The 72,089-nt window shown below is 33.1% G+C and overlaps 5 protein-coding genes and 1 long non-coding RNA gene across 6 annotated transcripts in view; 5 read left to right on the top strand and 1 right to left on the bottom strand.

The window, feature by feature from the left end:
• The first annotated feature begins 4,740 nt into the window (after positions 1-4,740).
• On the top strand, positions 4,741-10,031 carry LOC143062935 (mitochondrial intermembrane space import and assembly protein 40-B-like). Its single transcript, XM_076234783.1, has 3 exons — positions 4,741-4,806; positions 6,204-6,293; positions 9,700-10,031. Exons 1-3 carry the CDS (start codon positions 4,785-4,787, stop codon positions 9,972-9,974), a joined length of 387 nt encoding a protein of 128 aa, XP_076090898.1. The 5' UTR covers positions 4,741-4,784; the 3' UTR covers positions 9,975-10,031.
• A 10,157-nt stretch (positions 10,032-20,188) lies between these two features.
• LOC143062928 (growth hormone secretagogue receptor type 1-like) lies at positions 20,189-24,720 on the top strand. Its single transcript, XM_076234769.1, has 2 exons — positions 20,189-20,328; positions 23,301-24,720. Exons 1-2 carry the CDS (start codon positions 20,323-20,325, stop codon positions 24,645-24,647), a joined length of 1,353 nt encoding a protein of 450 aa, XP_076090884.1. The 5' UTR covers positions 20,189-20,322; the 3' UTR covers positions 24,648-24,720.
• Positions 24,721-33,450: 8,730 nt separating this feature from the next.
• LOC143062924 (growth hormone secretagogue receptor type 1-like) lies at positions 33,451-35,301 on the top strand. The gene is made up of 2 exons (XM_076234755.1): positions 33,451-33,601; positions 33,951-35,301. Exons 1-2 carry the CDS (start codon positions 33,590-33,592, stop codon positions 35,223-35,225), a joined length of 1,287 nt encoding a protein of 428 aa, XP_076090870.1. The 5' UTR covers positions 33,451-33,589; the 3' UTR covers positions 35,226-35,301.
• A 4,261-nt stretch (positions 35,302-39,562) lies between these two features.
• On the bottom strand, positions 39,563-40,307 carry LOC143062919 (uncharacterized). Its single transcript, XR_012974888.1, has 2 exons — positions 40,057-40,307; positions 39,563-39,670 (listed from the first exon to the last, which is right to left on the bottom strand). It is a non-coding gene; the product is annotated as an uncharacterized LOC143062919 (long non-coding RNA).
• Positions 40,308-49,641: 9,334 nt separating this feature from the next.
• LOC143062911 (orexin receptor type 2-like) lies at positions 49,642-52,128 on the top strand. Its single transcript, XM_076234736.1, has 2 exons — positions 49,642-49,789; positions 50,583-52,128. The coding sequence occupies exon 2, from the start codon at positions 50,591-50,593 to the stop codon at positions 51,851-51,853; it is 1,263 nt and encodes a 420-aa protein (XP_076090851.1). The 5' UTR covers positions 49,642-49,789; positions 50,583-50,590; the 3' UTR covers positions 51,854-52,128.
• A 17,109-nt stretch (positions 52,129-69,237) lies between these two features.
• Positions 69,238-72,089, top strand: part of LOC143068238 (uncharacterized) — a 6,092-nt gene continuing 3,240 nt past the window's right edge. The window contains exon 1 of the mRNA XM_076242180.1: positions 69,238-70,403. Within this exon, the coding sequence (XP_076098295.1) occupies positions 69,248-70,403 (1,156 nt within the window). The 5' untranslated portion in view covers positions 69,238-69,247. The remainder of the gene's footprint in view (positions 70,404-72,089) is intronic.

Below are 72,089 nucleotides of genomic sequence, written 5' to 3'. Positions count from 1 at the left end.
GTTATCTGTAAATTGAGATACACACTTGCCATAGAAAATTACGTTGCATTTGTTAATGTGCTCATTTTGTCATTAAACGAGCTTTAAAGTGAGACCAACAGTGTGCAATAAAAAAATACAAAATTAATTTCTGTTGCAATTAATATGAGGTTATCCGCTGTATTGACTGGACTAATATGTTATACAAATGCTACGAAAAGACGAAACGTCTTCATTCTTACCTCAAGTAAAGGTCAACAACCTTGGGTATTTGAACTATTACAATTGGTCAGAATATCTATAAATAACAGTAAAGAAACACTAAAAGCAAATTTGATGGACATAAAGGATCGTACTCTTTATAATCTGCAACATATATATCCATCAAAATTTGCATTATATATGATAACGTATAACAAATCTAATATAGTTTCTGATAAAGATATCAGTGAGAACCCTCTCCCTAACTTATAACAAATCTATTATAGTTTCTGTTATAGATATCAGTGAGAACTCTCTCCCTAACTTATAACAAATCTAATATAGTTTCTGACATACCTTTGAATAGACTTATTAAGAAGGGATATAGTTACGATACTGTTGTCAGGTCATTAAAGATTGCATATTTTGGCGTTAATATTGATTCACTTATAGGGTCTTTGCATCGGAACTAAACACATTTATTCAAAAACCAGTTGTTGGCATGACACGGGTTATGTTCTTCTCATATATGTTATGATGGTATGATACTAAACCCCTAACGGGAAGGATTGTGCCTGATGTTCATATGATGAAATCATAATCTTTCAGTCAGTTTAATTGAAGTCTGGAGCTGGCATGTCAGTTAACTGCTAGTAGTCTGTTGTTATTTATTTATTATTGTCATTTTGTTTATTTTCTTTGGTTACACCTTCTGACATCAGACTCGGACTTCTCTTGAACTGAATTTTAATGTGCGTATTGTTATGCGTTTACTTTTCTACATTGGCTAGAGGTATAGGGGGAGGGTTGAGATCTCACAAACATGTTTAACCCCGCCGCATTTTTGCGCCTGTCCCAAGTCAGGAGCCTCTGGCCTTTGTTAGTCTTGTATTATTTTAATTTTAGTTTCTTGTGTACAATTTGGAAATTAGTATGGCGTTCATTATCACTGAACTAGTATATATTTGTTTAGGGGCCAGTTGAAGGACGCCTCCGGGTGCGGGAATTTCTCGCTACATTGAAGACCTGTTGGTGACCTTCTGCTGTTGTTTTTTTCTATGGTCGGGTTGTTGTCTCTTTGGCACATTCCCCATTTCCATTCTCAATTTTATGTAGATATCAGTGAGAACTCTCTCCCGAAACCTCTCGACAGTGGTTGTTGTTTGTTGCTGTTTTTGTTTTTCGTTCATCTTTTTGTACATTAACTATAGGCCGTTAGTTTTCTCGTTTGAAACGTTTTACATTTGTGATTTCGGGGCCTTTTATAGTTGACTATGCGGTATGGGCTTTGCTCATTGGTGAAGGCCGTACGGTGACCCATAGTTGTTAAAAAAAGAGGGACGAAAGATACCAAAGGGACAGTCAAACTCATAAATCTAAAACAAACTGACAACGCCATGGCTAAAAATGAAAAAGACAAACAGAAAAACAATAGTACACATGACACAACATAGAAAACTAAAGAATAAACAACACGAACGTCTACATATTCTTTTTTATATTGGACCTATCATATTTATGAGCAACAATTGGGAATATTAATCTAATGTAGTTGCAACACAATGTCCAGATTACATAGTTTTTTTCCCCGTCATAAACACAAAGCACATTGCAAGATACATGTATAGTATATGCCACTACAAGGGAAGACAATGAAAATCCAAACTAAATGGAATATATAAATGTATATGTTTTGCATTTAACAGGGAAAATATTAGAAATGCTCAGTTAAACTAGGAATGTTTTCGAATATATATTCACATATTCTTATTTTATGATAAAAGACAACATGACGGGTTTAGCGGAAAAGAGGACTAACTTTGTGAATAAAGAGAGACAAATCTAGGTATAATTGACAGCAGATATTTACCCAGCAGAGGGTATTCATTACTGAACATTAATTTCAAGAACCAAGAATATCATTTCTTAAATTCACTTTGAAAAAGCCACTTCGAAAGCGTTCAAGTATAAATCAGTACATGAACATAAAGTAAGTTTTACCGGTATGTCAATTATAAAGGGAATCTACCAAGTGCGGAGATGACTGCCATATTAGTCTAGAGCTTTATTTTGATAGATCATAATCTTTATTACCAAAGTCTACAAAACTATAGGTACAAATTTGAATAACATCAGCATCAATAGATACATTTAACACATACATAAACACAAACTATGCGACAGAATAGCAGAAGGTGTTGTAGTAATACTAAACATTAGTTTGACATTTAGGTTCTTAGCTAAAAAGAAACACCTTTTCTAAATACTGCAAATTTAATTTTAATTCAATAAATATTAACACTCAATGACCATTTTGATATATATTCATATGTATAATGTCTGCTTTACAATTCAAATACAAATACAAATATTTTATTGGCACAAACTCAATTACAATAATTGGCAACGGCTCATACAACTAGTATACAAATATCTTGAGTAAATTAAACTGTAATGATGCAGCAATACTACATAGAATATTTTACATATTAAAAAAATTGTGAAATTACATAAAATCTGCGTGGTCAATCAGATCATATTAATTGTTACTTAATGTTATTTGTTTTCTTTAATGATTTATGTGTACTTATCTCTGCTGTTTCGTTGCTATAGCATATATATATTATGCTTTTTGCAATAAAGTATTCATTCAAGTATGTATCAAGCATATTTTTATACACCTAATAAGTATTATAAACAAAAGTAAACATTACCTACCTGTTTTTATGTTCTAATTAAGTGCTATAAGCGTCTTATGACCAGATACATATTACACATATGTGTATATATGTTACAGTGAATTTGTATAATCAGTGATTATGTAGAATCCCTGAAATTTTCAGGGACTATGTAGAATCACTGGCTAGTTTAGGGATTATATATAATCACTAAAATTTTCAGGGATTATGTATAATCACAAGAAAAAAAGAGGGGTTCTACATAATAACTGAAATGAAAAAATAGTTTTATTTATAAATAAAGAAAATGAATAAAATTGAAATTATTTATTCTATAAAATCACATAAAAACATCATTATAAAGTAACATAAATTGTAAAATGTTAAGCACAATATATCAAAATGATAACCCAATTTTTTAAAAATGTTAGGCCCACTACATGAAAATGTGCAACACAATATATCAAAATAATATGCTTCACATCTGTTATTACGACAATATCCACATTTTAGAAAACCTTTTCCTGCACATATCGAATCAGATTTTAACGACACGCCTAAGTGAAATAAAGTGTTCAGTAAAACATCTGAAGGTACCCCCCAACAAAAGATGGGAATTTGCATCCTTGAACCGGTTCGAGCAAGAAAGATACCATGTTTTGTAGTCAGGCGATATCCTTTTTCAAACTTTTTTAAAACAATTGTCATTATGTTTTTCGGGTTTCCCTTTCCTTTTTTACCATGTGGAATTGCTATGAGAATATTACACCAAATGCAAGCTTCCTCTAAAATTTGTTTCTATGTGTCAATCCTAAGTTCTGCCTGTTTTTCCTACATTTAGATGTCTAAGTTCTCACAGTTTGAATGTCTTGTTCATTTAAACAAAACAAAAAAACACAAAACAGATGTTCCATAATCTTCTTCACCATTTGCCCTACATGTATCACAAATAACATGCTTTGTGGATTTAAAAATAGAGCCATACATAAGGCCGTTAGTTTTCTCGTTTGAATTGTTTTACATTGTCATTTCGGGGCCTTTTATAGCTGACTATAAGGTATGGGCTTTGCTCATTGTTGAAGGCCGTACGGTGACCTATAGATGTTAATTTCTGTGTCATTTTGGTCTCTTGTTGACAGTTGTCTCATTGGCAATAACACCACATCTTCTTTTTTACCTGAATATTCATTTGACGCTGGCTTTTAATAAACAAACAATACATGTAAAGCTATTGCTATAAAGGGAATGTTGATATTATTAATTTTGAAGTCTTCAACTTTATCTCGAAACCCTGTGTTGGTTATATCTTTTAAATCATCCTCTGTGTTAAAAAGCAAAATTATTTCATCTGGCAAGGAATTAATGAAAGAAAAAAATGTAATTTGTCTATATCATTTATTTTATCAAACAAAGGATCATTAAATTATTCATAATCCCTGAAATCATATTAGGGAATTTGTAGAATAATTATTAAAATGTTCAGTGATTATGTAAAATCACTGGTCATTTTCAGGGATTATTTATAATTACTAATGATTTTAGTGATTCTACATATTCCCTGAAAAATCAGGGATTCTTCATAATCCCTGATTATACAAATTCACTGTAACATATATATCATGTCTCTGTTATGAATCTCAGTTATGAATAAGGAGACTCTTAATATTTCAGTATTTTTCAAGACATTTTGGGAAAGTTTAAACCAGTCATTAGTGTTTGACATAAAAGAGAAAATAGCTGATGTCCTACAGACATCTTCAATATCGCAAATATCACTTTATATTTTCTCTTTTCTGTCAAACACTAATTTTAAAAATATTAAAAAGAAAATCATTTTAAGAAGTGCTCCTCAGATAGGAGGAAGGTAACAGCGTACAGAAACATTGACTGTAAGTTTCTCTCCCCATTCTTATATTTCCCTGCAACATGTCTTACTGTGTTGAAGAAGGTAAGGTTATTCACAAGTGTAAATCGTTCAAACAGTTAACGCTAGTTACTTTAAGCAATTCAAAACCTGTGCACAAAGTAAAAAATCGGACGAACATTCTCCATTCCGGTCTGTTTCCTTCCAAATTCAACTGGGTATATACATTAGGATTTCTTATGCAATCGATCTTTTTACTATACAAAGACAGGTAATGATACTAATCATGATAAACGAAGGTGATTTAATAATAGTACAAGTATATTGTATCCTGCACAGCCACGCTTCTCTTTCAAATGGGTCTCATTGGGGTCTAAGCGTGACGCGTGATTGTCAAATTATTGTGCTGTGAAAACGGGAAATGAAGTCTAGCGGGACATGGGAAATTACAAAAAAATGAGAATTTCTTACGTACATAGTGTAAGCAGGATACAGGAATCTGACAAAATATTAAGCGGGATCCAGGATCAGAACCCCCAATGAGACCCCCTTTCAAGCCAAGGGTTACATTCTGATTCTAATGACTGTTTACGTCAAAGTTCAATTAGGGGTCGTCTAGATTTGTTTGTAGCATGTCTAGTCCAAGTAATTAATGATATCCTGTAAGGATATTTTAATTTTATGTTGTTACGCCTTCTTTTAATGTCATTTTATTATTTGAAAAAGACTGATAAATGTTAATCTGACCTATTTTGCTTATTAAAAGCGTAATTGAAATACAGTCAAACTTGCAATTAGCAGTCACTCATGGTAAGTATGCAAAGTGACTGCTTATGAGAAAGGTGACCTTTCAAACGATGTTCAGAAATAGTCTTATTCTGATATGACCTGCGGCTGGGATAGAGGAAAATTGTTTTAGTGTTTATTTACATGTAGGTACATTTTTTGTACATGTAGAGTTTCCTTTCTTGTGAGCAATAAAATAAGCAATGGCAGGTTCCTACATTGCAATTTGAAGAAAACATTTGAAATACATGTACATGTATGTTATTCTTCAAGGGGGAATAATATACTGATATAGTGATACGGTTTTCAATTCAAAACTTAATTTCAACATTTTGTTATGACCTTATATTTTCAGTCATGCTTATATTGGTACACTGTACATGTAGCTCAACAATTAGAATGGCTTTTGTTAAAAGTTAAAATGTTTTTGTGCAAAACTTAGATGACCATTGAAAAGAGTTCATTTATATAGAGTAAACTTCCTTTGGGGAGGGGGAGTGATTGAAAATTACAGACAGGTGATCACTGAAACAAGATTCTGGTATTTGTTGTCAGGTTTCACTGTACAACTTTTGATTAAATATAATTGATAATGCAAATTTAAAATTATTACATGTAGGACTGTCCCTGATGTGGTGTAATTATACTAGTCATAATGTGTAATGAATAATTTTGTATGCAAATTTTAATTTCAGGGAAAGACAAAGTTGTAATAGCAACTGTAGAGGACTTGAACCAGCCTTGCAAAGCCAATATTGTTATAGAAAAACCCAAAGAAGAACCAGGTAAGATTACAACACTGGCACATCCCTTGGGATAAACTTGATACATGTTCTAGAAGTAGAACTTATATTTTGTAGCAATGCCTTCAAATTGAACTAAGTCTTTTGTTATAAATAGTTAAAAATGTAACTGTGAACAACCTTCCAACCATTGATAGCATATCAATGAATTCAGGATTTATATACATTTGTAAGGGCACTGTTTTTATGCTTTATTTATGGGCATTATGTTTTTTGGTCTGTGCGTCCGTTCGTTCGTTTGTCCATTTGTCTGTCCCGCTTCAGGTTTAAGTTTTTGGTCGAGATAGTTTTTGATGAAGTTGAAGTCCAATGAACTTGAAACTTAGTACACATGTTCCCTATGATATGATCTTTCTAATTGTAATGCCAAATTAGAGATTTTTCCCCAATTTCAAGGTCTACTGAACATAGAAAAAATGATAATGTTGATGGGGCACATTCTTGTTTAATTATAAGTTCTCTTCTAATTTTGATACTTATTTAATACATGTTGATATACTTTATCTTTGCTTGTACTACACAGCTACTTTTGCATAGATGCTATTTATGTACTAAAAATATGTAGTACTGGAAATTTACTTTTAATATTTAGTACTATTTCTTTACTTTAAAATTATTGTAATATTTAGGTACTTGTATTTTACAGTACTTGAATTGTACTAAATATTTTGGTACAGAAATAATACAATATTCCATGTTTGAAAATCATAGTTTTAAGAGATTTGAAATAGAAAAACTTTCAAAATGCTGAAAATGTAACAGTAGTAATCAAAAATCTGTAGTACATAAATTTCAAGTACAAATTAATTACTGTAAAATACAGGTACATGTACCTAAATATTACAATAATTTTAAAGTAACAAAATAGTACTGAATCTTAAAAGTAAATTTCCAGTACTACAGATTTTTAGTACAGTGTGTAGTACAGAAATAGTACCTATGCAAAAGTAGCTGTGTAAAATTACAGAGTTAATGAATTTATAAGTGTAAATATGCCTATAAACATGATAAACAAAGTCCAAAGAATGAACAAATATATCTGTCACTTTTGAAGAGTTAAATTCATGAATTATATTTTGTGTTATCTCCCTTTGTACAGAGATATATTTAAGAGATAACTGTATTGTATTTGAAGCTTTAAGGACGTCCATCGGTAGTTTTACTGTCGCAAATTTAGTTTACCTGGCGACGCGTAGGGGAGACAGGTAAATGGGTATTTGCGACAGTAAAACTACCAATAGACGTCCGAAAAGCTTCAAATACAATACAGTTATCTCTATTCTAATGCAAAACAAATTCATAATTAAATTTCAATCATTATTTTAGTGTAAATTCTTCAATAAAGAAAATTCCGCGAAAAGATGTTATCTTCTTTGGTCCCAACACTAGATGATGTCATAGCCTCATAGGTATGCTTCCTGCGTCAAACATAAACACCGGGCGTTTTCTGGCTTCTGTGCCGCTTCAGAATGTAATAAAATTTGATAAAAAGAGGATTTTTAGGTGCAACATGTCAGTTTTATGGCTTATTATTGTAGAAATTACATGTCAATACATTCAGCAATTCAAAATGTCGGCTACCTTAGTTACAGACAAGGAGATAGAGAATTTTACGATAACTGTCATCCAATCAGAACCATTGATACAAACTAATTGCATTAGAATACTTTATTTAACATCAATTCTTTTCTGAAAATGTATTTCTTTGCTAGATTACATTACTTCATGTCCATAACGATAACATCATGTAAATAAGATCCATAAAGGCACTTCATAATTTCAAATAAATTTCAAATATTGGTGGGTTTCAAATATATCTTCAAAATTCTGTGCTTGGAAATTTGTACGCAAAATTCTAAAATTGCATTCATCATATCTATAGATGGTTACCCCAATTTCAATTTAAATATGCCTTCACTAGAAAACAAATTTAAAAAGGTAAATAGCAAGTGTAGGAATACTACAGTGTTCTACCCAGAATTTTTTTTCTATAATGATGTGGTTAGCACACAATATTAAATTGATTCACCTTTTTGGGTTTGCGTTGTAATGTTACATTTACTTAAAAGTGCCATGTTGGTTATATTATATTAATTAGAAAAATACCTGCATTTTTATATATGTATATATACTAGTATGCATTATTACAAATTACAAATGAAAACAAAAGTTACATTTCTATTATTCAGCTTTTAATTAAAATAGATGATTTTAATAATTTTGATTTCCTTACCACTACTTTTACTTGTTTAACTTAAACTAATTATGTATTTCATTTACAGTTTCATAATTAACTGACACTTGTTTCAAGAGTTTCCAATGGCCAAATTGGACTGTTTTCATTAACTTCTATCAAGACACGTACATCATTCAAATTAAAAATTCATAACCGTTGAGGGATTCAGAGCTGCCCTGAAGGCATGCTCTGAAAGGAAGTAGGAAAACCAAGTTGTAAATAATTTTAATTGTATATTTTTGCAAACGTTTTAAATGTATTTGTAAATAGCCAAGAGAAAGCTTTCTGTGTTGCCCGACACTGTGTAAAGTTTTCGCGCGGAACCATTAACATTCAGCATTGAATCCGGTTCCTTACCTGGAAGAAGAAGAAGAAGAATTAAAATCTGTAATTTATTTCATATCAGAGATCTAGAAGTTTAAATATAATGTTAATAAGTATCTCTAGGAAAATTTCAATATTTATATATTTGTAGCTCTTTTGTGGTAACATTCATTCAAATGAAGTCTTCACAAATTAGAATATTTCTGTATTGTATTTTAATGTATTTTGACCATAGCCTATGTAAAATGTAGGTTTTACTCTTTGCAAATGGAATTTACATATTGATGACTAACTTAATAGATATAGGAAGATGTGGTATGAGTGCCAATGAGACAACTCTCCATCCAAGTAACAATTTTTAAAAGTAAACCATTATTATATTAATAGGTCAAAATGTAGCCTTCAACACTGAGCCTTGGCTCACACTGAACAGCAAGCTATAAAGAGCCCCAAAAATTGCTGGTGTAAAACCATTCAAACGGGAAAACCAACGGTCTAATCTATATAAAAATGAGAAACAAGAAACACATATGAACTACATAGACAGACGACAACTACTGTACATCACATTCCTGACTTGGAACAGGTGCAAACATTTGCAGCAAGATTAAACGTTTTAATGGTACCAAACCTTCTCCCATTTCTGAAACAATAGTATAACATCACAACATAGAAAGACACACTATAAAATATCAATTGGAAGGCGTAACTCAATCAAAAACATGTTGAATAACAATACAGTTATCTTCATTCTTATATTACTTTCAATATGTTCCAATTTAATTATTATTTTGACTTTTAAATTCTAACAAACCTATGTTATTTTAGGAGCTATATTACCAGATGGTTCTATAAACTGGGATTGTCCATGTATTGCACGAGATTTAACTGGACCTTGTGGTTACCAGATGAGACAGGCATTAGCATGTTACACTGAAGGGGCGGCATCTCCAGAGTGTCGGGAGAAACATTTAGAATTACAAGACTGTTTACAAAGTCATGCAGGGTTATACCCATGGGTGAATGATGAAGACGGAAGTGTAGAAAAGGAGGCAGTCAGAAGGGCAGAGGATATGATAAGTGAGGGGGAAAAGAAATCCTGACGAAAAAACTGTATTATTTTTTTTTTTATTCTTGTATTATAAAAGTCAATTGCCATATCTTATGTTTTATTTGTGTGATACATTAAAATACAAAGAAAGGCAATCAAGTTAAAAAGTTCAAAGAAAAACACCATGGGAAAAAATAAACAGGCAACCAACATTCCATAAAACACTACAGGTTCACAGACAGTAAAGATTGAAAAACATCACCTGTTCAAACATTCAGTATTGGTGCAGCCCTGACAAATCATTTTATATTTATGTCAGACAATATAAACATAAAAGAATGTGGTACTATATGATTGACATTGAGACGACTCTCCCCTAATGATCAAATGATTTAGAAGATAGCAACTATAGGTCAGCTTCAACAATGAGAAAACCCATACCGATGATACCACATATCAAACTAAAAAAAGCCTTGAAATGAAAAATGTGAAACAATTCAAACAAGAAAACCAACAATCTAAATCATGTATATGTAAACATCTTTGTGTCAACATTGTAGGAATGTTGTGTGAATTTGAAATCAATTTTCATGATTCATCAATAAAGTAGTTTTAATGTGGTCTGGAAATGTCCGTTTCTCAGTTACTCTTTTAATAATGTAAAGTTTTACTGTCTTTTGTTGATGAACTGATTTTAAGATGTTTCTGTCTGTCTTATAGTTATCAAATTTACCAGGCTTATAATTTTAAAATATGCCAGAAGTGAGTGCGTTTCGTCTACACAAGACTCATCAGTGACGCCAAGATCAAAATAGTTAGAAATTCAAACTAGTACAAAGTTGAGGACCATTGATGACCCAAAATTCTAAAAAGTTTTGCCAAATACGGTTTAGGTTATCTATGCCTGGGATAAGAAAATCCTTAGTATGATTCATTTGTCCTTGACCTTATTTCATGGTGCATTGATTAACAAAGTTTTCGTGATCAGGACCGTTTGACAGTTCCTCTTGAGTAAATTTATTTCTGTTTTTGATATACAATGATTGTAATATTTTCCTGTCTGTCTTACAGGATTAATTGACCTTGACCTATTTCATGGATCTTTGATTAACAAAGTTTTGTGACCATGTCCGTCTCTCCATTACTCATGAGTAAATGATTGAATGTCCTTAGTCCATAGAAGGATTATGAAGTGTAGCAACTGACCTTTACTTCAATTTAAAGGTTAATTGGTCATTGTTTTCAGGTCAAGTTTCTAGGTCACTATTATAGATATGTAAATAATGCTTGATTTATAGCATAATTGTATGTTGTCATCTGGTGAAAGGTATTTTGACTTTAACCTTAGCTTTTTGTGCTTATATAACTTATTTTTTAAGTTTTCACCAGTGTATGTAATTGGTCAACTGCATATATATGGTTAAAGATAATTGTAAGGAGTTAATTTCTGTTCGATAAGCGTCACTTGACCTCATTCAATGATTCACATATATATTATAATAGTTAATATTTTCGTGATTGCATCAGTTTCCATAAACTATTGGCTATCAATGTTTGCTGTATAGAATCATTTTATGTCGTATATTATCATCCGGTTATCTTACTCTGACCTCATTTCTATGGAACATAACTGATCATAATAAGTGTTGGTGAAACCTCAGTAAAAACACGCGGCAAAGTTTCCTACAAAGATTTCAGGTAGAACCAGTAAAGCGGGTGAGACCCTAACATGTGTCACTTTTGTCTGTTTCCACTTTTTTGTCAATTTGATTTTCTGTTGCCTCCTTTCTACTAGTATGATCCACTTTTTATAACTACAATTATGGAACGCCATGACTGCCTTATGTTAATGATCAGCATTATATGCAGTGCTCACAACATTATATGCAGTGCTCACACCATTATATGCAGTGCTCACACCATTATATGCAGTGCTCACAACATTATATTAAGTGCTCACAACATTATATTAAGTGCTCACAACATTATACGCAGTGGTCCAAACATTATATGCAGTGGTCACAACATTATATGAAGTGGTCAAAACAATTTATATGAAGTGCTCACAACATTATATGAAGTGATCAAGTTTGAATTTTGGTGGCGTCATATTCTCCATTCTAGCGTTATGCACCTGTGCAAATAGAAAAATTGCTATTTTTTTTATTCCATTCTCTTATTTTAATTTGCCTCAACCAAAAGTTATGAAACTTATACACAATGGTCATTACCACAAAAAAAACAATTTATGTTTGAATTTGGGTAGCATCACTTTTACAGTTCTTGAGTTATGTCTCTTTCAGTCTTGTGTAGACGAAACGCGCGCCTGACGTCTTTTAAAATTATAATCCTCACTGGCGGATCTAGAAATTATCATAAGTGGGGGCCCACTGACTGCCTTAAGAGGGGGCCCGCTCCAGTCACGCTTCAGTGATTCCCTATATAAGCAACCAAATGTTTTCCCAACCCCCCCCCCCTAAATCCTCCTCTGATCCTTGTACCTTTGATAACTATTTATAACGTTATATGCAAGCGGATGCATCATCTGTGTCCCATGGACACATTCCCCATTTGTTTTTTAAGAAATTCTGATTTGAAAAAATATGACGAAAATTTTAGACGGCTGTTATATGTTAGTAAACTATTCGGTAAACAGGAATTTGACTAGCAGTGAATGTGAAAATACAAATTAACAGAGTACACAGCAACACGATCACTTACAGCCTGAAACAGAAGTGTGTCTGATCTGTAGTATCTGAGAAAAAATGTAAGTGATATGTTAAAATAAACTATACTTATTGCTGCGCGTAGTTTAATTTAATTTATCGTCGGGAGTGAATATGTTTGCTGGGATTATATTCCTATTTACAACCGGACCATTCTTGCTTTATAACGAATAAAACATGATACCCCTACTTGGGAGCGGAGGAATAATTAGAAACAACCATTTGGCGTGAATGGTGTAAATTAAATCTGATGTAGTTCGATAAATTGTAAAGTATCACCTCATAAACAGATCTAGTACTGAAAATAATATATTATTAAAGCTGACACAAATCTCAACTTGACCAACACACGAACTCTCATAATTATAGTAGTGTAGTATCTTATTAGTTTTATTTAAAAAAAACCAACAACATTCAAAACTTTGCAAGCTTGAACTACTAGTAGTTTTGACAGCTTGTGGTTGCTGTTCCACTAAACGGTATAAATCTGTTAAACTTTTGTTGGTAGATCGATCGTTACAGACAAACTGATTAATAACCGTTACATAATGAATTCTCGTTCGACAGAAGTAAATAATTGGAGTACAAATACAGTATGTGTGTTAGGGGGGTTGTATGATACCAGAATTATGTGAATCACAAGTCTGAATCGTAAAGGCAACTATTTAGTTATTCCATAAAATGCCTTAAACGATGTTTTTTTTCTCTTTCTTTTAATGAGTTTTCTCTGCCTGTTTCCCTATAATAGGATCAGAGACATATAATACATTAGTATGGCATATATATTATAATTTTGTCTCTGATAGAGCTTATTATTCGTTTTGTTTATCTTTATTTTGTGAACCGCGACTTCAACTCTAATGATTGGCAGTTTTTAAATGGATCTATTACCGAATACCATACCGAATCCTTGTTATTGTTTTGAATTTTGTGTACGTGTCCCATAAAAATATACCCCATAGACCTTATACGCATATTATTTGATAACCTTCAACATAATAGTAGAAATAGGATACTGTTAGACGGAAGTATTGTATCCAATCATAATAATACTTGATATAATTGAAGAAATATTAATACATTTTTTTGACGGAAGTACTAGATCCAATCAACCTGCAAGTCACTTAAGATAAAATCTGTAGATCATTTAAATTGATAAACATGCACCAAACTGCAATAAAAGGACAAACTGCACCAACTGATGGATCGTTTAATTATTTAGGTTGCATCTGTGATAGATCACACAAAAAAGTAGTCATGGAAGATACATAGTCAGGGATGTTTTTACGGGGAGGGTGAGGGGGGGGGGGGGTGGGAGACAGGATGTAATTTGAAAAATAGGGAAAGGACGTTTTGAGTAAAAAAAAGTCAGAAGTAGACACTTTGCCAAAAAAAAAAAAAAAAACCCCAAAAAACAGTACAATGAATATTGCAATCGTGTAGACGTCAGATTCTTGTCTTCAGTTTCAATTGCCATTGCAGTTCAATGGATTTTGCAATTGTTTAGAGCAGATTTTCATTTGAGTTGCAGTACCGATGACCGGTTATAGGGTGTTTAAAGGTGAGTCATATTGTTCTTAATACCTTTAAGCAGCAGCTGGCACCGACAATGTACAACCTCTTAAAGTGATGCACGCACACTGGATGCACTTAGGGAACTTAAATATGTACAAACACTAAAACAGAGGGTGGTTCTATAATTTTTAAAACCACTTATAAAATACATTATTTTAACTATAATCTAGGCGTTTAAAATATTGATATAAAATTATTAAACAGAGATGTTTTTAGCAGTATAGATATATACCTGTCGACACTTTGAAAAACAGCTGCTTTTTAAGACGACAATATTGAACAAATGTTTATACTTTATGGCATAAATTGTAAATGAACCAATTTGACACATTGACCACAAAACATGTGATGCAGTTAAGAAATAACGTGTAGTTCAGTGATTATCGTTTGTCGCTGTATAGCATATTTATCATTTTCAATTATTATTTGGTTCACAAATCAGGCCGTTGGTTTTGTCGATAGAATTGATTCACGTTATCTTCACTGGGCCTCTCTATACTGACTGTATATGCGGTATGGGTTTTTCTCATTGTTGTAGGCTGTCCGGTGAATTATTGTTTTTAACTTCTATGTCATTTTGTCTCTGGTGGAGTGTCGTCTCATTGTCAATTATAACACATCTTCTTATTCTTACATTAGTAAATGAGTCACAAACTTGTGCTTATAGATTTCTTGGCGAAATATAAACTTACGATATCGCCTTCTTTTATTTCATAGAAATATGAAAAATTTGAATAATTTAGTATTACTTAAGTATTCAGTTATTAATTATTTGATACATGTAAATGATTGCCTTAAATTTCTCACCCTAAATCCGATTTTACGAGTCCGTTTTTCATCTTTGTCAAAGTTTTATTTCCAGATGACACTATTAAAACCGTTAATTTTGTTGTATTCCAATCGTAATAGAATTCCTTTCACTCTTGATTTGTTAAAGAAATTGTAGCTCTTCTTATTGACAGCATTATCGAAATTTGAAAGTGAAATTAATACATCAAAAATGAGGTGCGTCCAAAGCGCTTTTTCAGTGTTTACCTTCACCAAGAAAGCATTTATTCGTCGAAAGTTTAGACCGACGCAAGTAGTTTCCTATAGCAGATAGACTCTCACTGATACTGCAGACATAGTACTTACAATAAAATTGTAGGTAAACAAGGTAAGATTTTGTGAAGTTCCCAATAGACATTGTAAGACAACGTGTACTGTCTAATAAATCAATGTTTTATATGCATATTTGTTTAGGGGCCAGCTGAAGGACGATTCCGGGTGCGGGAGTTTCTCGCTACATTGAAGGCCCATTTGTGGCCTTCGGCTATTGTCTGCTCTATGGTCGGGTTTTTGTCGCTTTAACACATTCCCCATGTCCATTCTCAATTTTATTTAATAACCTTATTTAACAGGAAAGTATTTTTAGGAAGAGAGGAGGAAAGGAAATAGCTAGAGGGAAGCGTTACATGTACATGTATATGTAGCTGCATGTGAAACACCAGGCCAACAACATGCAATGTGCATCAAGAAAGGCGGAAGATACCAGAGCGACATTCAAACTCAAAAGTCGAAAATTGACAACGCCATGCCTATAAAAGAAAAAGACTAACAGACAAACAATAGTACACAAACACTAGACAGAAAACTAAAGACTGATAAAAACCCAATAAAATCTGGGAGTGATCTCAGGTGCTCCGGAATGGTGAGCAAATACTGCTCCACGTCTGGCACCAGTCCAGTTGCTAATGATGGTACAAAGATTGTTCCTCCATGCTTTAAGCGATGAGCTGACAGGGTCTATATTTTACTGATTAGATTGTACCTCCATGCTTTAAGCGATGAGCTGACAGGGTCTATATTTTACTAATTAGATTGTACCTCCATGCTTTAAGCGATGAGCTGACAGGGTCTATATTTTACTGATAAGATTGTTCCTCCATGCTTTAAGCGATGAGCTGACAGGGTCTATATTTTACTGATTAGATTGTACCTCCATGCTTTAAGCGATGAGCTGACAGGGTCCATATTTTACTGATTAGATTGTACCTCCATACTTTAAGCGATGAGCTGACATGGTCTATATTTTACTGATAAGATTGTACCTCCATGCTTTAAACGGTGAGCTGACATGGTCTATATTTTACTAATTAGATTGTTCCTCCATGCTTTAAGCGATGAGCTGACAGGGTCTATATATTTTACTGATAAGATTGTACTTCCATGCTTTAAGCGATGAGCTGACAGGGTCTATATTTTACTGATTAGATTGTACCTCCATGCTTAAAGCGATGAGCTGACAGGGTCTATATTTTACTGATAAGATTGTTCCTCCATGCTTTAAGCGGTGAGCTGACAGGGTCTATATTTTACTGATTAGATTGTCCCTCCATGCTTTAAGCGATGAGCTGACAGGGTCCATATTTTACTGATTAGATTGTACCTCCATACTTTAAGCGATGAGCTGACATGGTCTATATTTTACTGATAAGATTGTACCTCCATGCTTTAAACGGTGAGCTGACAGGGTCCATATTTTACTGATTAGATTGTACCAGATGCAAAGCATTTTCATAATTTCATTTGTAAATCATAGAACGGCCATATGCAAACATGATGCGCATTTATAAACAAAGTACCGGTTTTAGTGCCCTATGATATACTATTTAAAAGATAGGTTACAAAGGTACATATACAGCCCACAACAAAAAAAACTATGCCAATGGTAAAAGATTTAAAGTGATTTTTACCTGTTATCTCAGACAATAACTTTCTTTTGATTTGGAGAAAACGAGAGATGATGCTTGCACAGAAGTCTAATATCTTTTAGAGCTATGTGCGGTTCAAATGTTGTCTAACTAAAGTTTTGATTATACAACCGTCGTTGTGTTTTGTTAACACGCCAAAATGCTGTTGTTCTTGTTTTTGCTTTTTGGAAAGTCTTAGAATACTTACTGTTAGTCAACAGATTTTTGTTCATTTTTTTTGTAGTATAAACAACGTTTGTTTTGCATAGCAAGATCTTTCATTTGTTTGTGTTCATTGAGAAAAAAGATAAGCGTGATTGAATCTCATGTACTTAGGACATGAACCGCGTGTTTTGTAAACACCACTTGGTGCAATTAGAATGTACCATATATGTTCGTGAGAGCGATTCTGAAAACATTTATTAGTTCATTATTTTTAATACCTTATCAATGAGTGCGATTAAGTGCAATTCATGATGATGTTTGGAATAAAGCTGCATTCATTGATTGTTTAAAAAAAAGAATGCAAACAACACTTTATAAATATAAGCGTTCTCCCGCTTTTATTGATTTACCTCCACCAGCAAAACTCAAAGCCAAAAGTTTGGAAGCCAATCGAAACACACGAGGACCTATGTATATTTAACCAACAGGGACCAACACAGTCTAATCCATCTTACATGTAGGTCATATTTGAGACATAGGTTCATTATCTTTTGATGCTAGAAAAATCAACTACTAGTAAATGGTTATATATATTTTTTAAAAGAACAAGTCCCTCTTCTTTCCTAAAAAATAATATCTACAGAGAAAATTATTTCCGAAATATATATAGAAATTTATACATAATATATTATATTTAATTCTTTTCAGCCGTTTAGTTTGTTTAATTAAAATTTAAAAACCTACTGACATTTCTATTTTCTATTATTCTTTAAATTATATCAAACAAATAATCAGGCAATATTTTTCATTCATAAACACATTCATTAAAACATGAATCATATATCGTGGTTATTGAACTTTGTCCTGTATTGTTCAGATCAAGAGATACGCCACCAGGACATGCATCATGTATTGAAGTGTTCCGATGCATCTTTTAAACTTGTATAAGTTACACACACCACAACCTCAGCGTCATTGCTGTAGGTGACTCAAATTTACTGATGAATCAAATTTGTAAATAGAAATAGATGCAAGGTCTGTACTCGTTGTCGTAATTTTATCTTTGATGAAGCTGATATAGTAATTTGTTTCCGATATAATGAATAAGCCTAAACCACATCACTTCATTCGGCGAAATCGAAAAATCTGATGCACCAAAGTCAAGATAGTTAATCGAATGATTTTTTTATGTATAAAAAAGAACGATCAAACCATTATCTCTTGTGGCACCGTTAAAGTCCACATTTCCTCTAAAGTCCACAACACCGCTCAAGTCCACAACAAATTATTGAAGTTTATTTCTAATAACAGATAGAAAAAAATAGAAAGCATAAAAAAGGGCCTATCATATCCATAATCATATCCATAATGTATTTGGAAATAAGAATGTGTCCCTAGTACACGAATGCCATATCCACACTATCATTTTCTATGTTCAGTGGACCTTTAAAATGGCGTAAAAACTCTAATTTGGCATTAAAATTAGAAAGGTCATATCATAGGGAACATGTGTACTAACTTTCAAGTTGATTGGACTTCAACTTCATCGATCAAAAACTACTTCAAACCAAAAACTTTAACCGGAAGCGGGACAGACGAACGAACAGACGAACGAACGAACGGACAGAAGAACAGACACACAGACCAGAAAACATAATGCCCATAAATGGGGAATAAAAACAAGGTACAATAACTACAAAGAAAAAGATAGGACGACAAACCACAGCCCACAAGACAAGAAACTTAAGATTCAGCAACACTCATTCCACTAAATAAACCACAGCCCACAAGACAAGAAACTTAAGATTCAGCAACACTCATTCCACTAAATAAACCACAGCCCACAAGACAAGAAACTTAAAATTCAGCCACACTCATTCCACTAAATAAACCACAAGACAAGAAACTTAAGATTCAGCAACACTCATTCCACTAAATAAACCATTTTGAATTCAAACCATTGCGTCATAAGTGCATGCTGAGTGACCGGGGATACTTATGTAAAAGACTGAATGCTATATTTTCCATTAAATCTGAATTACCATTACTCGTAACCTTAACAGGAAGAAACTGCATCTAAGTCGAGGAAGCCGTACTGATCATGTGTTCGATATAGCAAGAAATATACTAGCTGTTAAAATAAGGTCACAACCGTCCAAGAAAATTGATATCATTTATATTTCCTACATTACATACAAGAATATTATTTAAAACTTTTCCTCATATTTGTGGTATCCATTTTAATGAACAGGACACCACACATATGACTAACCAAAAAATGAAAGTTTTATAGACCTTGACTGGCTATACAGTCATTGCACAGTCGGCCCCACATATGAGGAATTGTTCGGGCCCTTTTGTAACTTTTTATGCGGATGTGCGTTCAGCTCATTGTCGAACGCCGTACGGTAACCTTTAGTTGGTAGCTTCTATGTCATTTGGTCTTTTTGTGAGTCTTTTCTCCTTGCAGTCATACTACTTATCCGTTTAAAAAAAAGTTTAACCACACATTTTATGTGCCTTAGGTTGGTCTCTCGTCAATAGTTGTTTAATGTCATCTTTATGGTTTTTGTCGTTTTTCAAAACACTTTCTGACTGTGAAATGGATGATCTGTTGAATTTATTCTCAAGTTTTTTAACTTGAGACTCTGGACGATCTAGAACCTAACATTTTGGATATATAAACTGTATATTGCCCTCTCTATGTCGTTTGGTAATTTGTGTCGTTTGGTTGTTGTCTTATAATGTTTACCCTCACGTTTTATTTTATTCACAATCAAATGATTGATGTGTAAAAGGCGATAGACGAAACAAGCATTAAAATATAACAATTTAAACTTGAAAATTCATTTTTCAACAAGAATGGAACATTTTGTTTTCAAACAATTAAAAGCATCAAATTACTATGTTTGTATTACTGGAAAATAGTTTGTTGTTCAACAGAAAATATTAATTCTTAACTATATTATAGGTATTTAGATGTTTTAAGTATTAAATCCTATTTGCTCATTGAACCATTTCCGTATAACGCGACTAAGATAATGTTTTAATAAAAACCGGAAGTGTATGAAAATGTGGGAGAAAGCAAACATTTCCACTAGAAAAATATAGGTTTTACGTAACCATGCTTAATAGACGATTAGACAGAAGAGTGTGCGTTATTAAATTTTAAGTGAATTGTGAATTTTAAATTAATTTTAAAATGAAGGTAAGAAAATTATTCATATATTATTCGATATTTATATATAGAACATACAAAAATATAAAAAAAAAAAAAACAACCGAAAAAAAACCCATAAAGATTTCGCTATTTTTTTTCCATTTCACACATGACATGTAATGTTGAATACAATATTGTATTATTTTTTTTTGAACGCAACAGAAAGTTAATTAAAGATATATTTTTAAACATTAGTTTGTGTAATTATAATTATAATGGTATAATTAAACATGAAAAATAATAAAAAGTAATGATAACTGTTTTAGGTTGAATGTTATTACGTTTTGTTATGATACCTTAGATTAATGTTAGTGTTTAATAATGCATTCCGGAAAGCCTTCCTGAAATTCGCAAAATTTATTTCTTATATTCGAATCTTAGTTAAGGAAAACCCCAAACAACAATAACAGTCGGAAGATTCAGTTTTCAACACAACTTAAAAATACCTTGTGGAAAATTGTTCAATTTAATATAGAATTAAAGTGAAACATAGTTTACTTATATGGAGGTATAAACCTATTTCAGAACCGCTTCGGTGTTGAGATGACATAATTATCATTGATACCTGTTATATTGATTTATTATCTGATTAGAAAACATTGAATTGTTCGAAAAACTTATAGATTTTCTATCGTAGGAGTATATTATGTCGGATGGATTTTTGCAACCCCTGTTGGAATTTTTTGTTTTGGTCTTCAACGCACTCTTCAACTCTTTTTTTTTATTTGGTCTTCAACGCGCTCTTCAACTGTTTTTTGTTTGATTTGGTCTTCAACGCGCTCTTCAACTCTTTTTTTTGTTTTAGTCTTCAACGCGCTCTTCAATTCTTTTTTGTTTGTTTTGGTCTTCAACGCGCTCTTCAACTCTTTTTTGTTTGTTTTGGTCTTCAACGCGCTCTTCAACTCTTTTTGTTTGTTTTGGTCTTCAAGGCGCTCTTCAACTCTTTTTTTGTTTTGGTCTTCAATGCGCTCTTTAACTCTTTTTTTGTTTTGGTCTTCAAGGCGTTCTTCAACTCTTTTTTGTTTGTTTTGGTCTTCAACGCACTCTTCAACTCTTTTTTTTTATTTGGTCTTCAACGCGCTCTTCAACTGTTTTTTGTTTGATTTGGTCTTCAACGCGCTCTTCAACTCTTTTTTTTGTTGTTTTAGTCTTCAACGCGCTCTTCAATTCTTTTTTGTTTGTTTTGGTCTTCAACGCGCTCTTCAACTCTTTTTTGTTTGTTTTGGTCTTCAACGCGCTCTTCAACTCTTTTTGTTTGTTTTGGTCTTCAAGGCGCTCTTCAACTCTTTTTGTTTGTTTCGGTCTTCAACGCGCTCTTCAACTCTTTTTTGTTTGTTTTGGTCTTCAACGCGCTCTTCGACTCTTTTTTTGTTTTGGTCTTCAATGCGCTCTTTAACTCTTTTTTTGTTTTGGTCTTCAAGGCGTTCTTCAACTCTTTTTTGTTTGTTTTGGTCTTCAACGCGCTCTTCAACCCTTTTTTTTGTTTTGGTCTTCAAGGCGCTCTTCAACTCTTTTTGTTTGTTTTGGTCTTCAACGCGCTCTTCAACCCTTTTTTTTGTTTTGGTCTTCAAGGCGCTCTTCAACTCTTTTTGTGTGTTTTGGTCTTCAACGCGCTCTTCAACTCTTTCTTGGTTTTGGTTATAACCTTTTGGTCCGAGTTTCACTGATGAGCCTTTTGTTGACGAAACTCACTATTATGTATCTTGTATTGTTGATGAGGTTTTTGTAACTGACGAAGAACACGTTCTAAATGTTAAATCTAATGCGATAGACATTTTAAAAAATATCAATATAGATGTAGAGTAAGATGAAGTTTTCCTTTATAACCACGAAGTCAATGAAAGAGAATTAAGTCATTGAAGTGCGTGTGAATATTTTTTTTATCATATTTTAAATACTTCAACAAATTCTTAAAGAATGTTTATCATTTTGACCGCTTCTGAAAAAAGAGTTCAAAATATTTCAATGCAATATTGTTTACAATTAATGTTTGTTATTTACACAAAGGATATTGTCAGATTACTACGAACACTAGGGACAATAACATTTCACGGAAGCAAACTTTACTATTTAAATAATCAATCAAATAATTAAGTCTTTATCGTGTATATACTAAAATCCTTTTGAATTATTACATAAAAAAACTAGCTTCAGGATACAGTCATTTAAGTCGGTTATTTTTTTTTTTTAATCTTTAATCTAAATTAAATGTTTTGACAAAATAATGGACACCCACACTAATATACTAAATGGAAAGCGATACAAGGCGACAATAATTTGAAAACCAAAAATTCCTTCTTTAAATTTCAAGGCCTTTATTTATATTGAGCAAAATAATAAAACCTATAGCTCATGCTTGTATACAAATAAGAACATGATACAACTTTGCACCAGAGACCAAAATGACTTAAAAGTTTTTTTTGTCACCGTACGACCTTTAACAAAGAGCAAAACCCAAACAGAATAGCAAAAAGTAAAATAACAAAAATACAGAACGTCAAGGAAAATTCAAATAGGAAAATCTCAAACACGTCAGACACATCAAACAAACGGAAAACAACTGTCATATTCCTGACTTGATACAGGCATGACCTTATGTAGAAACTGCTGGAGTAATCAAGTAATAAAAATCATCGATTATCAATTCAATGGATTTGATATTAAGGACACATGGATACAAGAACAACACTACTTTGTAGATAAATGTATATTGTGTAATGCTATGTAAAAACCCATTTTGTCTTTTGAGTATGAGATGGAAGCTGCGTATGATATCGCTTAATGAGATGACACATTAATTATCATCTGAATCTCCTTGCTCGCTCATGTAGAAAAAAATCACTAAAACACACAAAGACACGAGCATCAAGACCAGTACAACAAATGAACTATTTAAAAGATGTTGATAATTAGCAAATGATGTTTTTTTGGTTAAAACAAAATAATCTTGTTATTTCCAGATGTCAACTGTCACCTCTGTCATGTTTAAAGACAGCGAGTATACCATATATAATTCATTTAACAATTACTCGTACTTGGAGAATACGACTGTTCCGTTTACCAACATAACTAACTGTTCTACCGAGGACTGGATATACCCACAGTTATCACTACTGAGTCAAAGAAAGGCTGTTCTGTATCTTCCAGTTATCATATTCTTGTTTTTATTGATGCTCTTCGGATGTTTTGGAAACTCATTGGTTCTCTATATTTACTGTTTTCGGTCGAAAAAGAGGTCAGCGAACAATTTTATCATTGCCATGGCATTGTTTGATTTTATAACCAGTGTCGTAGTGATGCCAATTGACATATATGATTTACTCTATCATTACTCATTTTATTCAAACATTGCGTGTAAAATATTCCGAGCTGTTGAAAGCGCTACTACATATGCATCTGCTGTGATTTTAATACAGATTGCTTTTGATCGTTACTTTAAAATATGCAAGCCTTTACATTTTGGTAATCGTACAAGAACAAAGTGTATGTCTATATCAGCTGGCATGTTAGCTTTAATTTTGTGTAGTCCAGCTGTTGTTCTATTTGGAACAAGAAGAGAACAAATATCCGGAAATCTATGTGGATTCGATTGTTCCGTTGATCAAAAATACAAAGGTTCGACCTTCCAAACTATGTATTATCTTATATTAGGGTTAGTGTTTATAATCACATTCGTTATATTGTCAACTTTATACTTTTTAATCTGGTTAGCAATCAAAAGAAGGAAAGGTGTAACTATCGGTGAAAACCCCAGACAAAGTGTTATACAAAATGGCCGCAAAAGAATGTTATCAAGTGTGAGTGATGACGATTCGTCGTCAGTGGTACAAAATCATAAACTATTCCGCAGGACAATGTCCAACTTATCAACTAAATCTAAACTCTCCAACTTATCTGAAAGGTTGTCCAATATAAAAGCTTCTCGGACGACAAAGATTTTCATCGCCGTCACTATTGCGTTTGTTTTGAGTTATTTACCCTCCGTTGGTGTAATGATTTGCAGATCTGTAAATAAAAAGATAGAAAAAGACTCTTCGGAATTTGTTCAAGTGCTCCTAAAGTTGTTTTCAAGATGCCACTACTTAAACAACGCCGCAAATCCAATTATTTATAGTTTCCTTAACAAACACTTCCGTGACGAGATTACAAAATTAACCAAGAGCATTGGTTTCTGTTGTAAGCATCGTTTTCGAGCCCGCTCATTATCAACTTCTTCCGGATCATCGCGAAAAGGACGGTCATCAAGATCAAATTCATACAAAAGTGAACGTACTCATGAATATGAATTGGAACATTTAAAGCATTGACGTTTATATTATAAAACATTGCATATCAAACATTTTGCTCTTTACTATTAGCATTAAAACACATTTTAGATAGTGTTCATCTTTTTTTTTTTTTTTTACCTTTTATGTGAATAGTTTTAAAATATATTCGAGACTTGATCTAGTCGGGTCCCGGTTTTTCACAATAATGCTATTATACTATAGTGTAAATTTCGCCATTAATAATTTAAGACTTCTAACCGTTAATAGTTACAAAATCTATTTACTGAGCATTAACTTTTTACTACAACCAATCAGTTCCCCGTAAAAAAGGCTATTGTGATTTTGGGACCTTTTATAGCTGACTATGAGGTAAATTGCTCATTGTTAAAGGCCGTACGATGACCTATATCTGTCAATTTCTGTGTTATTTGGTCACTTGTGGAGACTTGTCTCTTTGGCAATCATACCACATCTTCCTTTTTTGCTTCTTCATATTAACCAACCATTTCCCTCCATGGCGGGATGAAACATTTTCGTAAACGGTTAACATTCCCCCTAACATGGACTGAGGTATGAAAGCACAACATTACCCTTTACACGGGACAATAATATGAGAGCACAACATTACCCCCTTACACGGGACAATAATATGAGAGCACAACATTACCCCCTTACACGGGACAATAATATGAGAGCACAACAGTTGAAAAAAGTGAGATCGATTATTCCCTAAACAAATATACAAGTCAATAGACCCAAAAGTACCAAACTATGGATACTCACAGCTACTGAATTGAAGTTGAACTTCATAGTTTGTTTTGGAACTTTTTATAGTTTACAGTGCTCTTTAATTTGTATTTGATTTGCTCAGATAACTATTTTGAGTTGTAGACTTCTGGTACACCTAATTATAATCCTGATATCTATGATAATATTCTTTTCAAGCATAGTTTTTATTTATGAATATAAAATGTGATTCAGGTTACAAATCTTATGGATTAGGTATAAAGACCTGATACACATTCAAAGAGAAGCATGTGGTCAGCAAATTATTAAATTGGTAGACATCATGTACGAGAAAAGAAAAAGAGGGACGAAAGATACCAAAGGGACAGTCAAACTCATAAATCTAAAACAAACTGACAACGCCATGGCTAAAAATGAAAAAGACAAACAAACAACAGCACACACGACACAACATAGAAAACTAAAGAATAAACAACACGAACCCCACCAAAAAAACTAGTTATATAAATGACTGAATAGTTGGTTCATAAGAATAAATGCAGAATAAATGAATCAAACACCTGTACTAAACGTGTATCACTTGTTGCCAATATTTATAGTGCTAGTTTTACATATTTTGTTAGTTTAATGAGTCGATATTTAAGCGAACATTCGGTTTTCGCATTGGGAACCACCACTACTGGTTGACTTGTTTTGCACTCGTTTGAAGCAGACTCACACAGATTTTTCTTTAAAAAAAGAAAAAAAAAGTTCTTTGATTTTCACTTTCAGATATATTGGTGATGTTTCGTCGCACAAACTCTAATTTCAATGAGTTTTTACATCCCATAGACCCAACTCATCTTAAGGTAAATGGAACTACTAAAAGTAGGAAGGTCTGATCAAGTGTCTTTTTTTTTTTCGAAATTGATAAAGATGGACAAATTCAAAATTCAAAATAGAATCTATCGCATAATAACATACTCTCTACTCTATTGTATGGAGTTAACATACCGGTATCTCAGTGAATAAGTTACGCTCTTGTATGTTCAAACTAAACATAGTTCATTAAGAGGGACGTGGTCCTTTAACAATAACAACTGCTCAAACAGATCATGAATTATTAGGAAGAAATACTGAATTTGACACGACTAAAGTTTACTGTTTTATGCTGATGTTTTGATTAGTTTTAAAAGGAAATCACATTGTTCTATATTTTGGACATGAATCATTTTAGGAATTGCATGAATTCATAGAACATAATATATTTCCTGTTAAAATACTCCATTGTGATTATTTTTTCTTGGAAATGCAATAACAATTATAAATCCAAAACTGTATTTCCTGTTGATGTCGACTATAAAATTGAAGGTGTAGCATGTTTACAAACGAGAGACCAAATGACACAGAAATTAACAACTTGATGTCACCGTACGGCCTTCTGAATTTTTGTACTAAATAATGAACGAAAATATGTATGCAGCAACAAATGACAACAACTGAATAACAAGCTCCTGATTTAGGACAGGCACATCCATAATATGGCGGGATTAATGACAACAACTGAATAACAAGCTCCTGATTTAGGACAGGCACATCCATAATATGGCGGGATTAATGACAACAACTGAATAACAAGCCCCTGACTTAGGACAGGCACATCCATAATATGGCGGGATTAAAAAAGTTTGAAGGCGCTAACCCTCTCATAATATGTGACAGTGGGGTAACAGTACATCATAAGAACAAACTACATGTATATAAATCAGTTGAAAATGGCTTTACTCAGCAGATAGATACAAATAGAAATACATCTAACAAAACACAGAGTAGATATGACAGGAAACTTATACATACCCTACTTTAAAAGAGGCCCAGTACATATATACATCTAAAATCGAAAAAGGTACTTTGAACCATCACTCAAGTATAAATTTTAGTTTGACGTCCAACATAACATTTACTAAACATTAGTTCAAAATTGTGCTCAAAATATATGTACAGTTGCTGGTGAAAAAAATCATCCTTCTTTTGTTTGTGTTGGTAACTACATAAAAGCTTGGTGAGTTTGATCTTGAATTCCTCTCTGCTCTTAATCTGTAGTTGTTCGTCTGGTCCGAGGAAAGAAGCTGTACTTGTAAATACCTTTGTTTGGCCTAATTTGTACGTATCTTTTAGTATTCGGTTGATGGAGTCTCGAAGTTCTTCTTGGTTTTAAAATGTGTGATGGAATTGGTATAGCAACCTTTTCATTGATGGATTTATAAAAAAAAAGTAAAATCACAAAAATACTGAACTCCGAGGAGTTTCAAAACTGAAAGTCCCTAATCAAATAGCAAAATCAAATGATAAAACACATCAAACGAATAAAAAAGCGTTATACGTGCTATTTTGGTTTCTAGTGGTGTCAGGTTCACTATTGTAACTGTTACAGGCCCTCTTGGGTATTTTTTTTTTTGATAAAGCGTCCTGCACGGCGTTGGACCATCTCAATCTGATAAATATGTTTTTATAGCTGCAAGCGTATTCACGGTGAGGTCGGACAAGAGCAAGATAGGCTTGTTTCTTGACTTCCTCTGGACAGGATCCAACATTTCTTCGTATGAAGCCGAGTGATCTGTTTCCTTTAGTGACAACTTTCTTAACTTGTTTGTCTCATGACATTGTGTTGGTAAGTTCAGCGCCTAGGTATGGATTTGATGCAACTGATTCCAGGATAAATCCATTGGTGTTGCAGTTGAAGTTGATGGTATGACTCTGTTTTTTTTTATTGTAAGGACAAACCATTTTGCCAAATTTGTGCCCACTTTACCATTTTGTCAAGATCTTCTGGTAGATATTTGCAGTAGTCCTTAGTTGATATCGCTAGATAAAGTAAGCTATCATCTGCGAATTGGTTTATCTTTAATGTTATGTCATTCCCTATGTCGTTGTATGTATAGGAAAAACAGCAATGTTCATTAAACTGTTCCCTGTGGTACGCCGGATGTTACCTTAGCAGTACTTGAACTTTTCCCGTCCAGTGTGACTTGTTGTTCTCTTTGTGTCAATCATGCTTATAACCAGAAAAGTATGTTTCCATTGATACCATATGAGGCAAGTTTTTTTCAACAAACGCTGGTGTGGTACTGTGTCAAATGCTTTACTAAAGTCTAATATAAGCATATCTACATGTTGGTTGTTGTCCAGATTTTTTGTTATGTCCTCTGCTGTTATAACTAGTTGCAATATATATTTTGCTTCTGAAGCCATGTAGAAAGTCCACAAGTATATTCATATGTTTGTCAAGATGGTTCATGATGTGCTTGAATATGATTTGTTCTAGTTTTTTGTTTTGAATTTCCCTCGGAGTTCAGTATTTTTGTGATTTTTCTATTTACATGGAACTGACGTCAAGGATACTGGGCGATAGTTGACTGGTTGACTCGTTTTCCCTTTCTTGAAAAGTGCGGTGACATTTGCAACTAGTCAGTCCTGTAATACACTATGATATTATATTTTTTTGGTAAATAACAGCTGCAAATATGGTGATATTGACTCTGCACACTCTTTCAATATTCTACATGATATGCTGTCTGGACCATTTGCTTTGTTTGGGTTTACTCCTTCAAGTAGTTTGATTTAGCCCTCTGTACTGATTTGTTGATTCGGTATTTCTGATGTTTCATTTTCAGTTATATTGGGGAAACTATCAAGCTATCAGATATCAGCGTTACTGACATCTGTTCAATGCCAATAACAACTGATGAAAAAAAAATCATACATCTAAAACTAAATGCATATACCTGATAAAAAGAGAAAAACGCGAAATCAGATGCTTTTATTCAGTGGAAGTTCTATTTTTCTTTTAAAGATATCAAAATTTAAATGAAGTGTTCGCATGTATATGCATGCCCGTACATTGACCTATAATGGTTTACTTTTTTTTAAATTGTTATTTGGATGGAGAATTGTCTCATTGGGACTCACACCACATCTTCCTATATCTATACCTGCTTCTGATAACTAGGGAATAAAAGCTGGCTGCAGTGATCTCATTCTTCTATATAGGTTTGTACTTTGAAAAAGATTTTAGGATTTAAGATGTCAATGTGTATTTTATAACTTTTACTTCAATCATTTGTTATCCTAATTAATTTTTAATATAACATTGTTATTTCACAGTTTTAAGTGTGCGATGGGGTTGACTGATTGGCTGTTTTTTTTATGTAAATTTTGTATTCTTATTTATGAACATAGTTATTACAGCATACGGAAACATACCCCTTTTGATGCATCATAAGTATTCCAATTGTCATCATCATAGGTTGCAAACACGAGGAAAACCAACCAAGGAAACGTCATTTCAGTTGGTTTTTTTATGTAGGAAACATGTCCAAACACAGGATACGCAATACTGGTTGTTTTTAGGAAACCCGTTTGTTTTTATATCCTGTTCAAACAATATTAAATTCAATCTAAAAGATAAATCGTGGTGGCTATTTACTTTTGATAGACAAAAGGTACAAAACTATCTGTGCTAGAAAGGTAAAATTTATATATAAAAAAACAAGGTTCAAACGGAGCAAAACATCGGCAACTCGACAGGTGTTGTGTTAAACATTAACAATAGGAAGACGGCGAACAAAGCACAAACAAGGCACAAACAAGGCAAAACTTAGACAACTATACAAGACTAAGGGCAAACATAAAAATCTAAATTTAGAAACATCGCCAAAAAGGCAACGAAACAGGTGTCAGGGCAAAAAAACAAAACAACACCAAAAAGGCATCGAAACAGGTGTTAGGGCAAAAATAAATCCATAGAAAAAGACTAGAACAGGGAAAACATGAACAACAAGACAGGTGATAGGGCAAACATAACAACAGATATCTAGAAAACAAGACACAAGCAAGCATAACAAAGGCTACGAGACAGGTGTCAGGGCAATCATTCATATAGAAATCCATTAAATAAGGCACAAACGGGGCATAACAAAACCAGCAAAACACGTGTCAAGGCAAACAATAGAAAAACCCAGAGAAAAAACACGAACGAGTCAAATTAAAGCATCAGTAGTTAATTGATGTTAATGAAAGAGGCAGAAGACAGCAATTGGTTGTTCGAAGTCCATGGTAAAGTGATAACGACAGGGATAAAACAAATTAAACAGTCTAAAATACGAACAAAAAGTACATGTTTCAGGTAATCCTGTATAACGATTATAACCAGACAAATTAAAGTAACAAACAAAATCTGAGGAAATCACTAGAACTCCAATAGGAGCACGATTGGGTACATCGACAGGGTAATAATCTCAGCTATACATGCTCAAACAACCGGTAAGATTGCAGATTAGACGACTTTACCTGTATCTTTGTTTTTCCCTTAGTTTTAGTTTGTTACCCGGGTTTGTTGATACTTAATCGAATTATGACTATTGAACAGCCGTATAGTTCGGTTGCGTTTATATGATATAAGACTACGAAAAATGTCGTTAGTTAATTGAAACACCGACATATCGTATCGATTAACCAATTCTAACATTTAGAAGAAAGGTAAATGTAAAGGGAGCATGTATTAGCACTAATATTCTATGTTTTATCCAGTAAACGGCATTGTTTTCCAAATATAGTTTTTAAATTCAAGCATATCGCAAATGAAACGCACATTTTATATCTAGAAATAAAGAAAAGTAGCTTGAATACACTACGCCTGATATGTTGTTTATGTTAATCACGATAATACATTTTTTACGCAGGAATATTCAAGAATGATTTTTGTAAATGTACAAACCACACAAATTTGTTAGAAGTAAACAAATTGTGATAAAATGTTTGTGCGTTTATTGAAAGGTTAATTTTTTTTTACATTATTGAGTTTTGAAGGTGAAGGAGGAATGAGATGGATTAATTAAGCATGATTCTTAAGGGGAAAATTGTTTGATTCTGATGTCTTTATGTAGCAAATTTAGTTGAGTTGTCTCCTTCACCCTGCTTTACTTATTATATTTTCAACTGCCTATCTCGTATGAAATTTCAAGTTTGACATATGTCGTTGTATGCAGTATAATGGTCCTAAATAAAGGCAACAGTAGTATACCGCTGTTCAAACAGTCTTAAGTAAAATTATGTAGAAAAAATCCCTCAAACGAGTCATGCGTGTGAGTCGTCAGTCTTTTCAAAAGGAAACGCATCAACACTAAGAGGAAATCAACACAACAACAGAAACACTGAGCTACAAATATTTCATGTACCAAGTCAGGAAAATGGCCATTGTTAAATTATAGTTCGTTTCTGTGTGTGTTACATTTTAGTGTTGTGTTTCTGTTGTGTCGTGGTTCTCCTCTTATATTTGATGTGTTTCCCTCGGTTTTGGTTTGTGGCCCGGATTTGTTTTTTTTTCTCAATCGATTTATGAATTTCTAACAGCGGTGTACTACTGTTGACTTTATTCCTGACCTAAAAAGGGTTTGGTTACTACGTTTACCGTTTTTTGTAGAAAAAAAAATGATTTTTTTTCCTTTTTGTTCTAGGATTTGAAGGATAACATGGCTTTAATTGTCGATCAAGTAAATACTATTGATTTGACGGAATGAAAATTGTTATTTGCAATTTACAATTACATAACAATTTGAACTGTGTGTCAATTTTAAATAAACCATACCTTTTGCCTATAGCTGAAAGGCTAACATCAAACCATTTAAAAAATAGTATTAAAATTAAATATATAAATAATTGAGCTTTTAAGTATTTTGTTTTTAAGAATGACAGGTCATGAGGAGGACATAGGTGTAAAATGTGGGTGTTTTATATCGTCTCGCTAAATAGTTCTGATTTAAGTCATCTTATTAATGGAAATACTCATCGTAAAACTATAAAACCAAGAATGAACGATGGTCAAACACTTAATGGTAATTTAGTTCACAATACGATCATAAAAACGAGTACATAAATATGAAAAACAAAAGTTCTAACAAATTTCTAATAATCTACCTGTAATCAATATCTACTAGATATAAACACTTCAATGGCTAGTTATCATTTTTACGTGCAAATGTGCTCCAAAAACAGCCTATTTCAAAGCAGGTTTTTTGTCTACTAAGATATTCCCAATTAGTTGCGATATCTGACAAGGGATCGAGGGGATATTATCCTCAAAGGAAAGAAAAACGCACAGTAATATCTTAATCGTTGTATTAGTGGTTGCCACAGAAAGTATAATAACACACCGTACACCATTAATGAACATCACAGATATTCCCTTAAATATTTGAGGTCACAAGTGAAAATGTCTGTATGATTCCACAATGGAATTGCTAACTAAAGTCAATAGTGTAAGTGTCGCAAATTATCGGGTCGTGTGTTTCAGATCCCCAAATAGAGATTAGGTCAATAAAGGGTACAGACAACGTGTATTGATTGATTAATGGCTGTTTAATGGCTAGATACAAACATCACATATAGATGAAAAGATTTGCGAGGTAAATTTTAGTTAGAGAGAAAAATCTCAGCGAAAAAAATATAAAAAAGACGACACTAATTTGTAAACTGTGATATGAAAATAGAATCAGTGACATTATCTACAAAATCAACAAATTATTGCATGTTTGCTATTCATTTGCTAGAAATCGCTTTGCAGGACTTGTATGCAGAATCCATACCGAAGACTTAATAAAGGCAACAATAGTATACCGCTGTTCAAAATTTAGAAATCGATGGAAATAATCCAATCTGGGCCACAATCCAAATCCGAGGGTAACATATTAAATGCAAAAGGAATACAACGGACCAACAGAAACACCGAAGTGCAACAAAAACAAACGCCAATGAGTACTACATGTACGAGTAAAGTCGTAAATTGTAGAGAGGTTTTGAAAAAAAAGAAAAAAATAATGCTATTTTTAATCGCAAAAAACATAGAGTGAATACCTTTTCCCTTAAGTATCATAATGCTATTCATAATAGTTGCTAGACCCTCCACATACCTGAATTCGCCCACAAAACTGAACAATAGTATTATTTAAAAGAGAAAATGTCTAGTTAACTTTTTACGTACATTAAGATTGACATGACATTTGACATTTTAGAGGAAATATGGAGGAAGCAGGATGTTTTTAACACCCAAACTTTGCATTACTGCCAACATTAACGTTCAAACTTAGTTTACCTGCCAACTAAATAAATTAATCAACAGTAGTAAAGTTTGTGTGTCCATATATTTGTGATTAGCCTCTTTCTCATCTTATACCATCTGTTCCGACAGCATAGGACAAATGACTCTTGAGGTATGGTGAACAATACTACGATTAAAATGGCGGGATACCTAATTTTATTTACTTTTTAGTTGTTTAAAGTTTATTAGTAAAGCATAATTGCGGGAGACGCAAAACCAAGATGTCAAACCATGTTGTCGGATATACAAAATACTAGAATATTATTTCTTTCTCATTTTTCTATGGAAACCTTATTGTTCTCGAAAAATAAGGAAGACAATAATTATAGAACATAGGATTCCAAATGAAGATAAGTTGTAACTTTTACACACACAAAATAACACACACACACAAAAAAAAAAATGGGAAAAACATTATAGCATGCAATTGATTAAAAATCTTTATTTTTTTTCTTTTACAGATACCGACTGTCCCCTCTGCAATGTTTGAAGACAGAGAACATAACATACTCAGTTGCTATCACAGATACATGGAGAATACATCTTTAGCGACTGTTCCGATTTCAGCAATAACAAATTGTTCTACCGAGGACTGGATATACCCAAAGTTATTATTACTGAGTCGTAGAAAGGCTGTTCTGTATCTTCCAGTTATCATCTTCCAATTTTTACTGATGATCGTTGGGTGTTTCGGAAACGCGCTGGTTCTGTATATTTACTGTTTTCGATCAAAAAAGAGGTCAGCGAACAATTTTATCATTGCCATGGCATTGTTTGATTTTATTACGAGTGTCGTAGTAATGCCAATTGACATATATGATTTACTCTATCATTACTCATTCTATTCAAACATTGCGTGTAAAATATTCCGAGCAGTTGAAAACGCTACTACATATGCATCTGCTGTGATTTTAATACAGATTGCCTTTGATCGCTACTTTAAAATATGCAAGCCTTTACGTTTTGGTAATCGAAATAGAACAAAATGTATGTCTATATCAGCTGGTATTTTGAGTAGTCCCGCGGTTGTTCTATTCGGAACAAAAAGAGAACGAATTTCCGGGAATCTGTGCGGATTTGATTGCTCCGTTGATCAAAAATACAAAGACTCCAGCTTCCAAATGATTTATTATCTGATGTTAGGGTTAGTGTTTATAATAACATTAGTCACATTGTCGGTATTGTACTTTTTGATATGGTTAGCAATTAAAAGAAGAAAAGATATGATTATAGGTGAGATTCCAAGATTAAACGTTACAAGTGGACAAAATGGCCGACAAAGAATGTTATCGAGTGAAAGTAGCGATGACCACTCATCGGTAGGACATAACCAGAAGCAATTCCGCAGAACATTTTCAAACTTATCGACAAAATCAAAAGTGTCGAACTTATCAGAAAAATTGTCTCATATTAAAGCTTCTCGGACGACAAAGATTTTCATCGCCGTCACCATTGCGTTTATATTGAGCTATTTGCCCTCCGTTGGTGTGATGATTTGTAGAACTGTATATAAAAAGATAGAAAAAGACTCGTCTGGGTTCGTTCAAGTGCTTCTCAAATTATTTTCAAGATGCAACTACTTGAACAACGCCGTCAATCCAATAATTTACAGTTTCCTAAACAAACACTTCCGTGTCGAGGTTTCAAAATTAACCAAGAGCATTGGTTTATGTTGGAAGAAATCATACAAAAGTGAATTTGATCATGCATATGAATTAGAACATCTTAAACATTGACAATAATTTGATCAAACTTTATGCATATCACACTGTTCTTTATATACTGCTACCATAAAAAAAAATCTTATTAAAAGTTTTGCTTTTCTTATATTTCATATTTGAATTTCGAGAGTATCACTGAGACTTCGAAAGCATACCCGTAGCAAGGGGATTTGGAGAGGGTTCGGACGACACCCCTTAAAAACAACTAAGCACTGGTAAAGTCAACGTTCTGTTTGAATGTGACTGTTAAAGTTGAGTTCGCGCCCCTTTGAAAATTCCTGGCTACGGGCCTGGAAAGTAACTGTGTTTCCCCTATAATTCTGCTTCTTTTTTTCTGTCAATTGGAAGCTCGGTGATTTTTGTGGGTATTCTACATCAACTTTGGTTGTTCTTAGTGTTTATGACGGTTATATTTTACGCGTTATTACCGATCTACAGCAACCAATAAGTTGCTTTTGAATACTGGTATGCATGTATTTCCTGTTTATTACTATTATACTGAAAGATATAATGCATATACTATTTCGTCACAGTAAAGTATATAGTTCATGGCGGTTGTTTTCTAATTGCAGGAAAACACATCGCTATGGATGACAGTTTTGATAAAAGTTTTGCATTTTTTTTTTAAATGTTTGCATATATAGGTGAACACCCACAGAGTAAGAGAAAAACACCTTATACTATAGATGAAATTATAACAACATTTTAAACAAATGTAGATATGTGTTTTGCTTAAGTACCAAATAGACCCCAGAGTTGGTAAAACGTTGGATTCAGGGTCAATATTTGTTAAAAATGTAGCATCTTAAACCTTCCTATATTCAATACTGAAATATCAGGTCTCATTACATTTTGAGGATTAACTAGCAGGTTATGCACGTATCGACACACGCAAATATTTGCACTGAAATAAAACAACCGTTTATATCAATTCTCAATCTAGTCAAGACAATTGTTCGTTCGTTTACGAAATGAATTGTTTACCTATAATTTACACTTATTTAACTATCTTTACATGTGTGTCAAATAGACCACAAAAACAAATTGCTGAAAGGCAAACATCCGACCATTGTTCAAAGAGAAATACAATATACATCAAAATACTTACGTGTTTTAAACCTTTTTAATTCTAAAGAGAGGGCAGGTCGTGGGTTGGACATATTGTCATCTATTGGTGTGAAATTGTGGGAGTTTTATATTGTCTCGCTAAATATTTCGGATTTAAGTCATCTTATTAATGGACATACTAATCGCAAAGCTATTAAACGAATAATAAATGCTGGTCAAACACTTAAAGGTCATTTAGTTCATATTACGGTCATAGCAACGGGTTATACAAACGAAACACAAAATTCTTACAATTCTAAAATAATCTATCTGGAACATTAAAATGCTCTTGGTGAAATTATTAACAGTTGCAATATAAAGAATGTTTTAATGACACTTCCATGTGTAATCTGAACAATAATTGATGTATTTCATTATATCATTAGAAAAGTAATAACAAGTTTATGGTACATGTATCATTTCAGCAATCAATTAATCAAAACATATTTCAGATTTCGAAATTTATTTTATAAATGCATACATGATTTAATAACAATCCGGATTACTGTAGAATTTCGTCTTGGAACAGGACGTTTGCGCTATTTTCGCCTTAACACGATAGGACAGTTGCGCTCCAAACACTATGAAGATTTGCGCCTTATATATACTTCTTTTTAAATTAGACCAGACATTTGCGCTTTTTACCTTTACTCGTTTACCTGTTATTTCAATCAGTAACGTAAATAAATTCAACTTGTATGTGCTAATTCACATTGACACAGTCATTATAGTATAAAGTTATAGATACAGGTACAGGAAAAATGTATATGTCACGATGGATTTTTATCATTGAACAACAGTCGGATAATTACATTAAATTTCGTTATATTGATGAACAGGCATCTGAGTCAAGAATTGAGAAATAAAGACTCATTGTAATAAAATATATGAACATAGTGGAATAATGGTCCTTTTGATTCTGTTGAAAGTTTTGATTTTTTTACTCTCTACACTACATTTCCACACTATCTTATAAAAAAAAAATGCTAGATACTTACTGGAGGTGTGATGAGATGATTGAAGCTGTTAATTTTCTCCTTGATAATATTTATGTACGTTTCGGCAACAAAGTTTATCGACAGGTTGTCGGTATCCCTATGGGCACTAATCACGCCCCTTTAATAACAGACTTGTTTTTGTACTGGTACGAGTTTATGACTAAACTCAATAAAGACCAGTCAAAATTCACCAACACTTACGTTATCTTGATGATATTTTTTTGTTAAATAATCAAGAATTTTCTCAATATACTGCTGAAATTTACTATAAGGGACTTACTTTAAATAAATCAAATTTAAACGGTAATAACTGTCCTTTCCTAGATTTTGATATTCCGGTTTTAAACGGGAAACTCCACACTAAAATTGACGAAAAAAGAGACGATTTATAGATGGTGGTGTTCCTTTGGCACCATCTTATGGTGTTAATATTTCAAAGCTCGTTCGCTATGCCCGTGTCTGTTGTGACGTTTTTGATTTTAACGAACGTAATCTATGTATTACTGTTAAATTATTAAACCAGGGATATCTTTCCATAAATTAATTGAAACTTTTACTAAATTTTTCCATAAATATAAAGATTTGGTTTTGAAGTTTGATTGATAATTTAGTCTTAGATGCATGATTTTTTTATTAGTTGTTAGTGGCTATGAACTAGCTGTCACTTAACTGCGGGTACTCTCAGATTTGTTCCTTGTGTCTTTTTGTTGTTGGGATGTACAAGTACTTGGCCACGTCCAAATGTATTTTTGTCCATCTGATGAGTTAAGCCTTTTTCAACTGATTTTTATAGTTTGTTCTTATGTTGTACTGCTATACCACTGTCCTAGGTTAGGGGAGGGTTGGAATCCTGCTATCATGTTTAACCCCGCCACATTATCTATGTACGTGCCTGTCCCAAGCCAGGAGCCTGTAATTCAGTGGTTAACGTTTGTTTGTTTGTTACATATTTGTTTTTCGTTCATTTTTTAAAACTTAAATAAGGCCGTTAGTTTTCTCGTTTGAATTGTTTTACATTTCGGGGCCTTTTATACCTGACTATGCGGTATTGGCTTTGCTCATTATTGAAGGCCGTACAGTTACCTATAAATGATAATTTTTGAGTCTCTTGTGGAGAGTCGATTCATTGGCAATCATACCACATCTTTTTTTTTATAGCATTGTAATTGAAATGAGGTCGAAAGACCAGTCAGGATAGATTACAAAAAAATGTTTATTCTTTTGGGTTCAGATATTTAATGAAAACTGACCTATGTGCTATATGCTGACTATATAACTTTTAACTATATAGAAAATATTTTAAAAGCAAAAATGTCCTATACAAAAACTGCGAATGTCCATATTTAAAAAGCTCAAATGTCCAATGAAAAAGCACAATATATACAAAAGACACTGACCCAAATGACACAGAAACACAACCGAATGTCTGCTTTCCCTCTGTGGAGCCAATTGTGAAGGTTCATACCAGTATGTTTTCATGTAGCAATACACAGAAAGAAGTCAAAGGTATAAAAATAGAAGATCTGGTATGATTGCCAATTTTACAACTCTGAATCAGAAATCAAAATCAGGCAGAATTCAGCATTTAAAGTTTACAATACAGCTTCCAATAATGAGTAAATTAAATCCATACAACTAAGCAAACCAAAAAGGCCCCGAAATGATCAATGGGTTTTTCTTAAAATGTCCTGTACCAAGTCCGGAAAATGGCCCTTGATATATTATAGTTCGTTTGTGTGTGTGTTACATTTTAATGTTGTGTTTCTATTGTGTCGTAGTTCTCTTATATTTGATGCGTTACACTCAGTTTTAGTTTGTAACCCGGATTTGTTTTTTCTCAATCGATTTATGAATTTCGAAGAGCAGTATACTACTGCAGGGGCGTATCCAGCCATTTTAAAAAGGGGGGTCCTAACCCAGGACAAAGGGGGGGGGGTTCCAATTACATGTCCCCATTCAAATGCATTGATCGTCCAAAAAAAGGGGGGTTCCAACCCCCCAGACCCCCCCCCCCCTCTGGATCCGCGCCTGTACTGTTGTCTTTATTTGAAACGTTTCAAATGAGAAAACCGACTGAATTTGTCAAAATCATATTGAAAAAAAGAGTTAAATCATTTCATGTTATTTACAACTTATATGTCAGTTTAACTGTTCACTTACAATAGGATCGACATGACATTTAAGAGGAAATATGATGGATGTTTATAACACTCAAACTTGGCATAACTGCAATCTTAAACACCCTAACTTGGTATTACTGCCAACTTTATTGATGAACTGAAGTAAAGCGTGGGTGTTCATGTGGTTTTGACAAAGCCTCGTTCTCAATTCCTAATGGCTTCCTTTCCGACAGCTCTGTAAAGAAAACATTGAAGTAGGGTGTAAAATATACGGAAAATATGACATGAATCACATATCGTTTTATACAATTCTAAAAACTTTCTTAATAATTTTTTAAAATATGTCTTTCTCAAATTGCAAGTTTCAATTGCAGTCCTTTACAAAAGTCTGATCTTGCTATGCTTGATTCATTTTATGACATAAATAAATTTCGATAAATAACAAAACGAATAGATTAAAAAAAGATGATATACATTTAAAAAAAAAAGAAGGTACTATGTTTGGTACCGAGAAGTTAAAAAAACATGATATTAGTAACGTTGACAGATACGTGTTAACTTCAATGTCATTTAGTTTAGGTGGAGAATTGTCTAATTAGCAATCATACTACTGTATATCACCTTAACTGGCCACCCGCTGATTGATACTTCGACACAGTTTGTGTAGATAAGATTGAAACAACAGCAGGGGTCCAGTTAATGTATCACCATCATCGGATAAAGGTACCCTTGGACGGGTTCTGTGTTCATGAAAAACTTCATTAACTGTAAATAAAGCAACCAGTGGGGTGACCAATCTAAACCATTTTCAACTTTAACGTGTTTTTAATTATTGTTTTACGTACTAAAGGATCGACGTGACATTAAATGGGAAATACTGTGGATGTTTATACATGTACAGTAACACCCAAACTTGGCAAAACATCCACATCTGGCATTACGTATACTGCCAACTTTATTCATAAAGTGAGGTACAGCGTGGGTGTTCATGTGGTTGTGACAAAGCCTCGTTCCCATTTCATAATGGCTTTCTTTTTGACAGCTCTGGACAAAAACTGAAATAGAGTGAAATATCTACTGGAATCATATGTTATTTGCATCCCCTCAAAATTCAAAATCAATCCTATACAAACGTCTGAGCTCTGAACGCTTGATATTTCTAATCTGTTAAATGTTATGGTGGAAATTAATAGACAAACAAAGAAAACGAACTTATTAAGAAAATAATAGTAAAAAAGATAAATTTTCAAAAAAGACCACGTAAAAAATGAACATGAATATATATTTGATGAGAAATACTGTAGAATTATAGACGACCATACGACCATACGACCTTTAACAATGAAAAAAAAACCCAAACCGTATTTTCTGCTTTAAAAGGCCCCGACAGGAAAACTATTAAACAATTAAACTGAGAAAACTAACGGCCTTACAATTTACGAAACACAAATATGAAACACATGAATCAACGACAACTACTGAACCTCAGGATCATGACATTGGACGGGCACATACAGACTGTGGGGTGTTGTTCCTGTTAATTTATTTTCTTTTGTTACATATTCTGACATCGGACTCGGACTTCTCTTGAACTGAATGTGAATGTGCGTATTGTTATGCGGTTACTTTTCTACATTGGCTAGCTAGAGGTATAGGGGGAGGGTTGAGATCTCATAAAATATGTAACCCCGCACAATGTTGTCAGGAGTCTCTGGCCTTTGGTAGTCTTGTATGATTTTTAATTTTAGTTTCTTGTATATAATTCGGAGTTTAGTATGACGTCCATTATCACTGTACTAGTATACATTTTGTAAGGGGCCAGCTGAAGGACACCTACGGATGCTGGAGTTTCCCGCTACATTGAAGACCCATTGGTGGCCTTCGGCTGCTGTCTGCTCTATGGTCGGGTTGTTGTCGCTTTGACACATTCCCCATTTCCTTTCTCAATTTTATTAAAGGTACCAACCCGTCCCTTATCTGTGACTGTGGTGTAACAGAATATCATAAGAACAAACTCTAACAATCAGTTGAAAAGGGCTCACTCATCAGATTGATACAAAGCAAATAAAAAACCTCGAACAAAAACGCAGACCGGACGTGAAGGATTTATACATCCCTTACAACAAAAAGACATAAAGTACACATCTGAGTGTAATCGCATTTACTGGCAGCTAGTTCAAAACCAATCACAACTAATTAAAAAAAAAATCATGTATCTAAGATTAAAACAATCAATCAGTACACATCTAAAATCCAATAAATTTAGTGTAAAAGAGGGACGAAAGATACCAAAGAGACAGTCAAACTCATAAATCGAAAATAATCTGACAATGCCTTGGCTAAAAATGAAAAAAATAAACAGACAAACAACAGTATACATGACACAACGTAGAAAACTAAAGAATGAGCAACCTGAACCCAACCAAAAACTAGGGGTGATCTCAGGTGCTCCGGAAGGGTAAGCAGATCCTGCTCCACATGTGGCACCCGTCGTGTTGCTTATAAACAAACTCATCATAGATACCAGGACTAAATTTTGTATATCCGCCAGACGCGCGTTTCGTCTAGAAATGACTCATCAGTGACGCTCGAATACAAACAAGTTAAAAAGGCCAATATAAAGTACGAAGTTCGAGAGCATTGAGGACCAAAATTCCAAAAAGCTTTGCCAAATCCAGCTAAAGTAATCTATGTCTGAGGTAAAAAAGCCTTAGTATTTCAAAAATATAAACATAACCATATCAATGATAATTCATGTCAGCACGTGATAACAAATCCGGTAAATAGTCTATTAATTCGGTAGGTCACATTCATGAAAGGGAAGGGATTGTAGTTACGACGTAAGGAACATATCCGATATCATTTGTGAAACGGTTATTTTGTAACGGTCAAAACTCGTGATCACGTCCGTAAAATTTACGAAGGGATGATTTCAACTTCAACATTTGGAACTCTTGGTTTGATAGCTTCCTTGTGAGCAGCAACCTTCTATCAAGAAAATCATGATAGGAAATGCAAGTATGGGAATATCGTATCAATTGTGAAATATATACCCCGTATGCAGGTGCTGCTGGAATGTTGCTACTTATAAATAGAAAGTTCACAATTGGAAAGCTGAAATCATCTCTTTTGTCGTAAAGTTTTGTTTTCAACCGACCCTCATTGTCAAATTTTAGATGTAAGTCAAGATATGAGGCCGTCTTAACTGTATCTGTAGTATCCTTGATCTCTAGTTCGATGGGATAGATGCGTTCCACATAGTCACAATTATTTAGTGAAAGAACATCATTTATATAGCGGAAAGTAGAGTTAAATGATATCGCTAACTTCTTATCTTTCTCCATAAAAAGTTTCTGCATGAAGTCAGCCTCATAATAATAAAGAAACAAGTCGACAAGAAGAGGGGCACAATTTGTTCCCATTGGAATGCCGACAGTCTGTTGAAAAACACGTCCTCCGAACGAAACAAATATGTTGTCAATCAAGAAATCAAGCATCTTGATAATGTCAGTTTCAGAGAAATTTTTGTTTGATTCAGAGTGATCCTTTACAAAGTAGGATGTATCCCTCCCTAAGACAAGATACTTGTATCTACGTTGGCCATTCTTTTTTATGAAGCAAAGTAATACCAACTCTTTCAATTTGTCTTCTAGTTTGGAATGTGGAATACTTGTGTAAAGAGTAGAAAAGTCAAATGTTTTAATACTATTACAAGATGAGAGTTAGATTGTATGTACTCTAAAAAATCTTTGAAAATTAAAGAGGCGACAGCAATACCAAAGGATCATTCATACTCATAAGCCGAATTAACACCCACAGAAAAAAAAAACGTGACCTTGCTTCAATGCCAAAATACGGTATCGACAGATTTTAGTACCGCGAATGTTCTTATGTGTACAACTATAATATTTATTGTTTTAACATTTTTGAACACCGGTATACTACTGTTGAAATTATTAAATTAACTGAAAACAAAATCTATATTTATACCAATAAAAAAATATTCAAAGATCTATTACAGTGTTGAATTTGTTACCTTTGAGAACAATCTAAATTTTGATAAGTGTACCCAAATTGTATCTAAACAACATGACCGTAAAGATAATTAAGGATGTGCTATTCCTTTTAGAATTAGTTTTCTTAAGGTACAACTTAACTTCCAAACCAAAGCTTTGTATCTAAGGAACAATTTAGTAATGGTTTCAGGTATTTTTTTTGTACGAAAATCCTTCACTAAAAAATCACCAGTAATACATAGATTACGCTCTTTGAAATTCAAAACGTCACCACAGATAAGTATGCAAATAGACAGGTTAAAGTACGGAAGCCGATAACGGAAGCCGATAAGGGCCATTCAAAAAAAAAAATTTTATGTCGTAAATACGACATAGCATGTCGTAATTTCGACATAACATGTCGTTATAACGACATCGCTATGTCGTAATTTCGACATAATATGTCGTTATAACGACATTGCATGTCGTAATTTCGACATACATACATAATATGTCGTTATAACGACATCGCTATGTCGTAATTTCGACATAACATGTCGTAATAACGACATCACTATATATATTAAAGAATATGTATTATGATTGCCAAGACACTAAATGACACAGAAATTAACAACTATAGGTCATATCATAATGCCCCAATAACTAGAAAAGCCCCCGCATAATCAGCTATAAAAGAGGGACGAAAGATACCAGAGGGAGAGCCACCGAAATGCTGTGTGGCAGACGGTGTTATTAATTAATAATTAGCTCCCTTGGTAAAACTCCAAATTTCATATTTAATGTATTTCATTGTTTAATAATTTACATGAAGCTGAATAAGTATATATCTGTTAATTGCATAGATTTTGCTATTTGAATTCATTGATTAATGATATTTATTTATATTGTAAAGTTTAATATTTGTATCGTCGCAAAATCTTTGGTCACCTTCTATGGTTACCTTCTGTGAGAAACTTATATATTTTATAGATCCTGCTTGAAAGTAATAAATAACCGACCGGGGAGTATGAGGATCGACCTGAAATCCTCTCAAGGCAAGCAAAGCTTTTTTTTTACCTTATATTGAAGAAGCGCACAACTCTATTGGTTGTTGTTATGAGGGTAAATGGACGTATCGATTGCTCTGTATTTACTGTCAAACGATGGGCACGATGTTCCTAAAACACGACGTCACACATAAAAGCGGCGTCGAAGAGGGTTTTTGATTAATTTTTGCAAGTTTTATTCGTTTTTTTATATGTTGGTTGATTTATTCATTATATTACAAAATTTTTAAAATTTCTGATTCTGGTTCTGTTCGTTTTGTGATGTCATTTTATCATAAATTACCTCAAGTTGTGGAAATCTATTTAATAATGTTTACCCTTTAAGTTATTTCAACTAAAAATGCATTACTGTCGCAAGTAATGTGGGAAAGAAAGATGGGACGGAAGTAGATATAGGAAGATGTGGTACAGTTTTCCAAAAAAAAAAAAATATTTTTTTAGATGTACGAAACTATTATCATATGATGTTTAACTTTCAAGGTGCATATCATCTGTCATTGTAAAATTTCTATATCTTAACTCAACCCCAATACAAATATATCTGACACTCTGCAAGTAAATCGAACATTTTTACCCTTGGTTAAATTTGAATAGAATTGTATTTTCCCTGGTACATAAGTTGTCGAAATACACCCCTTCAATTACTTGAACCTACGCTTAAGAATTATTTCCGCAAGTCATCTATAGTGTTTAATTTCTGATATACATTTTGAAATATAGTAATCTACTCCTGGATCGTCCGCGAAAACGGCTTAAATAATCCCGGGTTTTTAAAATTCGATGAAACGGTTTTCGTCGCTGTTTGGGATTTGTCTTTCAATTACTAGTACCTCCATTTCATGCACAAGTTTATATTGACGAAAAGTTCCGACTTCGCTAGTACAGGAATTTATTTCATCACGACAGTTATAACATGAATAGCAGGACAAATCGCGAAGTAAAACACTCCATGAACTGGTATAAGTCTTTTAATATTGGTGATTGCACCTTACTGAAGTGACGACTTTAAATGATCTATGGAGTACTTCCACAATATAAATTTCAATTCGAATTTTACATTTAGAGGACTGTCTTGGTGTCTAAAATTTGTCTTTGCAATAGTTGGACGAAGTTCATGTAATGAGATATTTTTCCCCATTTCACCATTCTTTTAAATAAATCGTTAAAAGCTATAAACGATTAATAAATATTGCAAAATTTAAGCTGTGTCGAACCTATGTCCCCGGGTGGAGTCTATAGCAACATGCGCTATTCTTTTTTTTTTTCGGCAGCAATCATCAACCTGTTTTTCCAAATTTCATAACTTAATAAGAAAAGAATCTTGGCATTTTTTACTCTTCGTGTATCTAACTTTTGTTTTGATTAATTATAAAAAATACGCGTTAACTGCTTTGAAAAATGAAATATCAACTTGGACAAAATGGCTACCGTTTGAAAAACGACTGTGTAGAGAAGATTTTATTGAATCAGCAATATTTAAACTCACGAACAATGAGGCAAATATTTGTACTTTTGTTAGATATTATTATTGTCTTACTCTTTTTATTCATTTTCTGCTACTTACAAAATTCACCTTCAGTCGTTGAGATGACGAAAAACGTCGTTGGACATTTTTCTTATTCCCGCTTAATATGAAGCCACCGAGTCAAATAAAATTTGGCAAAAATAACGGCTTTAACGCCACAAAGAACCGACACCTGTCGTTGTTCCTGCCAAGTATCAAGAAGATCAGAGAATAAGAAATAGGATCACTATACATAAGATTTAAAACAGTTTTTCATAAATGTAACGTTGGACATCTGTTTTTTTTTTTCACATAACTTGGCTAATATAATCATCAAATATCCTAGATATTACTTAGTATATGATCAAGAGCTGTAAAAACATAATTTGAAACATATATTGAATTTGTTTTAATATTGGTTCGTGTTTTCTAACATTTTTATTTTGTTTTGCGGATGAAATTTCGAAGATTCTGTTTTAAATCCTAGAGGTTGTAGGAACATCGTGTCCAACGTTTGAAAGTAGAAAGAGAGCAATCAATATTTCAATTCACCCTTATTACACAAAGACATGTAGTTAGCGCTTGTTTATAGGTAGGACTGTATTGTCAGTCCTCATATAATTCCACATAAATTTGCTCGAACAAGTAGAAGGTTTATATGACCTTGACTGACTCTGCATCCCTTCTACGGTCGGTATCTTTCAGGACGTAATCAGTATCTATAAATTATATAAATTTTTCTTACAGAAGGTAACCAAAGAAGGTGACCAAAGATTTTGCAACGATACAAATATTAAACTTTACAATATGAATAAATATCTTTAACCAATGAATTCAAATAGCAATAGCTATGCAATTAACAAATATATACTTATAAAGCATCATGTAAATTAATCAACAATGAAATACTTTAAATATGAAATTTGGAGTTTTACCAAGGGAGCTAATAATTAAATAATGTTAACACTGTCTGCCACACAGCATTTCGGGGCCTCTCCCTCTGGTATCTTTCGTCCCTCTTTTGTAGCTGACTATGCGGGGGCTTTTTTAATTATTGGGGGCATTATGATAACATATAGTTGTTAATTTCTGTGTCATTTAGTCTCTTGGCAATCATAATACATATTCTTTTATATACATAGCGATGTCGTTATTACGACATAGCTATGTCGTTAAAACGACATAGTGATGTCGTTATTACGACATAGCTATGTCGTTAAAACGACATACTGATGTCGTTATTATGACATGTTATGTCGAAATAACGACATGTTATGTCGAAATTACGACATAGCGATGTCGTAATAACGACATGTTATGTCGAAATTACGACATGCTAATTACGACATAATTTTTTTTTTGAATGGCCCTTATCGGCTTCCGTATAAAAGAGCTTAAAATTTGAAAGGGAATCATTATTACGGAATGAGTAGACAACATGTAATGCAGTCGAGGAATTCGTCTCGTATTGAGAAAGTTTTACTGGGACCTTTGGGCCAGTTAAACTAAAAAGCGTGGATAATGTGTCAATATTGAGAAATCATTTTAATATTTTGGCAGTTTTCACTAATCAACAATTTCTTTGATGTAAGTATATTTAAAAAATCATAGTAATAAGGTTAAATAATAACTCCCAGATAAAATCTAACTCATTTAAAAAAATAACATGTTAGAAACTGCAAGCGTCTATGTATAGGGATTCCTGATTACAAATTTCCTCCCCCATTCTGAATGGTATTGTTGGAGACTTAAGTCAGTTACATAAAAATGGTAGCATACGCCATAAATTTATTACTTTGGGGTAGCATAGGGCGTATTATGTTAATAGCGAACAAAGGAGTAAAACATGCTATTTTATTTGGGACTTACCGTTTTGAATTTTCAGTATTTTTATGATTTTACTGTTTATGCTACACAAAGGAACTAGTGATTAGTATGCTAAGTTTATAATTAACAATTTATTTGTTGAATTTGGAGGTAGAATTTTTCAACAAACTATCGGCATGCCTGCGGGAACATACTGTGCATCTCTTCTTGTCGACCCGTTCTTATTTTCATATGCGTCGGGGCTCCTTCATACACTTGTTAAACACAAGAAGATCCAAGAAGCCAGATCATTTAATATTGCATTCAGATATATTGATGATGTTTTTTCATTAACAATCCAGACTTTTCTGATTGGATTCCCTAAACATATCCCTCATAACTAGAAATTAAAGAAACAACAGACACAGCTTCTTCTGCCTCATTTTTAGACTTACTTCGAATTTGACATACAAAGTCATCTCAGTTCCAGAATCTATGACAAACGAGACGATTTTAATTCTAGTCACTTTCCCACACCTAAGTAGCAATATATATCAACTCCACCTACATATATGAGATATATTTAAAAACTTGTTCGTGCTCAGGAGCTTGCAGCAGCTACTCATATTTTGTAAAAGGGTCACCAGTGTCTGAGTTGAAAGTTAATGAACAAGGGGTATGTCAAAGAACTTTTCGTTTTTACTTGTGTGTTTTGTCTATATGCCTTTTTGTGATTATTTTTTACATATTTGTTTGTTTATTAATGATTAAAATAAAAACAGAACGTTGACTGCTGTACCCCTATTTTTGACATTTTTACCTAACATGTCTGTTTATTTTTTTCTCATATCGTTGACAATAAAAAGGAATTTTATGCGACTGACATACAAGCGAGAGGTTTAGCCAACTATAAAACCAGGTTAAATGCACCATATTCAACATCAGAAAAAGCTTGTACCAAGTCAGGAATATGACAGGTGTATCCATTCGTTTGATGTATTTGAGCTTTCGTTTTTGCCATTTGATTAGGGACTTTTCGTTTTGAATTTTCCTCGGAATTCGGTATTTTTTTATTTTACTTTTTACTGTTTGTTCAGTAAGTTAGAAGCGGTGTATTTCTATCATTAACTTTTCAGTAAGAAGCGGTGTATTCCTATCATTAACTTTTCAGTAAGAAGCGGTGTATTCCTATCATTAACTTTTCAGTGTCTGTTCAGTAAGAAGCGGTGTATTCCTATCATTAACTTTTCAGTAAGAAGCGGTGTATTCCTATCATTAACTTTTCAGTGTCTGTTCAGTAAGAAGCGGTGTATTCCTATCATTAACTAATAAACTGCCACTTTTTGCCTTTGTTTTGTTTCAAAAAACGAATATTTTATGCCCTTAGAATTGTCAATATATATGCGATTTTTTAAAGGTCGAACTCTTTTAGGCTAAAGTAGAGAGCCTCGAGATAGAAGTAAATAAAGTAAAGACTGTATGCATTGTCTTTAAAGCAATTTTTGTTATTTTGTATTTATTTCTTACTCATTTCAGTTCACATACACTCAGCTTCGTGACAGAGTTTACCCTTTTTAATACAAAATATAACATTCATTCCCATGTATGAAATAATGGCAATGGGTACATACAGGTTATTTGGATACAGTAAGACATGACAATACACATACTACTCTTAACACAGTGGGAACTACTTAACATTCTTAAATTCTAGGTCAAAATGAGAGAAACCACAGTTAACCAATTTGACACCAATGACTTCTTAACGTATAAGTATATGTATACTAAGTATGTATATCAGTTATGTATATACTGCTGTGGTCAGATCTACATGTATCCCATGTATCCTTAAACCGGAAAGGAAATACTTGTTTACATTAAGTAGCTTAAGATGACTGTTATAATTGATATTATAGTATCAATGTTTCAAAAAATACTACAATAATAAAGATCCTGGTAAAGGGCTCGGACTCTTAAAGGTAGGTATCACAACTTTTACTATAATACATTTTACATAGAAATACCTTGACTGTTGTTTTTTTTTTAAATGATTTTCTGTTTCGCTTGTTATCTCTTTAGTTGATACTAACCGTTCAGCATCACAGGCTCAAAACAATATAAAAAGATGTCGTATGATTACCAATGAGACACATTATTACAAGATACCAAACTGACGTAAAATTTAGCAACTGTTTTATGAAATAATCAACTACATTTTGAAACTCATTACCAAAGATGTGGAATACTATATAACAATCACCATTAAAACATTGATATAACTTAAAGCCTTTCTTATTACCTCTTCAGTTTTCTAACTTTTTCTTCATAAAAATTGAACATAAAACTTACGCCTTACACTAAGTCTTCTAGATTCTATCTAAAACATTTTTTTTCAAAACTGCGCAGTTTTATTGAAGAGTACATCAACTATAAATATTATTTAATGTAGTTTCATCCGGGGCTTTGATCGTGGCGGGCTTACGATTTCCTGGTGAAGGTTAATCAAGAAAAGCGTTTCGGACGCAACAATTACTAGAGTGTCACTGTCATATATCATAGCCAATCTATTTAATTTTACGAATGATTTAAACAAGCTCTCAATCCGTTTGATATTCATTTCACCTGAAAACCATACGTCCATTAGTGAATTATTACAATATTTTATATCATTCTTTGTAAATGATACCAATTTAAGTAATTGATTTTATATTACGTTGTCACGATTCGCTTCCAATATAAAGAGCTTGACATTCAAAATTATTTATTTTTCAGATTTCAACATGCATACAATCAAGGTATTAAATTGCTGCACATTTAACGTTTCTAGGGATAATGGATCGTTTTCGGACCATACACAGAAATGTTTAGAATGTCTCAATAACGAGAAGGCATTTCTATACATTCCAGTTATAATTTTCGTCGCTTTGATCATGGTAATAGGAACGTTTGGAAATATCATGGTGATATATGTGTATAACTGGGGATTTAAGCGAAGATCGGCCAACTTTTTCATCAGTGCTATGGCCATCTTTGATTTACTGGGATGTCTCATATCAATGCCTGCTGGTGTTTATGACCTTATTCATTCCTATACTTTCAATGATAAAATTGGCTGTAAATTAGTAAAGTACACAGAGGCCGCCATCATTTATGGATCAGCGATAATTCTTATCGAAATTGCGTTTGACAGATACTTTAAAATTTGCAGACCATTACGGGTTTTGATGACATCAAAGATTAAAACAATGTGTATGGTTGCTTGTATAGCTGCTTTTATTCTTGCATCGCCTGCATTGTTTTTATTTGGGGTAACAAAACAACCAACGCCAATAAATGGTACATTTGGTTATGACTGCTCAATAGACGAAAAGTACCGAGGAACGGTATTTCCGAAAGTATATTATAATATGCTTACTGTGGTATTCGTGATAACTTTCTCATTGTTGGCAGGATTTTACATTAAAATTTGGATTGAAATTCGACAACGTCGTGACTGCGGGGTAGGAACGGTTTATGGGTCAACCAGAATAAAAAATGCGGTCAAAATTGCACGCACTAGAAACACTATGTTCGCAAGAAGTATAAGTAGTGAAAGTAAGGACAAGACGCCAATGTCGCCAAAATCACCAAAAAAGATAACAGATGATATTTGCCCTGATACTGAAAAGTCTCCTCCAAGTTCCCCGAAAGTCCTATCGCAACCGAAGACAATCAAACTGAGTAGGACAACTATTATATTTTTCACCGTCACGGTAGCGTTTGTTGTAACGTACTTACCAGGACTAATCATAATGATCACAAGGAGTGTGGTCACTAATTTTTATGAGGATTTATCACCGATCGAGGAAATGATTGTCAAACTATTTTCAAGATTCTATTTTATTAACAATGCAATTAATCCTATTATTTACAGCTTTTTGAACTCAAGATTTAGGAAGCAGTGCTCGAAAGTGTTTATTTCCATAGCTATGTGTTGTAAGAACGTAATGAAAAATAAAGATGACATTTCGTCACATGATTATTCTAGATCGTATACATATTAAAAAACAATGCATTGACATTGACAAATAAAGGTTGTTCTCCGGAAGATCTCGGACTTTATCATGATATCATATATACAATTACGAAGTTTCAGTAAAGTCGGCTTTATCTTAATTTAACTTGTCATATAATGTAATACATGTATATACGGAATATTTTAAACATAAAGTGCATATTCAATATTCAATATATGTATTATTGTTAAAGCATGTTCTTATAAACCATATGTTTTCTATAGTGAAAGTACACATTAAGTTTTCAATAAATGTTTAAAAAAGAATTCTTTAGTGTATGAAGAGCCTTTTGGGGTTCAGTTTGTTTTATAAGTACTAACTTGTGTATTTGCAAATGACAGATCATATAACTTGGCTATCTATTATCGTAAGACGTGTTTCTCTAAGAAACGTCAATATGAACACAACTATAGATTTGCTAAATTGTTTTTGTTTTTCAATCAGCGAAGTGTATTAACCTAAAAACTACTTTAGTTCCGGAAATTCAATGCAAGCTTTACAATTTTTGACCCTTTTATAATTTTTTTATGTCTTTGATGATAAATCGCATTTTGATATGATACAACCTTATAAAAAATTGAAAACAACACCTTTAATAATTTCAATGAGTCTGAAGCGCTTTTCTGGATTTACTTTCATCAGGAACGCTCAAAGCCAAACATTTGAAATCCGAGGATGTATAAGTACCGAAACCGTATAAAAGAGGACATGACAGTGGCTACAATAGTTGAACATATCAGTATTCATTCACCTTGACGCAGATTTTTAATAACAATCAATCAAATGATGATGACACCGGGTAATTTGCTATTTCCTAAGTCTTTTTGAGGTCTCCTAGCTCTACAACTTTTTAGGTTCATATACATTTTTAGCTTTCGTTTATTCGGTTTGAGCGTTCCGGGTGAAGGTTTACTTAGAAAATTGCTTAGGACGTATGACATTTATAAAGTGATGTTTTCATTTTTAAAATATTCAGATGGATCATGACTTCAATCCACCATTAGAATATGTTATGATGGTATGATACTAAGCCCCTAACGGGAAGGGTTGTGCCTGATGTTCATATGATGAAATCATAATCTTTCAGTCAGTTTAATTGAAGTCTGGAGCTGGCATGTCAGTTAACTGCTAGTAGTCTGTTGTTATTTATGTATTATTGTCATTTTGTTTATTTTCTTTGGTTACATCTTCTGACATCAGACTCGGACTTCTCTTGAACTGAATTTTAATGTGCGTATTGTTATGCGTTTACTTTTCTACTTTGGCTAGAGGTATAGGGGGAGGGTTGAGATCTCACAAACATGTTTAACCCCGCCGCATTTTTGCGCCTGTCCCAAGTCAGGAGCCTCTGGCCTTTGTTAGTCTTGTATTATTTTAATTTTAGTTTCTTGTGTACAATTTGGAAATTAGTATGGCGTTCATTATCACTGAACTAGTATATATTTGTTTAGGGGCCAGTTGAAGGACGCCTCCTGGTGCGGGAATTTCTCGCTACATTGAAGACCTGTTGGTGACCTTCTGCTGTTTTTTTTTCTATGGTCGGATTGCTGTCTCTTTAACACATTCCCCATTTCCATTCTCAATTTTATTTTATTAGAAACCCTTAGTTGAATAGCGTCTGCAAAAACAGTAACCCTCTATCAAGGAAATCATTATAGTATGTATACGCAAGCTCTGTTGGAAATTAGATAAGAACGACTTACTAAAAACCCATGATTTACCTCTTGCATACAGAGATTTCCGACAGTATTTTTTTCTGTTTATATGAACTGTTGTTTTGCCCACGCCTGCTATTCTGTTAAATTGTCTAAACGCTTCACTAGCGGATACAAAGTACGACTATAGCGGTCACAATCGAAATCTCAACATCAGCTTAAAAAATCAGAACAAAAATATAAATATCAGATGTGCTAAATCAAATCAAATTCTATACATTATGTTTGCTACATTAGTGCAAAAATCTAATATCAGATGTGCTAAATCAGAGAAACACTTGTGAAACATATCAACAAACGACAACTACTGAACATCAGATTCCAAACACATGCCTAATTTAGGTTAAATTACAAACCCTTTGAAGTGAATGAACAATTCCATACATTCAATTGAAGAATAAGACAAAAAATGCAGCCAAGAATGACGTAAAATTGGCAGAAGGATGAAAAGAGACGTTTTATACATTGACGATTTAGTTTTCACCGATTCAACAATTGAAGATCTAAAATAAACAATTAACAAATAATGGTCTCGATGAATTAGCACCTGCATTTGGTGTGTAAACCAGTCTTAACGCCATTTAATTAACCATTTTAGTTTAAACATATTTATTTATAGTGGATTGGGAAACAAGTTTTGCAACTTATATTAATCTTAATATTATCTTCAACGTGCAAGAGACATGGCTCTCTTTTAACACGGATCAGCCATTTATCAGCCCCTCCCGACGGACTATCATCGTTTCCTCGAGACCATAAAGCAAATTGCAATGGTGTCAAAGGAGCGCCGAAAATTGATTCCCTGAAATTTTCATCCCGGAACGGGAATCAAACCAGGATCAGTTTGATTTCATGTTAAAGGTTAAAAAGATATGTTAATAACCATTTGTAACATTTATTTAAATGATTTTAGCAGATCTAATCAGTCAACTAAATAGTTCGAATTCACCCTGGTCTCACTTTCAATCTTTTTCTTGTACTCGCTGGACACGCCTAGTGAATGCATTATCAATTTCTAGCTAAGGAGTGTTAGATCACATTAATACAGATTCAATTGAAGGCAAATTATTGACATTGAGTCATAATTGAAGACCGTACCTTGATCTATAATGGTTTATTTTTATAAATTGTGACTTGGATGGAGAGTTGTCGTATTGGACCCATACCACATCTTCCTATATCGTTAAGCGATTTTGATTGTTGCTTTTTTGGACAAATTTTGGGCCTAACTGACTGCTAATGACGAGTCATAATTTCAAAATTCCGCAAGTTTTATAGATACTTGCAAAAAATGAGCCGCATTTTAATTTCTTGCCTTCTTCTTAGCTTATATCCATTTTAATATGTAAATGCAGCTTCATAAATTAAACTTTTGTTATTGGTAATTGAAAACATTATTAAAATTCAGAAAAATTCAGAAAATAATTCGAATATCAAAGGGAGTTGCAAAGATTTGTGGTATAAAAAAAAAGCATCTCAAGCGTATCCACTGTATTACAACATAGAACTTTAGCCAAGTTGTTTGAGAAGAGAGGATTTTTTGTAAAAGTTGGAAGACGACGGACAACGGATGCCACGTTCGGCCATGTGAGTAGAATATAATGTCTTACACAATCTTACTTGATGACGTATTATTTAGACTGTGAATGCTGACATTAATCATGCACTACACAATGACGTGCAGTCACGTGCTGTGGTTACAGTGACATCAAGTTTATTTTGTGAATGTCGTTTGCGGAAACTAAGATTTTTAATAAAAAAAAACAAAAGGAGGAAGGGTCAATTTCCATTACATTTGTTCAAATCAGATGTTTAAATTCTCAAAGTGGTCCAATTATTCTGGGGTCTATGTCGCTTAATTTTTCATATATATTCTGTGACTGTATCTTACGATCCTTTCATTTACCATTTGATTTTCCTTTTTGAATTTTCCTTGGAGTTAAGGGACCGTGCAATATTTACCAAGCAGGTAGGACCGGTGCAAATCATAGTAGGACAAACACATTTTTATCCACTTTAGGCATATGGTCACCACTTTTTCACCATTATTTTACCATGAAAATTTATTCAAATTATTCAATCAAACAAATTTATTCAAATTATTCAATCAAACAAATTTATAAACTATAAATATCCAATTTGTATACAATTTTCAAACACTCTATCAATTTAAAATAAAGGAAATAATTTAAATTAATGAACACAAACTCTTAGACTAGTAAACTTATTGACACGAACTCTTAGACTAATAAACCTATTATCATATGGTGAATTATCAATTATTGACGGCGAAATTGTGTCCACGGCGAATATGAGCGCCCCACTCTAGCGAGAAAGTCGATCACCTTTACTTTTATTTTTATTTTCTCAACTCTTATTTATAAAACTTGTTTTCTCATATTTTTTTCATTTCAATTTCTATGGCATATTGTCTTTTAAATTAAATTAATATAAACATTTGTTTTAATTAATAGTTTTGATTTCCCTGTAGGTGGACCATTAACAGTTCAACTTGAAACTGCAATAGATGTCATTGTGTCAACTGGCATTCTACACAATATATGTGAAGATTTGGGATTACCAGTAGACCTTCTGGATCCCGAGGAACAGGAAAATGAAGACGAAAACGATGACATCCAAGACATTGATGGGCGTCATTTAAGAGACAGGCTAATAGCTGAGAGATTTTAAGGTAACGCTTAATGAATTGACTCTAAAATCTAATATTTAATTTCACAAAAAATAATATTCTGAATTTTAGACAGACACACAGGCACAAATAATGTTAGTTTCGTGAATTCGAATCCAGAGACATAAACGCTCCACGAAAAACCTCAAACGACGTTGGCTCCTGTAATCCGTCATTATCTATCTCCTGTCTTTTTGCTGATTCGAATCTCTTTTCCTCGATAAAAAGGCGTCTTTTTTCAATTGCTAATCGCTCCCTCTCAATAATCAAACGTTGTTCCTCTATTTCGACATGTTTTCTTTGCAAGATTAAAATGAAAATCGAAAGACTTAATTATAACAGTTGGTTAGGTAAAAACTGATATAAGGTTAAAGAATATACTTTTTGCCACACTATTGTTCAGTTTCATTTGAATGAATAAAGTTCTAAAAGAAATGAAGGTCGTGTGTTTCATTGACACCGGAGACATATAATGCAATCGATGTCTATACAACAATATTATATTATATGTAAGTGTGAAGGTCGTACGATGATATCTATATGTTTTATTACTCTATTGTTGAAGGATTGCTGTCTGATTATTTATTATATACAAAATCTTCTTCTTTTTACATCGATTTTATATATATTATTAGTAATAACTTTGTCAAATTATTTAATATTTCTAAATCAAAAATAAACATATGTGTAGTGCTGTGTTATCATATTATATTTTTATTGTATCTTTTCAGATGTAAAGTAGCCTTGCTGCAAAGGAAAAAGATTAATTTAGCCTTCATCACACCAAAGACGCTGACCGTGGATTCTTTGAAATGGCATAGTTATTTCAGATATCATTAAACTTAAACATAAAAAGGTTTTTTGTGATAGTTTCATGATAGTGTTAAATTCAAGTGTTATTTACCTTTCACTATCCGTTTTCTTCTGCTTTACTGGTAGGTTGTTTTCTGATTCTGTTGGCCTTTTAGGAGTTTGTCTTGTATGATCTACATGTAGCACATGTGTGATACTCCCAGTAGCATTTCCAAATGGAGGCATAACGGCAGATGCAGCAGTCTCAGCACATGACGCTTTCATTGGTGTCTGAAAGCAAAATATGATATTGATCCACTGTCTTGTGAAATAATAACACGCATAAACTCTTTATTTGCATTAAGTTGAGATACAAGTATTTCTTTATTTTTATATATATATTATATCAATTATAATACTTTTGATTTGTGATTTACTTTTATATTGCAACCGAATTATACTGGCAGACAGACAGTAAATTCAGATACAAATATGTATATTCAAAACACTGCTTTTAAATTATTTTATTTAAACATAGAATGTTCATTCAATGCAGTGTTTGATAATGATGTACAGTTCCAGATTGAAATAACTGCAATCCCGTGATTTACAATATTTGGCCAATGTCCATTTAAAAAAATACAGCATCAGATAAAATTTGTTTTACTCAAGTCAAATTTTTATCAGATTGAAATATTTTTTGCTCTTCATCCTTGGCAGCGTGCTTGGTTTGAATTTAGCTATCTTTCGTAGCAGGTAATCTTTCCTTCTCTTCAAAATAAGCTACTTTCGGAAGGTATGCGCGAAATCAACGGACATCGGAGGAACTCTCAGAACAGGGGTTTTCCCAATTTTGGACACATATTACACAAAATCTTGAGAGTGAAACCCTACAAACTGATAATTTTGTGAAATAAAAGTTTGTTATGAATGTATTCACACAATATTATACAATGATTGGTTTTATCAGTTGAATGAAGTGAAGTCAAAAGTCTTAGGTGTGAGGATACACCAGACTGTACCGTATTAAAAACTTAATGAATCATTGAATGATAAACGACTCACTCTCTCTGTAAAAAAAATTAATAATACTATGATGGATAAAATTCATAACTTTACATTATTTTGAAAAGGTTTGCATTATAACGGAAGCATAGAAAAAAACATAAATGTTCAATCTGAAAAAAAACCATTCCTTCATGGTATCGCAACCAGTTGAGATACCAAATACTCTTTCTTCCCCAACAACTGCTACAACGTCTTCTTCCATTTTACTTAAGGCTATAAAACTAGGAACTCCGCCTCCTGTTTTCTTCCGCTCATTTGTAATAGATGTAGCCTTCTTTTTGGTCCCTCTCTTGATGTCATCCCATTTCTTTTTTATTTCCTCTATGGTTCTGCTGGTGAAGGATACTGCGTTTACCGCGTTTTGTACTTTTTTCCATGCTTCTTTCTTTCTTGTATTAGAAACAACATCAGAAAACTTGCTAAACAACATGACAGAATTTTCTTTGACATTGTCCACAATGGCATCTATTTCTTTTTCTGTAAATCTTGGCTTCTTTGTTTTCTTCGCTTCCTCCATGGCTGACGTTTCTTTGAAAATGACGTCATTATTGTCATCAGTTCCATTAGATACTGGATGATTGATTAATGGATTGATTGATTGATTAATGGATTGATTGATTAATTGATTGATCGATTGTTCGCTTGAATTTTAAATTAGTGGATGAAATTATGATATGATAGAGTGTTGAATGTATAAATTGTGTAAGTAATAGACTAATAGATTCAGAGTACGGTTTTCTAGGGTTCAATTTAACAGATAAAAACTGACTTCTAATTGACGTGTGTACACCGCCTCGCTGTTGTGGTAGCGTCTTCACCTCGAGTATGGGAAGTTCTTATATCAAATCGAAGCAAGGTCAAATCAAACACGCCACGGTTAAGATTGACAATTGCAGCTTATCCACTAAAAACGCCATGCTAAGGAGTAGAGCAAAGACTCGTCGGCTTAGAGTAAATTTTATGTGTCCAGAAGACTTATTACCTTGTGAATTAAAAAAAAATCTGCTGGGATTGTCGGTTTAGTACAAAGCAGGATATATAATCATTTAACATTAATATGTTTTTTTTTTTTTTTTTTTTATTCAACAACAATATATCACATGCTGTTAACAGATTTCTTCACTGGTACAGCTATTTCAGTAAAGATATATATAATCATTTAACATTAATATGTTATCGTTCGGAATAAACTTATCAATTTGCCGCTAGACACACAACCGTCATCCATCAACCCATATTGTTCATTGTCTTACACGTCTTAAATCGACATGAGGAGTATTTTGGAAAACGAAATGTACAGACGACACATGACTCTTTTAAAATGGTTATATGTTTATACATGTATATTATATTGTTGGATACATGTATACTTAACTCTCAACAAACATATTATTATTTATTTGAAAAAGAAGTAATTAAGCTAATGACTTTCGAAGTGATGTTTCAAGTCAACATAGAAAAAAGAAAGATGACTGAAATCGAGGCTCAATATGAAGAACATTTTATTTCTTAGAAAAAGACCAATGAAAACAACAGCGTAGACTATGATAATCAAATACAAGTTATATGAGACATGTTGATTAAACTTAATTTAATTAGGTTTAGACGTCATAAGTACTGCGCAAACTTTCCGTAAACTACGGTATCTTTACGGATGTTTTGTGAATACGGCGTAAACGTTGCGAATAAGATGCGGATTTCTTCCGTAAACCATCCGTAAGCTTTCCGCAACTGAAATATTTACGGAACCTTCGTGAATAAGGTCCCTGGCATTCTGTAAGATTAATATAAAATTGAGATAGCTGTAGAGTTATATGAAAATCCAAGTTGAAATGAAAATGTTATAAAAAATTAAAGGTGACTATCTGAATTAACCCTAAACTGAAAATTTTACTTTTTTTTTACCTATTTAAAATTAAATCCATAAATTTGACAGCAATACATCAAATAACTAAACAACCTGGTATTCTGTAAGGTCAACATACAATTGAGATGTCTATAGAGTAATATGAAAATCTAAGTTGATTTGAAAATTTATAGAATTTTATGAAAGTAATGTCTGAAGTTAGTCTGAACTGAAAATTCTAGCTTTTTCATCTTTTAATTAAATCCTTAAAATTGACAGAAATGAACCAAGCTACCAATTTGTTGAGACCATATTCAGATTATACCAAGATAATTAAGTCCTCAATCACGTATTATTTAAAGTAAAAATGAGATCAAAGAGTGCTGTTGAGATTACGTTGAGTCGTTTCTATCAAATCTGTGCTCGACCAGTAAAAATATGATCTTTTCAGACTCTGAGCAGTTTGTAGTGTAGTATAAAAAAATATATATGTAGGACACATACTTATTTTCAGCATTCTAGTCATAGGACATTGAGTTTTTGTAGCCCAAATCAGTATAGGACATTGACGTTTTTTGTTGTTGTAACCAGAATATGCACTGGTCCCACCTGCCTGATAATATTGCATGGTCCCTAAGTATTTTTGTGATTTTACTTTTTACGATATATATTGAGCTAATTTGGAATGAATTCCATCTTCATGTCTGATATATCTGAGTTACAACTCTAGATTCTACTGGCAGGAATAGTAACACTAGGCCACCGAAAGCTGAATTATTAGTTCAGTCCAGGTTGTCGAGTGGTCTTGAGCGATGGACACATGTTTTATATTAATAACTACTCTAAATATCAGCACAACAATGCAGAAGCAAATGTATTTCTTCCCTCATCGGGATTCGAATCCATGCTAAAGGGAGACAACAAGCGACTGCACTGTGTCCATCGCTCTAGACAATTTGGCAACCTAGACTGAACTAATAATACAGCTTTCGGTGGCTTAGTGTTGTTACCTTTCTTCGTCGTTAGAATCTACAACTGTAACACAATATATGTACATGATATATTAGGCATGATAATTAAATTGATTGCAGATTAGCGTAATGTCTATCGTAAAGGATCGAAAGCACAGTCACAAAAATACTTGCATTAAGTGACAACTATATATATACGACAGATACTTCTACCCGAGTTTTAGAAAATGGACTTAAAATTATCTAACAACCTTATTTATGAAACGTTCTAATTTTTCACCTTAAAAAACAAAACATTTTCTTCGCATACAACTAAATTGACCAAACAGTCTAAGATTACAAAATAAACATTTTTGGTAAATATTCAAATTTAAAATGTAAACAAACGTTTGTTTTTGACAATCTTTTAAGTAAATCCTGTTTCCTACATAACAGATAATAGTCAGTACATCCTTTAAAGTGAATTAAAATAAATTTGAAGACCTTAAGAAGGAAATGACATAGTTGTTCTTACAAAGGGCACAAGTCACAATCACGAGTTTGCATAAGCTTCCTTGACCCATACATGTACTTAATCAAGGACTACATAAATATTAGTTGTACATGTAATGTACTAAATAAATCCCTGAGCAGTGGTGGTGTTTATTCCTTCACTTGTATAGATCAACAACGGTTAGATATTGGTCATATTTCAAAGATACATATGCATACTCAAATACCCAAATCTCGTTTTAATGATTTTTTCGTTTTTTTATGTTGTTTCGAATTGACAGAAAAAAATATTATAGTCCTTTCTTATATAATCCAATTATATTTAAATATACTAGACGTATAAGACTATATAAATAGGTAGATATAATATGATTGCTAATGAAACCACTCTCAAACACTGAGAGTCCAAATAATACGGGATTTAAGCAACTGTTGAATTATTTTATATTACTATAATGAAATTTGCAAATTAATTGGTAGGATATCATCTGCATAAAGATTCGAAATTAAAACATATCATGGTATCGTCTTTCGATATCAATCTCACTATTTCAGTTGAGAAAGAATTACATTCACTAACAGAAATTATTAGATGAATAAAATCTGATCTTAGATTTAGTTTTAATATCAATCAATTGATTGCAACTTTTTTACTGATGAGTTTCACTAAGCTATTTTTATTTTATAAATGGCATTTTAAGGCTAATAAAATATGCCTTCTAATCATAAGCTTATTTTAGAAACAACTTATATGAAGTCTTTCCGGTACTTGACGTTTCTTTAAGTAATTCATTTCCCTATATCATGTGAGATGTGTGTTCCCGTCATAAAGTAGGTGTTTTCTATAGTATTTGTCATTCTCCTTTTATTGTTATTTATAGTAACCCATTTCCGATTAATGTAAAAAAAAATGTTGAATAGAAGATCCAGGAAGTTAAAAGTAAGAGTCGGAAAATGTATCAAACCTTTTTCTGGCAAGTTAATCAAGAAGTGACAATATTCCTGTCCTAGAGCTAAGTCAGTTATGTTATACGGCAAGAACATGAGTATTGTATAGGTTATTGACATGAAGATATTAACAATCAGCCAATGAAACTACTTTGATATTTTTTAGTTCTTTTTTAAATTTATTAAATAGATAAAAGGCAACACATCCAGCTACTTAATAAAAAAATTAAATCACAAAAATACTGAACTCCGTACTGACATGACCGTGTATTTTTTTTTCCAAAATTCGAGGCATAAGTCTAAAAATAAGGCGGAGGAAGCCGTGTCTGTTGTTTTTTTTTTAATTTCTAGTTTTTGTGATATATTAATGGAACCTAATCAGAAAAGTTTGGATTGTTAATGGAAAGAACATCATCAATATATCTGAATGTGAAATTAAATGATCTTGCTTCTTTGATCTTCTTGTTTTTGACAAGTGTCTTAAGAAAATACGATTTATACGAAAATAAGAAGGTGGCAAGAAGAGTCGCTTAGTTTATTCCCATTGTTGAAAACCTTCAATTTCAAAATTTTAAAATCATTTATTTTTCAACATTGCGGAATCTGTGATCACAAGATCACACACTGGACGTTAAAACATAATATGATCGTATTATTTTATAAAATCCGAAGCTATGTGAGAGGTGTAATTAAGATTTATATTTTTCGTATGGATGATATCGGAGTTAATTATCACTTAGAAAACTTATTAATTGTATTTAAAATACATTATGTTCTATTTGTGGCATAAAAACTTAAACGCATATCTATGGGAAACAGGTCGCCAGACGAGTGCAGTGCTCACCGTTTTGTAGTATTCTAACAAAAAACAACTGTTTTTAAATCACTTTGCAAACACAATCGGATGCTCCCTAAGCCTTTATGTATTACACACATATATACAAAGACAAAAAAAAAAAAAAGAAAAAAAGAAAAAAAAAAGAAATTGTTCACTTCTCTCTCTCAAAAAAAATAATATCAAACTATTGTCATTTTAAGTCGGCCTCATATCTTGACTTACATCTAGAAACTGACAATGAGGATCGGTTCAAAACAAAATAAGATGATTTCAGCTTTCCAATTGTGAACTTTCCATTTCTAAGTAGCAACATTCCAGCAGCACTTGCATACTGGGTATACATCTCCCAATTGATACGATATTCCTGTGCTTGTATTTCCTATCATGATTTCCTTGATAGAAGGTTGCTGCTTACAAGGAAGCTATTAAACAAAGAATCCAAATGGGAAAGTTGAAATCATCCCTTCGTAAATTTTACAGACGCCTTCACGAGTTGGTTGACCGTTATGGAGTAACCGTTTCCCAGATGATATCGGATATGTTTTTTACGTCGTAACTACAATCCCTTTCCCTTTCATGAATGTGACCTACCGAATTAAACTATTTACTGAATGTTATAACATGAGCAACACGACGGGTGCCACACGTGGAGCAGGATTTGCTTACCCTTCCGGAGTACCTGGTATCACCCTTAGTTTCTTGGTGGAGTTCTTGTTGCTTATTCTTTAGTTTTCTATGTTGTGTCATTGTTTGCCTATTTGTCCTATTCTTTTTTAGCCATGGCGTTGTCAGTTTATTTTCAATTTATGAGTTTGGCTGTCCCTCTAGTATCTTTCGTCCCTCTTTTAAGAGATGTAGACATCATTTTAAATGATGTACAATAAATAAAAAGAATATTACAAAAGGTTTCACATCGGTGGGTGGTTTAGAACCTTAAAAATATAATACAAAAAGATTCATATGGACGGGTGAGGAAATTGTACTGCAAGCAATAAGAATTACCCTCGAATGGTCAAAATAAGAAAATAGATTTTCAACGTAAATATTTATCGCGAATTACCTGTCCGAACCATCGTACAAAGACACACTTAACTCTGATTTGATTTATTCATAGTAAACATGAACATGTTTATCGTATGACAACAGACCCGTGTACTATTGGTAGATAACAAACATGGGTACTTGTGCACAGGACCCTTTGTTTTAGCTGACTTCCCCTTTTCTTTTCTTAAACCCGTTATTTTTGTTTTTTGATAGTAAATAGTAAATACAACTCATTTCAAGTATACAATACTGTTATACCAACTGTCCCAGGTTAGGGGGAGGGTTGGGATCCCGCTAACATGTTTAACCCCGCCACATTATACATTATTTATGTATGTGCCTGTCCCAAGTCAGGAGCCTGTAATTCAGTGGTTGTCGTTTGTTTATGTGTTACATATTTGTTTTTCGTTCATTTTTTTTTACATATATAATGCCGTTAGTTTTCTCGTTTGAATTGTTTTACATTGTCTGATCAGGGCCTTTTATGGCTGACTATGCGGTATGGGCTTTGCTCATTGTTGAAGGCCGTACGGTGACCTATAGTTGTTAATGTCTGTGTCATTTTGGTCTTTTGTGGATAGTTGTCTCATTGGCAATCATACCACATCTTCTTTTTTATATGGTATATTTGTATTTAAAATACACTACAGAAAAACGAACTAATAATTGATTTCAAATAAAACTAATATCAACTGATTTTTGAAAAAATCGGAAAGCGAAAAAAAACTCCTGCCCACTAGTATTTATTGTCATAAACTTTCATTATCACTAAACTAGTACATATTTTTGTTTAAGAACAGAAGAAGCACAACACCTCCGGGTGCGGGATTTTCTCGCTGTATTGAAGACCATTCGATGACCTTCGGTTGTTTTCTGTTTTTGGTCGGATTGTTGTCTCTTAGGCATATTCCCCGTTTCTATTCTCAATTTTATATTGTTATCACTGACGTTCACGGGCAGCATATAATCTCGGTGTTGTATTTCATCGCTAATGTCCGATTACTTTTATATATTTTCATCAAAAACATTCTCTCGTTACTTTTTATATCAACTATTCAAATTAAGCTATTTTATGATACCGTCATAAAGTTAAAATTGAATTTAAATTAAAGAAAAGAATATGATTGTACAAACTTTTAATTCTTTAGCCTACTAAGAGTCACGAATTCATCTCCTGGCCTGCAAACGGTCAAACAGTTTTCTCATATTATAATATCTTTTATATTAATAAAATAATTTTATATATGATATAGTTATAGTGTATTGATATATTTAGATAAAAAAGTAGGGTCATTGACCTGATTAAAATCTTTTGTGAATGATACTGTAACATAGCTGCATTGTCAAGTTCAGGATTTTAATGAAATAAAGATAGATAATCCGGGGAAAAAATTGATTGATAATTTCGCGTGAAAAGTATGTTTGCATATTTAAAATGATTTAAAAATTACTATTGCACAAATTCGTGTATGAACCCCGAAAAAGATCAACCGGGTCCTACCCCTTTCGAGATGGCTTTCGAAAGTGTACACAAAGAAGGGCACGCATTGGTAAGAGTTAAAATGAGTATAAATACTAGTAGCTGACAACGTGTAAACTGTTCCTTCTTCACATGTTAAACCTGCCGTGTCGTTCATGGGGAATACAAATTCGGTGATAAATCTCATTCAGTGAAGCCATGCAAGGGGTTAAAGGAATGAAAAATTACTCCGAGAATTATAACATACCTGTGGTTATTTGTGACACGAACATTTAATAACTGTCAACCAACTCATGACGAAGGCCATGAAACTTTCTCAGGGATGCTTTTAACTTTACCAAAAGAAATCTTAGTTAATGATATCATATAATAATTAATATGCTCTGCAGTACTGTCCCTGTAATGTACATAGAAATTGAAAGTTCACAATTTGAAAATCGAAAAAAAAACTGAAAAAAAATCTATCTGTGTAAGTTTTGATAAGTTAAGTTAAAAGTTAAGATACAACAGAAGTAAGTGTATCTGTTGCCTTTTATATTTCAATTTATGTTCGATAATACATATACATGAACTGCCTTCCTTTCATTCCTTCTTGTGAAGAAAAACGGATAATTTTAGGGCATTTAATGCTGAGCAAAGCCCGTACATACCATTTAGGGAGCCATAACAGACCGTGTCGAACTGTTAAGTTCATTATACGTCTAATGAATGAACAAACACAAAAAAACATAAAAGAATAAAACCCTAAAGAGATTGAGAGTCGCATGATTTCCAAATGGAGATATTTCAAGCGAGCGATTTGACACAAAATCCTCTTGTACTATATGCATTCAACGTATTTCAGGTCCCGTGTTTTGAGTTACAGAAAATTTGTTTCGGCTAACCAGTTTAGATGGTCACCATTATTCTGTTTGATGTCATTTCCATTCATTCTTTCATATTAACCTGCTGCAAAATGATGCGATCGAAACTTCTTTATAAAATATCATCGTCAATTCTTTTCTTGTTTTATTTCAGTTGGAATTATTATTGTATTTGGAACTACTTTTAATTCATGACCTACATGTATTTTATATTATTTCAGTTAATCCTTTTAATAACTTTCTCACAGTAAGTAGGCCTCACATTACATGAATAGTAACAACACTCATTCCAAACACGAGGTTTGTTTCATAATTCTAATCAATATATACATATTTTCTAGATAAAACCAAACAACATCACGTACTCAAAACTTCTATTGTTTTGTATCAATATCATTCGATCAACAAAAACATAATAATAGTTTATATTATAGTTCCCGAGTCTTAGAGAACATGTTTTGATAGCCAATAGTTCGAAATGCACAAAGTTAATGTGAAACAACTAACCAATTATCTGCAAACATGACTAACACTTATCGTATCTGACATTCAAATTGCCATTTTATAAGAGAACAGGAGAGTTGTCTCATTGGCAATCATACCACATCTTTTTTTTGATATTTACTTTTAAACTATAGCATTACAGTCATAAGGATATACAACTTTATAAATATACTAGAAACAGAAGACAATGAAGTAAGTATACAATGTCTTATATTTATACATAAAAAGGGTATTACCAGGAATCGTATAAGACGCGGTACAGTACAACACACCATATCAACCGCCAGATTTCTCCGAAAAAACAGCAATAAAAAGACAAAATTACAACGACTAACTCACGGTACAAACAACTTGTGTTGTTGGGCTGCTGTTTAATTGAAGTACAATTATAAAATATATATGGTGTTATAAAAAAGTTAATTAACCGTCAAATGATGTGTTGTAATGTTGTTAAACACTGTATGTAAGTACATGTTCACTAGACCCCTATTAATATAGGGAGAGACCGTGCTTGATCTTCATATGATCATATGACCTTTCAATCAGCTAAAAAGAGCGACGAAAGATACCAGAATGACAGTCAAACTCATAAATCGCAAATAAACTGACAACGCCATGGCTAAAAATGAAAAAAGACAAACAGACAAACAATAGTACTCATGACACAACATACAAAACTAAAGAATAAGCAACACGAACCCACAAAAAACTAGGGGTGATCTCAGGTGCTCCGGAAGGGTAAGCATATCCTGCTCCACACGAGGCACCCGTCGTGTTGCTTATGTGATAACAAATCCGGTAAATAGTCTAATTCGGTAGGTCACATTCATGAAAGGGAAGGGGATTGTAGTTACGACGTAAAGAACACATCCGATATCATTTGTGAAACGGTTATTCCATAATAAAATTAACGGTACCAAATTGAATGTTCTTTCACCCTATGCGCATTTCGACAATACATGTCTCTTCAGTGATGCTCGTGGCCATAACGGTCAACCAACTCGTGATGGCGTCCGTAAAATTAACGAAGGGATGATTTCAACTTTACCATTTGGAACTCTTGGTTTAATAGCTTCCTTGTTTAATAGCTTAATTGAGGTCTGAAACTGGCATATTAGTTACAGTTACTGCTAGTTGTCCTTTGTTATTAATGTATTATTGTCATTTTGCTACTTTCTTTTGTTACGTATTCTGACATCATACTCGGACTCCTTTTCAACTGAGTTTTACTGTACGTTTTGCTGTTTGTGGTTGTCTTTTTTTTACATTTGCAAGAAGTATAGGGGGGGGGGGGTTGATATCTCACAAAACATGTTTAACCCCGCTGCATTTTTGCGTCTGTCCCAAGTCAGGAGCTTTTACCGGTCTTTGTAAGTCTTGTATGATTTTTAGTTCATTTGAATGTTTAGTATGACGTTCAAAATCACTGTACTGTTGGATTGTGTCGCTGTGTTGAAGACCCATTAGTGACTTTCGGTTAGTTTTTTCCTCTGTGGTAACTCTTCTTTCGTTTAAACAAACTTCAGTCATTACTTTACCGTCGGACGTTTATTTGTAGTTCAAGGACACAGTTATCGTTCTTTGGTTTTCGTTGACATGAATATATTCCCTAGTTGAACAGTGTATTACATTTGTTTTGATTCACTTTCCCAATTTATTTCTAAATGCTTAATGCATGCAATATAAAGTAAGGGGATGGAATTACATGTTGAAAATATTTGGGTGCTAAATCTTTATGTTAAGTAGTGATTTGGTGCAGTTAAAAAAGGTCAACAATTAGTATATCAGAAGTTGCCAAACTGAATTTTACACCCCTTTAACACAGAATTGTTAATATTTTGAGTTAGAGCTGATAAAAATTTCTATAATTTAATATTATTTGTCCCAATAGTAGTACACTACACTATAAAACTCTTTTGAGATAGAGCAGGTGCGATTTTGTTAATTTGAATTCATTGTCTATTGGAAATGCCCTTCGAAATAACTGTGTTCTCGAGCCAAATATTATTATTGAATTCACAAACTTCTTTTGAAACATAATCAGATGACTGTGTTTTCTATATAAACTAAAACATAATTGGTATATTAACTGGAACTCTATTTCTTTCTAAAACAGAATGACGACGTTGCTAATGTTGATCAATTTCACAACAATCTATCTGCCTTATTCAGGTAGCCAGAATTCAACATCAAACTATCCGCCATATACAGGTAGTCAGAATTCCACAACAGAATTTACACCTTACACAGGTAGACATAGTTCCACAACAGAATTAACACCTTACACAGCTAAACAGAATTCCACAACAAACTCCGTGCCTTATACAGGTAGTCAGAATTCCACAACAGACTATCTGCCTAATACAGGAAGTCAGAATTCCAAAACAAACTTTCTGCCTTATACAAGTAGTCAGAATTCCACATCAAACTATCCGCCTGATACAGGTAGTCAGGATTCAACAACCATCTCTCTATCTGATACAGGTAGTCAGGATTCAACAACCGACTCTCTGCCGGATACAGGTAGTCAGGATTCAACAACCAACTCTCTACCTGATACAGGTAGTCAGGATTCAACAACCTACTTTCTGCCTGATACAGGTAGTCAGGATTCAACAACCGACTTTCTACTTGAAACAGGTAGTCAGGATTCAACAACCGACTCTCTACCTGATACAGATAGTCAGGATTCAACAACCGACTCTATACCTGATACAGGTAGTCAGGATTCAACATCCGACTCTATACCTGATACAGGTAGTCAGGATTCAACAACCGACTTTCTGCCTGATACAGGTAGTCAGGATTCAACAACCGACTCTCTACCTGATACAGGTAGTCAGGATTCAACATCCGACTCTCTACCTGATACAGGTAGTCAGGATTCAACAACCGACTTTCTGCCTGATACAGGTAGTCAAGATTCAACAACAGAATCCCTGCCGTATTCATTAAGCGAGACTTCCACAATTTTGACGACACTTTTGTTCGGCAAAATCAGTAATGCATGCGGTGCCGCGCCCTATGTTAATGCAGCAAATGTTGCAATTAACCGTAATCAAGCGATATACAAGTGTTACACGGGATATATTTTGGCGGGACGTTTTAATAACCTTGTATGTTTCAATGGGGATTGGAGAGGCAACTTACCAATCTGCAAATTGCAAAACATACAACCTATAGGAACTGTTACCACACCTAAAATAATTGTTACCACACCTATAGGGATTGCCATCAAACCTATAACAATTGACAACAAACCGGAAATTAACAACCATATTCAGTCTGGTAAGTGATGCATTCTTCTAGCTATCGATAACATCTTCCTCTTGATAGACTTCTTCTGTTTATCGATATCACCGTCCGGCTTATAGACCTCTTCTTCTCTATCGATAACATTGTCCACAATAGACTTTGTCTGGCTATCGATAACATCGCCTCTTTATAGAATTGTTCTGGCTATTGATAACATCTTCCTCTTAATAGACTTAATCTGTCTATCGATAACATCTTCCTCTTAATAGACTTCTTCTGGGCAATCGATAACATCTTCCTCTTAATAGACTTCTCCTGGCTATCGATAACATCTTCCTCTTAATATACTTCTCCTGGCTATCGGTATCATTTTCCTCTTTATAGAATTCTTCTGGCTTTCGATAACATCTTCTTCTTAATAGACTTCTGGCTATCGATAACATCTTCCTCTTAAAAGACTTCTTCTGGCCATCGATAACATCTTCCTCTTAATAGACTTCTACTGGCTATCGATAACATCTTCCTTTTAATAGTCTTCATCTGCTTATCGATAAAATCGTCTCTTTATAGAATTATCCTGGCTATCGATAACATCGTCTCTTTATAGAATTCTCCTGGTTATCGATAACATCGCCTCTTTATAGAATTCTCCTGGCTATTGATAACATCTTCCTCTTAATAGACTTCTCCTGGCTATCGATAACATCTTCCTTTTAATAGACTTTTCCTGGTTAACGATAACATTTTCCTTTTAATAGACTTCTCCTGGCTATCGATAACATCTTCCTTTTAATAGACCTCTCCTGGTTATCGATAACATCGACTCTTTATATAATTCTTCTTGCTATCGATAACATCTTCCTCTTAATAGACTTCTCCTGGCTATCGATAACATCTTCCTCTTCATAGACTTGTCCTGGCTATCGATAACATCTTCCTCTTAATAGACTTCTACTGGCTATCGATATCTTCTTCCTCTTTATAGAATTCTTCTGGCTTTTGATAACATCTTCTTAATAGACTTCTGGCTATCGATAAATCGATAACATCTTCCTCTTAATAGACTTCTCCTGGCTATCGATTACATCTTCCTCTTAATAGACTTCTCCTGGCTATCGATAACATCTTCCTCTTAATAGATTTTTTACTATCGATAACATCTTCCTCTTAATAGATTTTTCCTGGCTATCGATAACATTTTCCTTTTAATAGACTTCTCCTGGTTATCGATAAAATCGTCTCTTTATAGAATTCTCCTGGCTATCGATAACATCGTCTCTTTATAGACTTCTTCTGGATATCGATATGATCGTCCTCTTAATAGACTTCTCCTGGATATCGATTACATCTCCCCCTTAATAAACTTCTCCTGGCTTTCGATAACATCTACATCTTAATAGACTTATTTTGTCTACCAAGAACATCTTCCTCTTAATAGACTTCTTCTGGCTATCGATAACATCTTCCTCTTAATAGACTTCTACTGGCTATCGATAACATCTTCCTTTTAATAGACTTCATCTGGTTATCGATAACATCGTCTCTTTATAGAATTATCCTGGCTATCGATAACATCGTCTCTTTATAGAATTCTCCTGGCTATCGATAACATCGCTTCTTTATAGAATTCTCCTGGCTATCGATAACATCTTCCTCTTAATAGACTTCTCCTGGCTATCGATAACATCTTCCTTTTAATAGACTTCTCCTGGTTATCGA

The sequence above is a fragment of the Mytilus galloprovincialis genome, chromosome 1 (genome assembly GCF_965363235.1).
Source record: "Mytilus galloprovincialis chromosome 1, xbMytGall1.hap1.1, whole genome shotgun sequence".
NCBI classification, from domain to species: domain Eukaryota; kingdom Metazoa; phylum Mollusca; class Bivalvia; order Mytilida; family Mytilidae; genus Mytilus; species Mytilus galloprovincialis.
This window is presented reverse-complemented; position numbering and strand designations above follow the sequence as displayed.

Bases quoted from the DNA above. Each gene is read 5' to 3' on its own strand.
- LOC143062935 (XM_076234783.1), top strand. From the start codon at position 4,785: ATGTCTTACTGTGTTGAAGAAG. The intron at 4,807-6,203 runs GTAAGGTTATTC...TTTTAATTTCAG, and splicing joins GTCTTACTGTGTTGAAGAAG to GGAAAGACAAAGTTGTAATA. The intron at 6,294-9,699 runs GTAAGATTACAA...ATGTTATTTTAG, and splicing joins AAAACCCAAAGAAGAACCAG to GAGCTATATTACCAGATGGT.
- LOC143062911 (XM_076234736.1), top strand. From the start codon at position 50,591: ATGCATACAATCAAGGTATTAAATTGCTGCACATTTAACGTTTCTAGG.